The following is a 60,948-nucleotide window of genomic DNA, read 5'->3' as shown; positions in this document are numbered from 1 at the left end:
CTTCTTACCATGTATCATTAGATATTTAAATCTCAAGCATCGAATCACAGCGGGACTCTAGCATCTACTAACTGCAAACAAAACACCTTTTTATCATTATTCCGGGAAAAGCCACAAAGGAATCCCTATGAAGTGATCGAGAGCTTATATATCTTTCGATGGTGAAATGATGATGTGCTTTAACGAGCCATTGAATACAGTCTTATGTAGCGATCTATGTTTTAAAACCTAGGCTTGAGGCGTGGCGTGCATTAAGTTTATTTATGTTATACATGTACAAGTAACACCTCACTTGGATCACATCGCTGGGTATCTGTTAAGGTACACACAATGTACAACACTTCACTCAGATAGTATCGATGAGTATAGGTACAGATGTTCAAGCACGGAGTATGGGGTTTATAAACCTCATAGTGTTTCTGTGTGGTTCATAACATTATCTTTTTAAACCAAAAACGTCTTTGCACTTTATAGTCAGGAAGAGAACCATTGCACTCAAGTGCTAAGAACACTGTATCATTTTTCACATCCGTTAAATACTCATTTACAACGGGCAATTACTTGAATAATCAGGTCCTTAAATCCCAAGGAGACACACTCTTCCTTACCGCTTTGTCCGATCATGGGACGTTCAACACTGGAAAACAGATTGTGTACATATCCATGTTTTTAACATTGAACTGGAAGTTAACCTTCATAAAGGTAAGATGTTTTAATTAATTGATATATGATTTTTTTTATCAACATTATTGAAACATGTATCTATAAAAAAGATTATTTTGATATATGTGACTGCGACTGTCATACTATACGTCATGTATTTTGTTGAGAATTCTTACATATTTACTAAATGGATTAGTTTAATGTCTCTGGACAGGCATGTGATTTTGAAATATTTTTCTCACCGATATTCAAAAGTAATAGCAATCAAACACATACAACGAAAATCTGTTTCTAAGAATATGTCATCATGATTTCATGATTTAAAAAAAATCAATTACACTTGCGTGATAAATTGCATTTATGCTAGTATAGTCAATTTCACCCGCCCTTCACGACCAATATAATTGATCATGTACTCTTATCTTTATGGTACGTGTTTCGTCATGAGTTGACATTGATTACGTGTAATCATATTATATTATTCCTTCGTGGCTTCTCTGGCCGTGCTAACAATCAGAATATAAACATTCCTCTCCCAATACTTCCTATACAGTGTCCAGTGCAAAGAAGGTAGAGAGACACCGAACGTAAATGTAGGTATATACAGGTATGGGACTTACGGACACAACATCTCAGTGATGCGGCATGTATGTATAATTAGTCATTCATTCTTGATAATCAATCCTGAAAATTTGCCATTAAACTCTAAACTGAATTTAGAAAAGAGAGAAAAGATTTTTGGACAGCTCAAAATTGAATGAATTCATTTCATAAGGAATAAAATTTTCGCTGCTTTACATTGTAAATTTGTATTTGAAATGTTTCCTTTACCAACACGTTGCACACAATCTCTTAGTGTTAATATCAAGTACAGAATATGTCAATGTAAATTAATTAAATTGTTAAATATGCATTCAGTAAAATTCACTAAACTGCTTTTGAAAATACAATTTCGTCGTAATGTCTGTCCCTTCGAGAACTTTTCACATTGAGACGCAATCAGCTGTAGGTGAAACACCACAATTCAATTCATTTTCAATTCCAAACACCACAAAAGTTAGACCTATGCTTAGCGCTCAGGGTCGTAGCAGTGAGGGGTCTCTAATGTGTCAACGCCTGCCGTGACACAGGACCTTCGTTTTTAAGGTGATATTCGAAAGAACTGCGATTCTCGCTTCTAAATACCGAGCATTTGTTGAAGGAGTAGTCACTACCTTTTGACGTGGCCATGGCACGAGCTGGGCCTGAACTCACGACCTCTCGTTCACGAAAATAAAGTGTATGACAGCGTGACGAGATTTCCATCCTCATCGACAACAAATTTTATTGACTTGCCTACATGTAGATGGTCGAGCGGACTAGGGCGCTGGTCGCAGGCTACTAAGAGGTTGGCTCTCGTAGGCAGTTCAACCGCGAGCTACGCAAAAGTGGGTATCAATGCCTTTGCTGTGTGGGTGGATGGGTGTGCGCGTGTGTGATATGCATTGATATTGAGATTTGTATTGTTACACTGTATCAATACTGCTTTTTAATAGGAAGCACCATAACAACCCCATAATCTGTCAAATTTTCAGGCTTACAAGATTAATTTCTCTTCAATAGATTTTAAACTAAAGAAAACACTGGATGACTCCCATGACATTTTATTAATTGATATATATTAAAGAAAATTAATGTTAATCAGCTTTGAATTTCTTGTGTACTTTCAATATTAATGCATGCGTTTCGGAGTCTCTAAAGGAGACACAATGTCAATATTTCACTCTTGACCTCAACAACCTACATCATACAAAGAAGCAAGAGCCTGTTAGGTTAGGATACACTTTAAATGACCTACCAGTCAAAACCAGAGAATGCCACAGTGTGATTTAATTGATCTCAAGACGCTTAGTCTCAAGTACTTCAGTTTTGACAGTTATACAGAAAATATTCATAATCGATGAATGTACATGTAATTCTGTCAAATCAGTTTCTGTCATATTCAACAGACCGAGAGATTTAATGTAGGTATTCAAACTCAGTTTTGGTGTGAATTTTGACTCCTCCAATGGAACTTATAGATACATGGAGAGAGAGAGAGAGAGAGAGAGAGAGAGAGAGAGAGAGAGAGAGAGAGAGAGAGAGAACTGAATACACTATATAAGCCAGACTATTAGTTTCTTTCCAGAATAGTCGAGTGGTGAACTCAATCAGCTCGTGATATTCTTATTATACAACTAGATATGTAGATTTTTCTATATTTACTCTCTGAATTTTATATAATTATATATATATATATATATATATATATATATATATATATATATGGTTGGATTTGATTATCTCACAAGGAAAACAAAAGTCACATTGTTAACTTGTAATAATCTCATGTACATGTTCGTTAGCGGGTTGCATCACTGCTAAATTCGTGTTAAATAGTACATTGTTTTAGGATATACTGTTAAATAAACTACTTTGTATCGTATTCATCATAAGATCTCAATCATGTATACAGATCATTTTAATCGAACGAAGTGTGAAAGTGACATGCAATTAAGTTGAAAGAAGTTACCGGTATTATACCGGCACTGTGGTAGTGGAAGGAAGTATAGTGGAAGGAAGTACGTGCATCATAAGCATCAGGTGATGATGTAGGATTAACAGAAGATTTCCCCACTATTTCTAGAATCTGCTGGATCACTTTTAACATTCTAATTAAAGAAATTGGAATGATATTTGTGACGTCTAACCTTGAAGTGGACTATCTCTCGCTGACGACCCTGTACTATTGGCTATTACACATTGTTCACATATTCATAACGGAATGACCATCATTTCAAATGACAAAGACATAGAAGACGAAAATATTGGAAATATAAATCTATCGAAATGTAATTTCGTTGAGTTATATGATACACGGAAATGTAACATCTGATTATTTGATCCGGCATCTTAATTTTCGATTAGTTGATCCGGCATTTTTGTACATTGTATATCCGGCATTTTAATTTTTTTCTCTCAAAACCACAAATCAAGTGTTGGGATTATGTCGATTATTCCTGTAAAACACATTATTAACGTTTTATATGATACTCTTATATGCTCTGAGTAAATGACATTGTGAGATACAGTAATAAAAAAAACCTGACGCCGCCTCTTGTATTTTATTACATGATTGCACATTCAATTCATTCAGGATCGATTTAATAATCGGGTTCGAGTTTACAAATATTGCACAAAGATTGTTTGAATGTACATTCCTTCCAGATACTTTCACTTCTCTAAATCTGAACATTTATTTTGTTGTAAAAATGTGCTATATGTATGATAGTTTTGTATGTAACTTTGACCATTGTCTTTGATCAAATTAAAATTAAGTTTAAGATTTTACCAAAAGAAAAAATTCTGTCGTATTGAATATATATAAATCATTTTTTGTACGGGAAGACAATAATGTAATTTTGCTTCAGTAGTTCATTCAAAGCCTCTGGATTCTAAATACAAATATTAATAACAAAAGTTATAAACTTTTTTTTCTGTCATTGAAATAGTAAATCACAATTTTACAACAAAACTTTCGACACCCAAATGAGAGCTAGTATTGCGTTAGAGACACGTTTCCTACTGGTCTGTCAGTGCAGAAGGGTTCTTTGTAATGCTGCACCCTGGGCCAAGTACGAAATCAATAAGTACGAAATCATTAAGAAAATTACATGAGATGTGAAATGCACTTCATGCATGATCAAATTTACTGCATATGTTCCTCCGAGCGTTAATGTATTTGATTACCTGCCCAACTGCATTTTCAATTAAAATTTTTTTAAACATAAGCATTTCTTGGAAGTTATTTTTATGAATAATGAATTTTACTTCAATTTATGTCGGAATATTTCCTAGAATATGAGGATACAAAATACAATCAATGAAAGATTTATGAATTCTATTTCAGTTCGCTAATAAAATCGAAAATACCGTGCGAGTGCAGTAATAATTCAAAGCATTAGCAGGTACCTTTGAATACCTGCAACTAAACGTGGTTTCACGTTTTGTGCAATATGATTGGTGCATATTGTGCTGGTGGAATAACCAATGATCTTGTGTTTTAAAAAATGTGGACACAATCTTCCAAGGCGAAAAGAGTAAATTTAGTGGATGGTGGGTGTTTTACTGCATCCAGAAAAATGACTTTATTGAGAAAATCTGATTAAGTAACTTGATGCATGTGTATATTCTTGTACAATTTTCGTTACTATACACCCTCTGTGCCTTGAACGGTGCGAAGAAAATCTTGTTGGTACATGTAAACACGTTTGAAGCTCACTTTCAAGAAATCTATGAAAAATGAATATGCAAATTAGATTAAGACAATCTGATTAAAATAACACTATTGTAGCGATCTACGCGAGCGTATCAGAGGATCTTATTTTAATCAGCTTGAGATTACGAATCTTTTATTTATTGTTTTCTCTTCTGTTATATTTCAAATACTTTTTATTACAATTTTTTTTTTTATTATTCAATGACAGAATAATTATTTCAAAATATACATAAATATTTCTGGGGGTTCAACGTCTTGAAAATGATGGATTCTTGTCATCATTCACGCTAATTATATGATACATTGTATGTGCCATATGTGCGTGTATTTTCTTCTGTCTCCCCTCGTTTAAAGAAAATTGAAAGTACGGACTTTGTTTTATGAAAGCAAGAAAATACTTTCGAAATTATTGGACAAAAGTCGCAATTGACAAATATAGCAGGATATAACGGTTGAGAACTTGCTACCTTTCGGGGGGTGGGGGCGGGGGTGGGGGGCATTTTAAATGTTCAACTCTTTATATTTTCCTAAAACTAAATCCAGAAAATCCTTTTCTTATCACATCATGCAGTGTTATTACACACATGTATATAAACTTTCCAAAGTATACCTAAGTAGAAGTCTAATCAAAATTAGATCCATCTCCCTCCCGTAGTTTATAATGTCGAGCTTCACAGCGACATATAAAAAAAAAACTGGAGTTGGTATGATTTAATTTTAATCTGATTGTAGTAGAAGTACATATATGGTAGAAATGACGACCATTAAGCTAAAATTATTAGAGGAAATTTGGTCTACTTGTTTATCAACGACCAAATATTATGTAGGTACATGTACATGTACATTATGATTATGCTGTAAATTAAAACAAAATTTGAAATGAACCAAAAGTATATATAATCTATATCTGCTATAATGGAATTTCAATTTCAATTCTTTAGTATATAAAGAGTGTGTCTTTGAAATATGACCTTGACACAAAAACAAGACCCGCGACACTCATTTTTCTGTTTCTCAGAAGAATGTATATGTTTTATAATTGTTGCATGCAAAATATGATATCTTCAACACGTGCAATTGAACAATTAATTTTCTAAAGCATACTGAAATACAAAACCAACCAGATTACAATAAAATCAACAGACTCCGTTGTAAAACCAACAGTCATCAAATGAATTGACGCTAAATGGCGTGCAAAAAAAGAAGACAGACATTATCTGAATTTACGGTAGATGGCGCGCGATTAGAAATTTAACATCATTATATGTGTAAATATTTTGAAACATAATTCCCGCGAAATTGTCGATCATGTCGGACTTTCAGAATGCCAACATATCAAACGCAAGCTGCAGTGTCTTTACTACATGAAGGTAGGTCTAACCAAGATACCTGTAACAGAAGCATGGTTAGGCCTACAGGAAACAAGATACCATTGACAGAAGCATGGTTAGGCCTACAGGAAACAAGATACCAGAAACAGAAGCATGGTTAGGCCTACAGGAAACAAGATACCAGTAACAGAAGCATGGTTAGGCCTACAGGAAACAAGATACCAGTAACAGAAGCATGGTTAGGCCTACAGAAAACAATATACCTGTAACAGAAGCATGGTTAGGCCTACAGGAAACAAGATACCAGTAACAGAAGCATGGTTAGGCCTAACCTAGATACCAGTAACAGAAGCATGGTTAGGCCTAACCTAGATACCAGTAACAGAAGCATGGTTAGGCCTAACCTAGATACCAGTAACAGAAGCATGGTTAGGCCTACAGGAAACAAGATACCAGTACCAGAAGCATGATTAGGCCTACAGGAAACAAGATACCAGTAACAGAAGCATGGTTAGGCCTACATGAAACAAGATACCAGTATCAGAAGCATGGTTAGGCCTACAGGAAACAAGATACCTGTAACAGAAGCATGGTTAGGCTTAACCTAGACACCAGTAACAGAAGCATGGTTAGGCTTAACCTAGATACCAGTAACAGAAGCATGGTTAGGCCTACAGGAAACAAGATACCAGTAACAGAAGCATGGTTAGGCCTACAGGAAACAAGATACCAGTAACAGAAGCATGGTTGGGCCTACAGAAAACAATATACCCGTAACAGAAGCATGGTTAGGCCTACAGGAAACAAAATACTAGTAACAGAAGCATGGTTAGGCCTACAGGAAACAAGATACCAGTAACAGAAGCATGGTTAGGCCTACAGGAAACAAGATACCAGTAACAGAAGCATGGTTAGGCCTACAGGAAACAAGATATCTGTAACAGAAGCATGGTTAGGCCTACAGAAAACAAGATATCTGTAACAGAAGCATGGTTAGGCCTACAGGAAACAAGATACCAAGTAACAGAAGCATGGTTAGGCCTAACCTATATACTAGTAACAGAAGCATGGTTAGGCCTACAGGAAACAAGATACCAGTAACAGAAGCATGGTTAGGCCTACAGGAAACAAGATACCAGTAACAGAAGCATGGTTAGGACTACAGGAAACAATATACCTGTAACAGAAGCATGGTTAGGCCTACAGAAAACAAGATACCTGTAACAGAAGCATGGTTAGGCCTACAGGAAACAAGATACCGGTACCAGAAGCATGGTTAGGCCTACAGGAAACAAGATACCAGTAACAGAAGCATGGTTAGGCCTACAGGAAACAAGATACCAGTAACAGAAGCATGGTTAAGCCTACAGGAAACAAGATACCAGTAACAGAAGCATGGTTGGGCATACAGAAAACAAGATACCTGTAACAGAAGCATGGTTAGGCCTACAGGAAACAAGATACCAGTACCAGAAGCATGGTTAGGCCTACAGGAAACAAGATACCAGTACCAGAAGCATGGTTACGCCTACAGGAAACAAGCAGACATCGGCAGGTATTCAGCAGGCCATACATTAACACACACGTGTAATTAACATTTAACATGTTCTTTTGAACTCTTTGATATTTAATAGAGTATTTCATCGTTTCATAATTTACTGATATAGTCCTCGGACTCCAGGAACAAAAGCGTCTTTGCCACCACAATCCCCACCCACCCACCCACCCACCCAAAAAAAAAACCCACACACAAACATTTTTTGCCAAATGTTTAGATTTAGGTCATTAAAATTACCAATTAAAAATATTAATATATCTGCTTTTTCGTCAAGGATTTTCTCTCCTTTGACTAGTAAAAAGCAGACCATGCACACGTAGATCTCATTTTAGAATTGAGATTGTATTGGAATGAAACAAGGAGGCTGAAAACAACAACTAAACACATAATTATGTTGTTATTCTGTCCAAAGCAGAAACGTTTTGCAGTTTCTGATATGTTGGCGTACTGAGAGGCCGACATGATTGTCAATGTTGCGGGAATTACGTTTCAAAATATGTACGCTTACATGCACAGTGTATATAATGTAGATAGACTCGCGCGAAATCTAGTGTTAATTCAGATAATGAGCGTTAATTTTGCCTCGGCGATCATTGGTTTTTGCATCGGCAATCGTTGGTTTTGCAAGGGAATGTGTTGATTTTATCTTAAGCTGGTTTGTTTTGTATTTCAGTATGTTTTTTGAAAATCAATTGTTCGTTTTGCATTAACGTCTTATTTACCCTTTCCGCAGCCCATATCCATCCTAAGCACCGGATTGATAAAATACTAAGACATTGACAAATTAATTGTATCTTGTTTAACGTCTCTGTAGAGAATTTTTCACTCATATGGAGACGTCACCAAGATCAGTGAAGGGCTTCAAATTTAGGCCTATGCTCGGCACTTACGGACATTGAACAGTGAGGGTTCTTTAGTGTGCCACACCTACTGTGACACGGGACATCCGTTTTTAAGGTCATCTCTGAGGACCCGTGACATTCACACCTGATGCCGAGCGTTTGGCGATGGAACTGTCACAAACTGTTTTAACGACTCAGGTCTGTCGCGGACGGGATTTAAACCCCGGCCTTCCACATGCGGGACGAACGCTCTAATCTCTAGACCACCGCGGCGGTGACATTGAAAAAGGGGAAATATAGAGGTACAAAAAGAAGGTTGAATTTGATTTTTGAACTTTCTGTAATTAGGATGATCAGCCCATGGATAATAATTCCTGTCATTAAGTTTCCGATATTTACTATTTTGTGATATATGTTTTAAATGCAATACAAAAACAGTAAACAAACTTTCCACCTCTATAGCCACATGTTTTTCTGGGTTATAAAAATTACACACTTTTCAGGCATAAACATGTAGTATTTTAAGAATATTGTATTGGCAAAAAATGCTAGAAGTAAATGGTAGTAACCCCTATGATGAAAATACTATCCTGGCTTCGTTTGCAGAGTTTTAAAGAATACATATAGATTAGATATATATAACAACAAGGACGCTTTATATATTAACAATACCCATTTTCATTCATATGTGGATTCGATAAATTTCAGTAAACTCACCACAGTCTTCCATATCTGCTTCATGATTATTTGGATATTTTATTGAACATAGATGTCAACGGCAAACTATCAACAAAACTTTTACTTCAACTTCTCAATATTGTGAACTTCCCATATTTATGTAGGAATAACTTCCCATATTTATGTAGGAATATTCCTTAATCACCTGCATATGACGTTTATGTCTCTCAACTGATTCGATATGCGAGAGCATGTTCTGCATATGATCAAATTTTAAATCGAGGCAGACCATTGACAATTTGATGTTACGCGTGTTTCATTAGTTTTGTTTAAAATCAGCATTTCGCAAATTCTATGGTTGTTATAATGTTCTAATTTGCAAATACAAGTTATCGCTAGGTGGAATGCTGTTTCATACCAATTGTTAGGCCGTTCTTTACATACTGATTTTAACGACGCATTACTCCGTTTACTTGATCAAGAGATAAGGCTCACGGTGGGTGGGATTGGTCAACAGGGGATGATGCTTACTCCTCCTACGCACCTCATCTCACCTCTGATATATCCAGGGGCCCGTGTTTGCCCAACTCTCTATTTTGTATTCTTTATAGGATTTATGAAATCGATCAATGTTCGTTATCTTCATTTGTTCATTATCGTGATTGTCAGAAAAGTATATCTGATTAATGTATAGCAGATTCCTAATTAAGTACATATACTTCTTCATCACTCACCTTTCAAAAAGGGATAGATCGGTTCTGTAAACCATTTAACTTCACCATTTGCATGATTCCGTCCTTCACGTTTTGTAACTCGAACTTAATCATCTACGTGAAAAATACATGCATCAGACTTATGGGAAATAATTAGCGTGCAAACCTTGACTTAAATGACAGCAACACAGAGATATAACTTTGTCCAGAAGCTACTCTCATGCCGCCAAGATATGTACTGTACATGTACGCCCTGTAGAACAAACCTCATTTATAGTTAATACAGAAAATGGTGATTGTAAATTAACAGTACTTCTTTTTCAATTTTCAGATGTTATACTGAGACTACTAGAGAAACATAAGGTTACAATGTCGCAGAAAAACAAATCCTATTTTGTAGCATTTGATGACGAATATGGCTGGGGAAACACCACATATTTCTCCTTTTTCTCGGAATTCAACAGATCATGGAATGACCTCCCTTACATTGAAGCATTTGTGTTAATTTTTCTCTTCTTGTTCTCAATCTTGGGAAACTGTATTGTGTTCTATCAAATAATGAAACTTAGGAGTACTCGCACGGTCACCAACTACTTGATTGGTAATCTGGCTGTAGCAGACATCTTGTTCTCCACCGGAAGTCCCCTGATTGCGGTTGCGCGCATGACAGGAACATGGGTTCTTGGTTCATTTGTCTGTAAAATGCTGGTGTACGAAATGTTTATTTGTGCGTCTGTGATGATATGGACGATGACAATTATCAGTGTTGATAGATATATCTGCATCCTTAAAACAGACTGGAAGAAAATCACACCCATTGTGGCAATATGTAGCATTGTAATTCTGTGGATTCTAGATTTCATTGCATTCATTCCGCTTGCTATGTATTTCAATGTGAAAAACTTTACATTTGGTAATACTGAAATAACTTTATGTACGCTCTTGTGGCCAACCAATCAGAGTGTACGACTGTCGATGTTATTTACTGCCACTGTTTGCATTATAGGATTTGTGATCCCACTAGGAATCTTGGCCTTTAGCTATTTCAGAATTCTGAGAAAATTCTGGAAAACGAGACATGCCGTGGGATCTGCAGTGAAGTCGATAAAATGTCGAGAAGAACGAGATTTCCGACTAATAAAGAATCTGATTCTGATGGTCCTTTTATTTCTTGTGATGTGGTTACCGATTTTTGTTATGATGGCGCTGATCCAGGCCGACGGCATGGCAGATGACATGGCGATACCGTCATATGCCCTGATTGCGGCGGTCTGTGTTGCTCTTGGAAACGCTTGTGTGAATCCATTTCTGTACGGTATCGTTAATGGAAGAGTGAAACGAGGAATTCTTAGGTCTGTTTTATCACAAAAGAAAAAATTTAGAATATCTACCATCGACAGCAAAACTGATAACAGCAGAGTAGGACATACTTAATTTCAAGAACTACATGTATGTTGTGTTGATTACAAGTGTGATAGTGGAAATGTGTTGCTTTGCTATAACTCGTAATGATTTTGTTTTTAAAAATTAGGTACATTGAATTTATTATATTTGTATTGAACTTCATGTATGACATGCAAGTAGCAACTGTTATTGTTAAACTTATATGTATGAATAAATCTTTATACCAGTTGCAGCTGTTCCCATGCGAAGAAGGAAAACTGTGAAGAACCTCGAAAGAAAGGGACACCATGTCTTATGTGTACATCATAGGAAAATGAATTCACACGTGTAGTATATAATATCTTAGTGTGTTTGTGTAATGTCAATGTCAAGCCATGAGTTATTAGATATATTTAAGAAGTCTACTGGTTGGGCAAACAACGTTAACATTGCATACAACTTTCTTACCTAGACCTGAGAGGGATATGGTATTTAGTTAATGCAATCCTTGTGTTCAATGACTATCCAAACACGGATGGCACTTTTTCTAACATTTTTAAGAATACGTGTCTATCTCGCACGGTCTATCATTATCATGTGGATTTCTTAAATGAAAAGATCAATAATATGTGGGAATAGAAAAATAAATGAATATGAAAATACATGAACTTTTACCAAACATATACATCGATCCCTAATTTATAATACCGTTATTTTATAAATATTGAATTCCTCCTTAAGTAGGTTCATTTATGACTAAGAATTATACTTCATCATGCCAAAAGTTGTGGTTAATAGTTATATCATCCATCGTTCATATTTTATAGGCGATCAAATTCCCAAGCTCATTGCGGCAAAAACACCTGATGTTCCTTCACGCCAGTAAAACAATGTATCGGATTCAGTAGAACTTGCTGGGTTGCGAGCAATACCTGTAAATTGCTATGTTGTAGATCTAGACCGCCCAGTGCAGTCATCTTACTTCATGACACAAAGCAAATGTGTATGAAATGCTGAAGAATATAAAAGATAGAAGGACATGCCTATGCAGACGGCGAGGAAATCGAGATTGTGTATGAAGCATTCCACTTTGCTTAAGGAGGAGAACTTCAAACTCTTTTTTGGTAAGGAGCGTAAAGTAACATGGGTCTAGAATGTAGAATTAGTTTCCTTTTCCAACTTACATTGTCGATAAAAGGTAGCATCTTCAGAATGTTATGTATATCTCAAAATAAGTCCTTTCCCATTACTTTCCAAAGTCTGATTTGCACACGGCACTGGGCAAATAATCAGAATACATTTTCAGCAGTGTCTTTTTCTTCCAACAGAGCATTTGTTGGATTGCAGTGGTAGCTGTGAGTGATATCGTAATTTATGTTCAAAATGCACATCACAAGAATTCTGAATACCAATGACAAAATTTTCAGATCGTCCGACTAATAGCAATTCCGAATTTGAGGATGAAGAAGATATGTAGCAATATTAAGATGTTGAATACAAAACTTTGAAATATACATTTCAATGGTTTACAAGAATATACTGTATAACACTGCAATGATTTACATTTCACACTCTTAATCGATATTTGTACAATGACATTCTCAATTTTAGTAGCTACTCATAAATCTATGAAATTCTAATGGAACTATACGTGTTTTACTTGAAATACTTATAAAAACTGTTCTATATGGAATGAGGAACAATGGGTGAGACCAATTTTACAAGCACGATTTCATAATCCGGATCCGTTCAAATCGAAGAATGACTGTGGTACCCTGGTGGGATTTTTATAAAAAAGGAAAATATAGGTCTTATAAAGATTACACTACCTGTCGCTGTGTCCCATGCTCTTCGTGCCTTGTTCATTTGAAACAACATTGTTTTCAAATCAAATTGATTCAAATAAAACTGTATCAATATCGTTTGAATGTTTAATTAATTCAGAATTCCGAAATCATCTCTTTTCAAAATATTAGACGTAGAGTTGATATAGAAAGTTAGAACACTCTTTCTTTGTTGTTCCCTGTCTTTTGTAACGGTCTTAGATATATACATGTAGTATATATTGATTGATTAAATATTGTTTAACGTCCCTCTCGAGAATATTTCATTCATATGGAGACGTCACCACTGCCGGTGAAGGGCTGCAAAATTTAGGCCTAATGCTCGGCGCTTATGGCCTTTGAGCAGGGAGGGATCTTTATTGTGCCACACCTGCTGTGACACGGGACCTTAGTTTTTGCGGTCTTATCCGAAGGACCGCCCCATTTAGTCGCCTTCTACGACAAGCAAGGGGTACTGAGGACCTATTCTAACCCGGAGTCCCCATAGATATATACTACATTGTCAAGTACGTGATATAAACATCGCATCTAAGCATATATGGCTGGGTCGTATACGGAAATATCACGCAATTACAAAGCAAATTCAACGAAAGAATTTAGAAGAAATTTCCCAACCTATACAATGAATGTCTTATAATGACTTTTACTGTGTTTTATCATTTCTGTAAGAAATCAAGCCAATCCAATACATGCATAGCCATCATACCAGTCGTTTGTATAATACTCCGCCATACCTGGGATATTTGACTATTAGACGTATGAATCAATTTTAAGTGGAATAATCTCATCAAACAAAAGAGATTTATTTAATGTACGAGTTATTTGGGGGAGAAAAACCAAACACACGCACACACCAACCGATTGACTGAATTTTTTTTATTTGTTTAGCGACAAACAAATATAACTACCATGCCTAGCAAACTCTGGGGATATTTACTGTCACGGTGTCGTCGTCACTCGTTAATAAAGCGTAGGCTAGTCTACATCCAGACTAACCGTAGGTCAACCAATCTCCAAGTGTCACACAAGAACCTATTCATTTCTGATATAAAAATAGTAATAAACAGCAACATGCACATTACATGGAACATAAGCAACGACACAGCACCTTTACGAAAATGCAGATTTTAAAGAAAGATATATTGACTGTGAAATTGGAGACAATGTTGTGACACTTCGACATGAGAAATATCTTAAAGATTAGAATAGATAGAAATATTTGAACCTATGAGAACTATTTACAAATCTAAGAACATGAGAAATATCTTAAAGATGATAATAGATAGAAATTATTTGAACATATGAGAACTTTTAAGAGTTTGATAAATCTTTAGTGAGATTCAGACATGACTGACACGTTAGATGATTGAGAAGTGGACATTACATGTGTATTTGAGATAATGTGGAAAAGAAAATATACAGGAACAAACACGACGAACACACTCTGACTGAGTCAAGATATCTTCTGAAAACTTGAGCATTTCATTAATGGTTCTTCAAGGTATATTTTATGATTGAGAACTGTAATATTTCTAGGGGCGGATCCAGGAATGGGGGGGGGGGGGGCGCAGGTTTATGAGGCAGGGGGTTTGGGGGCCACCTTGAGGCGTCAGTGGGTCCAGGGCAAAGCCCTGATGGGAGCCCAAGGAGTGAAGTGCCCTGAAGATCATGGATTTTACAGATTTCATAGGGCCTGAAATATGTCTCTTAAGTAGTCATTTTTACTATTAGGTGAAATTAATAAAATGCTAATTTTGTAAGGATTTTTGGGGGGGAAAATGTAAGTTCTCCCAATAAAAGTAAGTCAATAAAAATCAAAAGATTTTGTCATTTATTTCTCCGAGAATGGAAGAAATTATTGCTTCTTTTACCGTTTACATTTTCCTAAACAAGAGACCACGATCTCGGAATAAAGAATGTTCATTATCTGAACCTGTGATAAGAAAAATAACAGATATGCCTCATTTTAATTTTTTTTTAAATGACAGGGCATGCCAAAATGATACGGCTACACATGTATTTCAAAATAGTTAAATGAAAAGGTGAAGTGAACGAACAGTAAGTGATCAATCTCATAACTCCTAAGAGGAATACAAATTCAGAGTTGGGCAAACACGGACCCCTGGGTATACCAGATGTGGGATCAAATGCCAAGGAGGAGTATAAGCATCCTCTGTTCACCGGTCACAGCAGCCGTAAGCCCTATCTCTTTATCAGATAAACGGAATAATCCGCAATTAAGAACTCAGGGTAAAGACAGGCCTAGCAATTGGTATGAAATACGTCAAGCAGCATGACCCTTTGACAGGTTTTATAATAAACCATTCTCCATTTCACATTCAACATTCTAGAGGTAGAGCGTTCGCCCGCATGCGGAAGGTCGGGGTTCTAATCCCGGTCGCGATAGACCTAAGTCGTTAAATCAGGTAGTGACAGTTCCATCGCCAAATGTTCGGCAGCAGGTGTGAATGTCCTCGGGGATTAACTTAAAAGGATGTCCCTTGTCACGGTATGTGTGTCACGCTAAACAACTCTTATTGCTCAGTAGCCGTAAACACCAAGCATAGGCCGAAAAAGCCCTTCATCGATATTGGTGACGTCTCCAAGTGAGTGAAAAATTCTAAAGAGGGAATAAGATACAACCAATCAACCCGTTTACATTCTCAGAGTTTTGAAATACATTCAAAAAAGCTCAACAGGAAAACAGTGCATGGGTGTGAGTTTCACATTCCTTTAATTCTCTCATGAGAAAACAAATGCTCATATTTACAATGCATTATCTCAATTAAATTTTGGACACTGTATCTTTAAACTATTCATTGAATGATTGATTGTAAAGTGTTTAATGTCCCTCTCGAGAATCTTTCACTCATATGGAGACGCAACCATTGCCGGCGAAGGGCTGTAAAATTTAGGCCTATATTCGGCTATTACGGTCTTTCAGTATGGAGGAATCTTTATCGTGCCACACTTGCTGTAACACGGGGCCTCGGTTTTTGCGGTCCCATTCAAAGGACCGCCCCATTTAGTCGCCTCTTACGACAAGCAAAGGGTACTAGGTACATATTCTAACCTGGATCCTACGGGATTTTTAAACTGTATACATGTACATGAACATGAAAGGTGAAGATAAAGAACAGTGATCAATCTCAATACTCCTATAAGCAATACAAAATAAATAGTTAGGCCAACACAGACCCCTGGATATACCCGAGGGGATCAGGTACCTATAAGAAGTAGGCATCCCTTGTAGACCGGTCACAGCAGCCGTGAGCCCATATCTTGATCAGGTAAACGGAGTTATCGGTAGTGAAAATTGATGTGCCAAGAACGACCTAACAAGAGGTCCATGGGTCGCATCGCTCACCTGAGTGACCTTGGCTCAAATCTAAAGATTTCTCCTATATATTCTCATGTAAAACTTCAATCCCTATTGTGGCCCCAACCTACTCCCGAGGACCATAATTTTTTTCAGAATTGAATCTGGACTATGTCAGGAAGCTTTCATGTGAATGTAAACTTTTCTGGCCCAGTGATTTTTCAAAAGATTTTTAATGATTTTCCCTATATATTTGTATGTAAAACTTTGATCCCCTATTGTCGCCTCATCTTACCCCCGGGGGCCATGATTTTGATAAACTTGAATCTGGACTATGTCAGGAAGCTTTCATGTAAATGTAAACTTTTCTGACCAAGTGGTTCTTGAGAAGAAGATTTTTAAAGATTTTCCCTATATATCTGTATGTAAAACTTCGATCCCCTATTATGGCCCCATCATACCCCTGGGGGCCATGATTTTTACAAACTTGAATCTGCACTATGTCAGGAAGCTTTCATGTAAATATCAGCTTTTCTGGCTCAGTGGTTCTTGAGAAGATTTTTAAATGACCCCACCCTATTTTTGCATTTTTGTGATTATCTCCCCTTTGAAGGGAACATGGCCCTTCATTTGAACAAACTGGAAAGCCCTTCACCTAAGGATACTTTTGGCCAAGTTTGGTTGAAATTGGTCCAGTGGTTCTGGAGAAGAAGTCGAAAATGTATAAAGTTTACAGACGGACAGACAGACGACGAACAACAAGCGATCAAAAAAGCTCAGGTGAGCTAACAATCGGTATGAAACAAGTCAGGCAGTATTTGACCCTATGATAGGTTGTATTGGCAAACTAGATTGTTATAATGACCATAGAATTTGCGAAATGCTGGCTTTTAACGAGATTGCTGAAACCCCTGCACCATCAACTTGTTTGTCAGTAGCCTGCTTTTAGATTTAAAAAACTATACATCTATGAACTCGTTTAAAAATCTTGTTTTACCATCACTAAATTATTATTTAAGAAATGAAACTTATAATTCTTTGTTTGATGCATGTATCAAACGAAACATTGGACGGAAAACTTCATCAATGCGCGTAGCGCATTGATGAAAATTTTTCCGTGCAATGTTTCGTTTGATACATGCATCAAACAAAGAATTATAAGTTTCATTTCTTATCATTTAATATTTTTTTTAAAATAGAAAAACAAATAGTTTCTCCCATCAAAAAACTTGAATTAACGTTTCTGAAATGGCGCGTAGGAATACATATAGGCAAGAATGAAAACAAAAACAAAACGGCATGGCTGTACGTTCAGGTCAGGAACAGTTACTGTGCAGATTTAAATGGATTATACGCCAAATTAAAGGTGCAATAGTTAAAAGCTGAATTAAATATAAAGGAAGATGACAAGTGGTGACTGGATTTATGCTGCATCGTGTTGGAGGAGACGTTGAACACTGGTTGTGTCGTTGGAACGGTGGATGCAGTTCGGCTCCATTTCAATATCGAGGAAAACGTTCAAAACGCACTCGTTGACTGAGCCCCATATAACGCAGTTCAATTTCATTTAAGAAATGAAACTTATTATTCTTTGTTTGATACATGTATCAAACAAAGAATTATAAGTTTCATTTCTTATCATTTAATTATGTTTTTAAGATAGAAAAACAAATAGTTTCTCGCATCAAAAAGCTTGAATTAACGTTTCTGAAATGGCGCGTAGGAATACATATAGGCAAGAATGAAAACAAAAACAAAACGGCATGGCTGTACGTTCAGGTCAGGAACAGTTACTGTGCAGATTTAAATGGATTATACGCCAAATTAAAGGTGCAATGGTTAAAAGCCGAATTAAATATAAAGGAAGATAACAAGTGGTGACTGGATTTATGCTACATCGTGTTGGAGGAGACGTTGAACATTGGTTGTGTCGTTGGAACGGTGGAATGCAATTCGGCTCCAAACGCACTCGTTGACTGAGCCCCATACAACGCAGTTCAATTTCATTGATATTTATCAGATCAGAAGTCGCCACTTGCTCCGTCATGTTATCGATCTCGTAAAGCAGACGATTCATACAGGGAACTCGTGTAATCTGTCTACTTCTACCAGTAAGTGGTCTACGTCATCAAATTGACTATTCTGCCACGTCATCGCCTATGTATGTTGTTTCTTTAAATTAATTTGTATTTTATTCATATCTTTAGTTGTGCTAATTTTTGATAGCAATGAAAAACAAAAATCAAACAAATGCATTTCGTAAGTAATTTTTATTTAAAGTCGGAAACTATATACAGGTAAACAATAAACATGAGCTAAGAGCTCTTTAACCGACTATATAGCATTAAAAAAAACCCACAAAGCACTAATGATATATAATTGCATGCATAGACATAAAAACAGAAATTTGAAATAAAACAGGACGCATACATGTATACAGACATCACAAGTCATGCATATATATACACAGGGACTAGCTATATTAAGATGAGCATGCATCACTGAAAACAGTTTGCAACACAAACATAAAAATATGGATATATACATAGAATAAATAAATATGCATACCTAAGAGACAGAGCGGAGTAAAAATAAAACAGTTAAATTTGTACATATAAGCTTAGAAGCATAGTTAGAAGTTAGATCAAAACTTTAAGATTTAGGCAGGGGAGGCTGGAATTTGCATGAGCTGCATTTACAATTTAATTCCCCACACCAATTTTGAATATAATTTGAGAATAGATTATATGATGTAACTAAATATAAATTTCGTTATATGTATAATGCTTGTGTGGAAAATCCCGTTCTATAAATAGCGCTAAAATTAGAACGGGGAAGACGCATTCCAGAGAAAAGTAGTCCCGCGTGCTTAGTGCAGATGAACTCCGAACGAAATTTGACAGAGAAATCAAACGAATTTTTCAACCAATCAGCATCGTTTTTAAGTCATCATTTTAAAAGTTATTAAGTGATTACAAAATGAATCACCATTAATGATTACTCATTCAGGGAGTTGCAATCTCGCTATTTTAAGGACACCTTACTAAGATTTTCTCAACCCACACCACCATCTGTCAGTACTATCAGTACTTTGATTTATGTATTTAATGTTCTATGTTTTAGTTTGTTTTACAAATAAAGCGCTATATAAATTACAGTAATAATAATAATAATAAACTATAAAGTAAATTGTCCATAAATTACCAACATCCAAAGTTGATCTTTATTACCCCATCCCTCATTATTGTATTAAACTTTTTCAAAAAGGAGTAAAAGTTTACATTACTTTATCAAAACAGAGTTCTCAAATAAATAGCTATATTTACCAACTGTTTACGAGGTCATTCCTGGTTCAAATTTTAACAAGTGGAAAGGCATGACCTACATCGACATGGATGAAGGATATGCCTACTAATAATGTACCCTCTCATATTCAGGAAGATTTTCAACAACAATATCTTTGCAATAGCAGTTGGTCATATTTCAAAATAATGACATTTTTTTTTTTTTTTTAGTTTATCAATAAAAGACTGAAGAAGAAGAAGAAGAAGAAGAAATAACCCTACAAACTGATTTAACGTACAAGTTAGCAATATTATCTTCTAACTCTTTAGTGAATGAAGTTAATAAATACTACATGCCTACTTTCATTTTACCTCGTGAACGGTGAAAAACAAAACAAAACAAAAAAACAGTGAAAACGTGAGTTTTTATTATAAAATCATGATTACTGACATATCAGAGAGGCTTGTGTATCTTATGTCTCTATGTTTGTTCTGACTATCCGCCACTCTATTTATCTGTAACGACATAGTTTTAAAGCAAGGACCTTCGTATTTTATAGAGTGCTTATCAGCTGCCTATACCTGTATACTTATGCCATAAGTTATGGATAGATTGAAGAGGTGCATATGACAAAGATTTTGATTTTAAATTTCTTCAATTTTGAGAAAATTGCAAGTTGTTGAACTTAATTATTCAGTTTTGAAGAAATGTTACAAAGTGGGATCATGGTTTTGTGCTATTTTCTTTAATAGTCTTTAGCATGTTTAGAGAAGTGGACAGTCATTTAAAGTACATGGATTTTTTTTTTTTTTTAATTTTTATTTCTAAAGACGAATATATACACAATCAACAATTAACATTAGCCAATTACTAGCTATTTACCGACTTGCACGGATGTTTGTGCTAGGGGGCCTTTGAGTGGGAGGAAACCCACGTGTTCGAGTGGATGACCACCATAGCCTCTCACATACAATCACTGTCAATCACAAGGATTGAACTCGAGTCGCAGTGGTGAGAAGCGAGTGTGTTAACCACTAGACTACCCGAACACCCGGATGTAGGCTGTGCCTGTCCACTTCTATAAAGAGAATAAGTTTGTCCATTTCCTAGCTCTCACAGTTTTCAAGCTAAGACCTTTGAAAAGAAATTGAACATGTGTGTATTGCAAGAATTTTAATTCCCCAAAAATTTCAAATTTCCTTTGATATTTGAAAATAATTTCAGTATGTTAAACATAGTAAATTTTGGGGAAATAGTTTACACACATATCTCTTGCTGTGTATATCTACCGCCTATCACAGTTTTTAAGCTAGGACCTTTTATCTTATACCGTATAGCGGGTTTATTCGGCGGGTGTAAGATTTGATGATTTGCTGGCTGAAAGGTATGCTAATAATTTTAGCAGAATAAATTTTGACGGACAGGGAAGAGTTTTATCTCTTTCAAATGCTGAAGCCGCAATTGAATGTATATTTAGCGATTGAAATTTTGGCGGAAAGCTATCTAACCACTAAAATAAGCCAAAATTATAATCCCGCAGAAAAATCAGCTATATGGTATTGTGCTTATAAGTTATTATAGATAGTAAACTCAAAATAACCAGGCAGGGACTTGCTCCCATTAAAATAAAATGTAACAATATTATAATTTGAGTATTGTTTACATTTTTTTTTTGGGAGCTAGCAAGCCCTTGTGTCCAAGGTGAATGGGGTAATATATTGCTGACTTTTACACCCTACATAAGATTGTGACAGGTGTATTATGTACATGTACTATTTCCTTCACTCGTTTCATTAAGATTAGTATCTCTGGTACAATGTCATTGCTTGAACAATTGTATCACAATTTTCACTGTACAATAGTTTTGATGGATGTTTAAAAGCTATCATTAAGCAAAAACAACATAAAAATTCAAGTGATCAATTCGAAAGTCATTACTGTATTTATTCTAGTGGGTCGCTTAGAAAACTGGAAAAGGTGGGCGGTTATTTATTACTTTGTGTTGAAATATTTCCTGTAAAATTTTGACTTTGACATATTTGAAAAATGTTTAAATATTAGATTCTGAATGTGTTATTCTTTCCTTACGATGATATAATCCACCCAGGCCTTATTTATTGATTTATTATTTCATATCATCAAACCAACATTAAGTAATTTATACACAAAGATACAGTCACTAGTAACTATTACCACTCTGGGGAGCATATGTAATGTGAACATGTTATTTGAAAAATAATGCACAGAAGATATTTTAAATGCATGTATACTGGGTATTTATTTTTTTTAAATGATGCATTATTGTTATTTTTTTATCTGACGGGGTTGTTGAATTAGTCTGAAATTTTTGGGGTTTTTTGTTTCCCACTGATATATATTGCATTTTGGGATATTCCACAATGTAAAAGAAGATACAGACTCCAATAAATAGACATATAGCAATGTACTTATTACTTTGAGATGTTATTTACATCTTTAGGTGAAATTTTTGACAAGCACTTTTCCGAAGACTTTGAGTAATTTCCTGGATTAAACAAGATTTTAAATTAAACAAACTTTTGTTTTCAACATGGTGCACCAGCAAAAATCTGTGGTGCATGTGGTGTGAAATAAGGGACACACTAACATAAACAAGTTCACTAAAAATAGCCTGTTTCAATTATCAATGAACTTAAAGGGAAAGGCAACCATAACCACATTGTTGCCTTTATGAATATCGTAAATCAGTCTTAACAACAAAAATCCTTGCTTAACAATTAAATCAATATTAATCTGTCTTATATTTCAAATTACCCGCCACTAAGAGAGTGGCCATTGAAGTTTAATGTATTACATCACACCGTCGGTTCCGGTTTATTTCATCAGCAGCACTGTAAACATGACAAGTCACAAACAGTTAAATTTGGAGCTGTATAGATTTGAGCCCGTTCTTTTGCAAGAAGAATTTAAGAAAAGAAGACGTTCAGTCGAGTCACAGACCAGGCAGACAGTACATGTTTCTTCATACATGTAAATGTCTCAAACCTCAACTTGTCATTACGCAAATGATGGATCCACAGTTTACATAGTATTTTCTTTTCAAATAACTTTGTTGGGTCAAGAATTTCAGGGGAAAAAACTTTTTTTCACATCTCCCCTTCGCATTAGTGTAATTAACTGCTTGACAGGAAGGCATCCATATATTTACAATACAAAATCTACCATATGCACATCTTTGATGATCTTAGAATCTCATCAAAACCGGAATAGACAGTTTGACGTCAAAATTGTTGATTTTTGTGGTCTTGAATACAAAAGAGTTCCGCATCATGGCAGTCTCTATAGATGGTGGGAATTTCAATTTTTACTGTTTTAAAATTAGTACTGAAGCTTATAAAACTTTCCTTTCAATTGTAGACAATTTCTAAAATTGGAGAAATTCAATTCATGAAAGTGTATATGAATATTATCTATTAAAAATCTTTTTATGTTTTCTAAGTCATTTCCTATTATTATCAAATTCTAACAATGTGAATAATATGATTAACAATCAGTAATCTGATCAGTCAATTATACATTTGTTATGAGATATTACCAATTGTTAGGCTGCTTTTGGCACACTGATTTTGACAACGAATATCTCCGTTTACCTGATCAAGATATAGGGCTCACAGCAGGTGTGACCAGTCAACAGGGGATTCTTACTCCTCTTAAGCACCTGATCCCACCTCTGGTATATCCAGGGGTCCATGTTTGCCAAACTCTTTATTTTGTATTTCTTATAGGAGTCATGAGATTGATCACTGTTCAATAATTATTATCTTCACCTTTCATATTGTAATCTTAGAAGGGCCAATACCAATTTTCTAGTTTCTAGATTTACAAAACTTATCTGATTATTTATATATGCACTTTGCTTACAGATAATGGACAGTGATTGCTATAGTTTGTGTGAGAAACTAGTACCTAAAAGTTACATTCAGCAAGGACGAAATGCAAGAACAGTTCATCAAAGCAAAATCAGGCATCTTTTGGAACAGGTAAAGTGCATGTACATTAGGTGCTGTCTGTGGAATTCTTAGATTTCATGGGGCCTTAAATGTGGGTACTCCTATTCCATGGATTTCTAACTACAATAATGTTTCATGTACAGAAACCAAAGCCATGAAATTACATCTCAACTGAACTGTAAACTCTTGACAATCCATGAGAAATGGTCCCCTACAAATCTAAATGATTTCACAGTATTTATTGTATGTGCACATATTTACATTACTTGATCATTTGTAAAAGAAACCTGCTCTTTCTAGATTTGTGTCTGAATGAAGTTGGCAGACAAACTGACAGAAAATTGATATTTTGATTAAGAGGAAGGCTAAGGAAATGATGGGGGAAAGTAGACAGGTGTGGGTGGGCGTTAAAAGGAAGGAGATATTAGAGAAGGAGGGAAAGGAAATGAAGGGGAAAATAATAGTCAGAGAAGGGAGGGGGAAGGAAAGGAAGGGGACATCAGAAAAAGTGGAGAGAGGGTTAGGAACGGCAGGGAACATGGAAAATTGAGGGAGAAGGGGAAATAGGAAAGTGTGCATGGAGAGATTGTAAAGGAAAGGGTACACAGAAAAGTGTAAAGGAGGCTTAACCTGGAAAATGGGAAGAGAAGGACAAGAAAAGGATCGAGAAACAGGGGAAGGGGAGAAGGGCAAGGAGAGGATGGAGAAACAGAAGAAGGTGAGGAGGGGAGAAGGGCATGGAGAAACAGAGGAAGGTGAGGAGGGGAGAAGGAAAAAGAGAGGATGGAGAAACAGAGAAAGGTGGGTAGGGCAAGCAGAGGATGGAGAAACAGAGGAAGGTGAGGAGGGCAAGCAGAGGATGGAGAAACAGAGGAAGGTGAGGAGGGCAAACAGAGGATGGAGAAACAGAGGAAGGTGAGGAGGGGAGAAGGGCAAGGAGAGGAAGGGGAACAGGAAAAGGGGGCAGAAGGTTGAGAGAAAGAAGGCAGATTGGAGAGGACATGTTAGCAAAGAAAGGAGGGGGAAGTGAAGAGCAAGGAGAGGAAGGAAGAACACTGCAGAGCAGCGTGGAAAGGAGAGTTATGAAAAGAAGGGAAAATAGGGATGCATTTAAGGGAAACAAAAGCAGCAGAGTTAATATCAAAACAGGACTAGATACAGTGTATGATATAATGTATGGATTTAGTCGAATGAGATGAGAATTCATGCCTACAGCACATGAGCATATTTATTAAGATCCATACCTCTGCTAGCTCTAGCTTGTGTTTTAATCCTTGAGCTCAAGTAGTGCAGTGTTAACTCTAAGGGTTGACAGTTTAAGCCTGTTGTTGTTTATGTCCTTAATGTAATGGCCTTTGAAGCCATTTTTGTCTTCAGGGAAAAAATGAAAATGTATAATATAAAATGATTTTATTTTTTTTGCTTTGTAGAGGAGAATTCCAGATGAGGGCTGGTGTGATCAGACTATCGAGTTGTTTCTGAATGAACTTGCGATTATGGACAGTAACAACTTCCCTGACAACTGTGGGGTGGGTGAGAGAGAAGCCCGGATTTTCTCCTCTTTGGTCAGCAGACGTCATTTTAGGTAAGAAGACGACACATGGATATAACATGGAGTTAGGGCTGATAACTCTGAAAGTAATTGATTAAATTGCTATTACTTTGGTCTTGGAAGGTAATTGATTAAATCTGTGTTTACTCGATTTTGAAAAATCATTGATTAGGTTAACGATTGTCAAAGTAATCCAAATTACTTCTGATCACAAATGAGTTTTAAGAACTGTATATTCTAAAGGATATTTAAAAATTAAGATATACACACATTGTATATACTACACAGTCATGTAAATGTACTTTTAAAGATCATTACGTATTTTATAAAAGTTTGATATTGAGAATTAGATATCAGAAATGTTAAATTGAAGATCAGGATGGATTGTCTTAACCAAAACATATCAAATATGTATAATTGTTCATTAATTTCAAAACAATGAATACTTGGGATAACCATGTATATTTACATGTATGTATCAATAGACCCTGCATAAATAATATAATGAAGTGACATTTATACACATTTGGCAATTAATTTCAATTTTAGGGTTTTAATGAACTTGGGGTAAATGAGTTTTATACCAGTCAAATAGTAGAAAACAATAGCAAAATTTCTATGGGAGAATTATATTTAGTGTCAGTGTTATTCAGTGTTATATTTAGTGTCAGTGTTACATTTAGTGTCAATGTTATATTTAGTGTCAGTGTTATATTTAGTGTCAGTGTTATATTTAGTGTCAGTGTTATATTTAGTATCAGTGTTATATTTAGTGTCAGTGTTACATTAAGTGTCCGTATTATATTTAGTGTCAGTGTTATATTTAGTGTCAGTGTAATATTTAGTGTCAGTGTTATATTTAGTGTCAGTGTTACATTTAGTGTCAGTGTTATATTTAGTGTCAGTGTTACATTAAGTGTCCGTATTATATTTAGTGTCAGTGTTATATTTAGTGTCAGTGTAATATTTAGTGTCAGTGTTATATTTAGTGTCAGTGTTACATTTAGTGTCAGTGTTATATTTAGTGTCAGTGTTACATTAAGTGTCCGTATTATATTTAGTGTCAGTGTTATATTTAGTGTCAGTGTTATATTTAGTGTCAGTGTTATATTTAGTATCAGTGTTATATTTAGTGTCAGTGTTACATTTAGTGTCAGTGTTATATTTAGTGTCAGTGTTATATTTAGTATCAGTGTTATATTTAGTGTCAGTGTTATATTTAGTGTCAGTGTTATATTTAGTGTCAGTGTTATATTTAGTGTCTGTATTATATATAGTGTCCGTAATATATTTAATGTCCGTATTATATATAGTGCTTATTATAGTGTTACATTATTCATGTTAAAGCAAAACTAGCTGTCATTTTGGTGTCGAAAATTTGTTTCAAACTTGTGATTTACCATTTCAGTGACAGAAAAAAATTAGGTTTATAAGCTTTTGTTATTAATACTTTATATTTGTATTTGAAAACCTATCCAGATGCTCTGAGTGAAGCAAAATTACATTAGTGACTTCCCATACAAGAATTGATTTCTATACAATGCTATATATTCAATAGAACCAAAATCTTTATTTTGATAAAATCTTAAACTTAGTTTTAATTTCATCAATGGAAATGGTTAAAGTCACATACAAAACCATCATAATAGCACATTTGTACAACAAAATAAAATTTTCAGACTTACAGCTAATATTACTTCAAGATTCTGTACATGTATGAGATTTTGGTAGTCTCAAAAAAATTCGGCTGCCATATTTTGGAGTTTTTAAAAACGATTTCTGATAGTGTATTTGTGAAACTTGCATTTTGTGGATCTTACAAATAAAGTACTTGGTGTCAAATCAAATTATGTGTAATGAATTTTTTTTCTTGATTCTTGATTATTTTTTATTGCAGCTGATTACTGATTATAATTATGTACTGGAATTAAATGCACCATGACTAGTGAAATTTTGCAGTTAAAGTTATTGCTCTTTGTGTACTTCTTACACAGTATATCTATTAACATACATGTACGTTTACATGGTGAAAACTGTTATACATGTATACATTGAAATACATTTACATACAATTTCATATCAACAAATAGTGAAAATTATTATCTAATCAACTATATAAATTGATATTACATATTTTTTTCTGTTTTCCAACTTTAATCAGCAGAGAAAGGTATACAAAATGAGCAGGGGTGAAACAGTTCATCATGTGACCTACTATTACCTGATCACATGACAAACTGTTTCCCGGTCACATGACAAACTGTTTCCGGGTCATGTGACGAACTGTTTCCCGGTCACGTGAGAAACTGTTGCCCGATTAGCAGATTAGGTAATAAAACAATTATTTCATGCCTACTAGGGAAACAGTCAAAACTATTGCCCCTCGGTAGTGGTGAAGACTCAGAAAACTGTTGTCCTCGGCTTACAATCTCTGACAACAGTTTCCCAGTCTTCGCCACTACCTCGGGACAATAGTTTTGACTGTTTCCTGAATATAGGCATGAAATAATTGGTCACTGTTATGATTTACTGGCATTGACTGTCTACATTAAACACTTTGAGTTCTTTATTAATGTTGAAAACAGTGGTATGAAGAGGTATTTGTCAACTTGCAGGCTTGGCCACGGAATAGGCAGATCAGGGGAGATAACTGCTGTTCAACCTAAAGCTGCTGGCTCCAGTCTGTTGATGACACTGACAAACAGCTTGGCCCTTCATGCCTTAAAACTGTCTGGTAAATCATATATTGATTTGAAATTTACATGAAATGACAGTAAAGTTACATCTCTGAAGACACAGAAAAAATTAATAATCAGGAACTGGGTATTAATTATCAAATTAAGGGTTATTGCTATTTCCTAATAATTCTAGCTCTGTAAGATTTCAAATAGATTACATGTAAGTCTTTATCATCATATCCCAAACTATAAAGAAATGGGGAAATTTAGGGAGGGGGATGAGATCTACAATGTTGAAAAAAAAAACTTGAATTGTATAAGTAGTTATAATATTAGAAAATTTATGTATTAAAATAAATAAACTTGAGGTTTTCTTTGAAAACTCATATATAAAGAAAGTGGAATAAATTGCTAAGTAAAAATATATGCGTTTTTGTTTTGTTTTTTCACATTGTAAATTCTTTCTGTGGTGCTTATAAAAACAGGAGCAGTTGCATGGATAGGGAATATATTTATTTCATCTGGTGATGTGATTAATGTTAATTAAATAGGTAGATCACAGGGGCATTATAATAATTGTTATTTCATATTTTTATAGGTATTCAAGCTAGCAGCTGTTTTGTTGTTCCCATGGCGACAGGAATGAGTATAGCATTATGTCTTCTTTCACTAAAACAAAAGAGACCAAAAGCCAAATATGTCCTGTGGCCTCGAATTGATCAAAAATCCTGCATCAAGTCCATTGTAACTTCAGGTTATTATCACCATATTTATAGAGATATCATTTAGCTCCTTAATACCAAGATAAACTGTGTGTGTGTGTGTGTGTGTGTGTGTGTACATGCCATAAATTCTAACCATACTTATACATATTGTATTTAAGTGAGATATAGCTAACCTACAGTATTTTCCTTTTTCACAACTGAATTCAATTTCTACGTAAATTATATTCTGTTAGCGTGATTGTCCATAGATTCTCCTTTTCAATAAAACTGTTGTGTAGGTTTTGAGCTGGTGATAATTGAGAATGTGAAAGAGGGGCATGAACTGAGTACAAACTTAGAGGAAATCCGAACTAAAATCCAGGATCTTGGGGCAAGCAACATCCTGTGTGTCCTGACTACCACCAGTTGTTTCGCACCCCGAGTTCCAGACAAGTAAGTAACTAATACAATGTATTATCTTTCATGCTACTAACAAGAAATTACCGTAGCACCATATAACATTGAAAGAGATTTAAGCAAGCGATATTTCATTTTCTAATTCTAATAGCTCTCATTTTTGTCACGGTCTATAACATGGATACTCAAGAAAAACAACCTTTTTCAATAAATGTTATTGAACTTTTTATTGTTGTGCTGATGATATTTCTGACTGTATCCCCTTAAAACAGGTTAGAGGAAGTAGGAGAGATTTGTAAATCACAAGACATTCCCCACGTAATAAACAATGCATACGGTGTGCAGTGTTCCAAATGTACCCATCTAATACAACAGGCAAGTACCCATCTAATACAACAGGCAAGTACCCATCTAATACAACAGGCAAGTCTCTGTTTTTTATCATGAGCTTCAATCATACAACAGGCAAGTCTCTGTTTGATCATGAGCTTCAATCATGTATATATCCATAAAATATAATCAAGAAAGTCTTACCGGTATTTTCATGATAAGGTGATCACATTATGTTTTCATAATTTACAGTGTGTATATCAGAAAAAATCGTAGGAAATAATTCAGAACACCTTGTCACATTTGCTTGTCTTATTTAGGCATCCAGATCTAGAGTAGATGTTTTCATTCAGAGCACAGACAAAAATTTTATGGTCCCTGTAGGAGGGTCCATCATTGCAGGATTTGATGATCAACTCATTCAGCACATCAGCAAATGTTACCCAGGTATGTTTGATTCAACTTGTATTTACAATACCTGTCAACCAAAATTATACCTTGTAATGGAATATTAAATCATAGATTATATCTCATCATTATTATTTTTTTGGACAATAAATGATTTCATTTGCAACCTGAAACCTTAATTTCTTGTTACATTTCAATTTGGACACCATGTACTACATGTACAGAATGACAGTGTGTTACATAAATCATGATTATATCCAACAACAAAGTTGGGGTGTAATGGAATCATGTCTGTCTGTCTGTCTGTTGATAAATTAGTTTGTGGACCTTAAGTGATACCAGGTATTATATTTTCACCTAGAATCACCATATTTCACATTCATACTCACCATGAGATGAGGATGGTCTCCATTAATTTTGAGGCTTTAAGTAATTTCTATTTCATGTGGAATTGTCAAAATTTACACATTATATAAGTACCAATGGAATGAAGATGATTCCTTTCAATTGTCAAAGGTCAAGAGAACTGGGTTCAGATATAGAAAAATGGTTTCAGAGTCATAAATTAATTCTCTTTTCATCTAGAGTAACCATACTTCATACACAGACTTTCTATGGACTTATGAAGCCCTCTATTGACATTTGGGCCAAGAGGCCAAAGGGCTAGCAAACTGGAGACTTGAAATAGGAATATGATCTCTTGGTCAATCTTTCACCTGGATTCACTTTGAACCATAGCACATCTTCCACTATCCACCACTTTGATCTTAGCCCCATTTCAATTGTGCTTGGCAATGGGTATTATATGTCCTTTGTCTGAATTCCTAATCACAATGTTGTAACCTTTATCACCTTGAGTTTATAGGTCGGGCCTCATCCTCTCCCTCCACAGACCTACTGATTACCCTCCTTAGTATGGGGGCCCAAGGATACAAGGACCTCCTGAAAGAGAGGAAATCAAACTACAAGACCTTACAAACTAGACTGAGTGAGTGTGCTCAAAAACATGGGGAACAATTACTGGCAACACCTCACAATGGCATTTCAATGGGTAAGAATAAAATAAAATTAGCAGTATTTACAAGTAGCATGTTGAAATATAAGAAATATTGCTTTGGCCATACACAATTTCTTTTTTAATCATCTCAGACTTTCAAAGTAAATTGATTGTATGCAATATATAAGCAATTTGAATTTTGCATGTGTATCACCTTTGTTAAAAAAGATAGGGGTATTGGGTTTTAATTTAATGACATTTATCTTAACATCATCAAGACACTATAGCATTATACATTGAATTTTTGACCACCTGTGTTTGATCAAAATGAGGCCTTCCCTTACAGCCATGAGTTTATCAACATTCCAGTGCAATGAGGAGAGTGTCACAGACTTAGGCTCCAAACTGTTTACTAGACTTGTGTCTGGAACAAGGTAAACCATTTTTTTATGTTATCAGATACATGTAGTTCAGTTTTGAGGGTTGTTGTTTTTTTTGGGTTTTTTTTTACGGAATTTGAGTAGTTGTATGACAGTGCTAGCTGTTTAAGAATTTGGAAGACTTGACGCACACTCTTAAGATGTAATAGATTTGTGGTGGGTTTGACCCACACACACTCTTAAGATGTAATAGATTTGTGGTGGGTCTGACCCTAGAAAGATCAACAGCAGTCAAAATACGTTTGTTTGTCCTTTGTGATGAAATATCTAAAATGTACAAACTTTTGGAAGTGTTGATGCTCAGCGTTTGAAATATTAGTGGATTCATTGTTGGTTGGAATATGAATAGGCATTGTGTAAGTTACATCATTCGTTAGGGTGGTAAGAGTTCTGTGTGATAAGCTTGTAATGTAATATACACAACTAATTAATCAGAGGTGATTGTTTGCCAAAAGCATGGATATTTAAGAACACTTGTGCTTTTATCCACCCATACTGTGAAGTTTGTGTTGACATAACGTTCCTTGAACTCCAAAATACAAATTGTTAATGCACAGAATATGTGAAATATGTAGAATTACAGCAGTGGATTCGTAATTGGTAAAAGGAAACGAAAAAGAGATTTTTTTTCCTATTCTGATAGATGGCTTTGAGATGTAAGTAAAGCACATGTACCTGCCAGTGGAAATTGACCATACAAGGGTCTCTTTTAATGAGAAATGCAACTGTTAACAATACACAGTTTGTCAATGATACTACAAAGCTTTTCTACAGGTTTAAATATATCATACAATCCCAGCAACTTGGCAGAACAATACTAGCTGACCATTATGATGGAAGGCTTACAAATGCATTTGAAAGGAGACTTATGCATGTAATTAATCAATATTCCTCCTTAGTGGTTGTATAAAGTAAGCTTTACATATGAATGAAATTTCTACCCAGTGTACAATTCATGTATGTCTGGCATTCCCTGCAGTAAGCTCTTTGATACTATTTTATTGATTAGATATCTTGTACATGTATTATATCTCACACTCCCTGTCATTTAGAGTGATTCCCTCTGATGGAAAGAAGAGTGACATTTGTGGTCAAACCTTCACAAGTTTTGGTGCACACTGTGATGCCTACGGAAGCCCGTACCTCACAGCAGCGGCAGCCATTGGGATGACATCACGTGATATAGACTTGTTTATAACTCGGCTAGATAAAGTACTTACCAAGTGTGTCAAATCGAAAGAGGCTAGTCAAGTGAAATCATGACCTCTGCAGATTTGAGATATTTAAACTAAAGACATCTTTTAACGAATTAGGTGCATGTCAGAATAGAAATAATTCGTTTTGTTGTGTCAAAGGGAAAATAAATATTGTAGAAATTAAACCTTGATCTGTCCAAGCAGTGATAAAGAGTTATTGAACTTTCATTGTAGGGTTATTGAATTTGATAAATAGTGGTCGAGTTGGGTTTAAAAATTTGCGAACTTGTGACCCAACAAGTGCCAATAGTCACAAATAGGAATTTAACTAGAGCAAAGCTCGTGGCAAAGCAACGAGAGGTCTTCCTTCGGAGCTGTGTGACATAACTTTTCAGTCCCAATAATGAAGAAAAAAATTACTATTTAAATTTATGAAATTTATGGCTCAGGACATACAATAAAGGTTTATAGCTGTTACCAATATTTTGTCATACAACAAAATTATGATAGCATAATATTCAGACTGAAGAGAATAATTCATCGAGTTTGAATTATTTATACATACAAATCAAATAAATTGCTCTCAAATCTTGAATATTTTATTAAATTTTAATATCTATCTGCGTAAATATATGTATGTATATTATGTACACAGTGCGCACAGAAGACACCTATGAATTTCACTCCAGGGGCACGTGCCGAAGTTACATGATTTGGACCAGGAGTTATGAGTCAATGTTTAATCAAAGTCATTGTTTTTAAACAATAAAACAACAAATCATTTGAAATGAGACTGGTCGGTTATGGGTTTCTGAATATTCTATATGCATGTTTAGATTTGGTTTAATCATGATTATAAACTATTGATCTCAAAACATGTTCAGAAATAATTCGTTATGTTTGTAAAATGTATCCATTTTCTTTTTCAAAACGAAGAATTTGAGTAAAGCTTGTGTGTTCAGTTAAAGTAGTGTGAAATCACAGATCGCTAGTCCAGCAGCGATGAATCTCCGATATTAAACACACATTCAATTAGACATGATTGAGAAACGAACTGTATATTAAATTGCAGATTTTAAAATTGATGCCTGACTCAATGCTCTAGAGTTTTGAATTTAAAACAAATCAAACGTAAGACCAGGGACGTATAAACAAGTATATACATCCCCGGAAAAACTAAATTATTCGAAAAATCCAATATGATCAAAAACATAACATTCTGTGTTATATTTAGGACGACAATGTTTACTTTGTGTATATGCCCTGGTTCACACGCGATGGTTCCTCGAGGCGGTTACGTAATTGTAAACAAAAACAAACCCCGTGGTGTATGTAAGATGCATGTAGTTAATGACTGAGTTATTCTATGCTTGAAGGTTTGTTTCTTCAATTAAATATATCGTTGTTTTAATAACAAACGTAAAAGAGATAACCTTTTCCTCCTTTTTTCTTTGGAACGATTGTTTATATTAAAGCTACTAATGATAAAAAATAGAAAGTTGTCGATAGATGATTTTTAAAGGAACCATAGATCATGATAAAACCTTATTTTAAAAGAATATTAGCATTTCATTAAGTCAGATTTATCAATTAAAGCAAGTTTATTTAAGTTATAAGCATATCCCCCCTTCACCTACCTAATGATACGGTTACCTGTTTGCGGGTCAAGCTTTTTACTCATATAACACAATAATCGAGCAAAATATTATTTTTATGAGATCAATAAGATGTTAAAGAACAACTTTTCCAGCGAAAGCCATATCGAAATATTTACCGTTTTTTGAGTTATAAAGCGAAAACTTTGAAGATCCCCAGATCCCTAATTTAAGGGGCCAGCCCCTTTTTAGGGATAACAAAAGAAAGCTCTTAACATTTTGCACAACTTTTGTTCTACATGTCTTAACAAAATATTTTTCGTTTAAAAGATACAAAGGAAAATATGTGTAATTTTTTGCTCCTTTGGAAGTCCCAATTTTTGAACCCTGTCAACCACCATTTCGAACGCTGTAATCAAAAAACAAAAAGCGATGTGCACAACTACAATGCTCCTACTTTTCATTTTCAATGCATTTATTGTTCAAGCGTATACAGTCTCGGAGCCTTTGTCTGGAAACCAAAGCCCCTAAAATTTCATTCAAAGGGGAATAACTCGTGAACAGAAGGGAATTTCTGAAATGTAAAACATGATTTTAAAATTGTTCTGTAAAGTTTATAAACCCTGAAAATTTGAGCAAAATCCATGCAGAAATGAGCGAGATATGAAGCTTCAAAGTTAGCATGTAGGAAAAAGAGAAGAAAAAAAGAATAATAATAATAATCTTAACCAGCACAATCAGTAGAAGGTCTTCCGTTATTACGGAAGACCTTAATAAACCCTTTCTTATATACCTGAACTGTATTTCAGTTGTTTTATATTGATAATGTATTTATTTTCTCGTCATGTTTAGAAACTACAGCATTATTGACACTGATTTGAATGTACCGAACATCCCAGTTACACACGTTTGCAACTGTTCATCCAATTGCATCGAACAATGCTTGTGAAATTAATCAAATTGTGAATATTTGCTGGACCTATATAGCAAAACTGAATTAATACTTAATAGATAAGATATCGAAGAGGGCTTCCAGAACTTAACAAACGATAGCTGGTCCGCCATCTTTGTTTGCAGCTAAGCGTACAATAACAATAACATTAACATTTAATGTTTCGGTGCGGATTCAATTATTTCATGAATAAGTTAGCGTTCGGCAATGGTATTGCACGCTGAAATTCTCCAGAATTATTACTATAAATATATTAACTGTATAATAAAATCCCCCTTATTTATATATGATTGATTGTATATTGTTTAACTCTCGAAAATATTTCACTCATATGGAGACGTCACCATTGCCGGTGAAGGGCTGCAAAATTTTGGCCTATGCTCGGCGCTTACGGCTATTGGGCAGGGAGGGATCTTTATTGTGCCACACTTGCTGTGACATGGGACCTCGGTTTTTGAGGTCCCATCCGAAGGACCGCCCCATTCAGTCGCCTCTTACGACAAGCAAGGGGTACAGAGGACCTATTTTAACCTGCATCCTCACGGGACCCCTTATTGGAAAAAAAAACATAGGAGAAAATATGTGTGTGTGTATATATATATATATATATATATATATATATATATATATATACATACATACATGTATATATATATTTCGGCTTGAGCATCACTGAAGAGACATTATTTGTCGAAATGCGATTCTGGTGCATCAAAATTGGTACCGTGCAAGTTTTCCACACACTCACATACGCACACATAATATATATATATATTTTCGACAGTCTCGTTTGGGGTCGACGCTTCGCGGATTCTGTGGTCGTTGTAACAATCTGGTTTACAAGTGCAGCCTGTCTGGCGTGTTACGGCACGTTTGGTCATCTCGGTATCCATAGGCATCGTCAGGCGACCGAACTTGCCATAAGGGTGGACACGAATGGTCGTTAATTTTAGGTCATATACAAGCACGAATGGTGGCCACCCAAGCCCCCTATCCCAAACCCCAACTTTGCTTTTCTCCTCCTCCAGCACCTATTCCCCTTCCTTCTCTTACTCCCTTCTACATGTAATCCTCTCCTCCTTCTCCAAATTCTTCAATTTTTTCCGGTTTGATAAAACCAAACAGCGAGTCTTTCGAATTGGTGGGTTATAGTTATGGGGGATGTGCCGCTAGGCCTAATCTTGCATTTCATAAAGGTAGCTTTAAAAAGGTAGGCCTACAAGCGCAGAGAGTGCACGAAACACGGCATGAACTGTAGTGCGCCTACTCTCCAACATATCTGAGCTATCCCGCGCTGCCCTCCAATCATCCCATGTACTCTCTCTCTCTCTCTCTCTCTCTCTCTCTCTCACTAAATTCAATAACAGAGAAAAAGAGAACTTTGTGCTGAATACTTTAAGAAATAATGGCTCATTTTGAAAGAGCCAATTTCATGTATGAAAAGTTCTTCAGACCTATGAAGTTGCACATTGCATACTCCAACTATTCAATTTGATGTGTACTTTGTAAAACTTCCGATTTTGTAGGTTTTTGTACATCTTACTTTCATGCTTATTGCTAGTACAGTAGTTGCCCTAAATTTCTATTTTTATGCCCCAGAGATCGAAGATCAGGGGAGGGGGGGGGGGGCATATTGTTTTAGCTCACCTGAGTTGAAAGCTCAAGTATCTTTTAAACTATATAAGATATCTAATGAACTTTATAAGATATCTTGTATATTGAACAAAATATCTTTTAAAAGATAGAAGATATCGTATACATTTATTTTTATAGGATATCTTATAAAACGTATAAGGTATCCAATAAATTATTTTTTTAAGATAACTGATGCAGTTGATGAGATATCTTAAATAATACATACAAGATATCTAATAAGCTTTATAAAATATCTTATAAAAGTAAATTCATACGATACTTTATCTAAAGTTTATAAGATATCTTGCAAAAATTCATTTATGAGATTAATAAGATATCATTGATAAGATATCCTCTAAAGTTTGTAAGATATGTTATATACAATATATCATATATATTTAATGAGATATCTTTTAAAGAAAAAATATAAGATATCTCATCTTTTTTAAAATGTCTTATAAAGGATACAAGATATCTCATAAACATTAGAGGATATCTTATAATTTTTAAAATATATCTTTCAACTTTTAAAATTAATGAGATATCTTTAAAGGGGAATAAATGTAAAAATGACGTGTCATAAGGATGGTGGTATGTAAGAGCATTGCGTTTTTAGAATGTTGTCACTCGTGTGTTTGCAAAATGAATTCACATCAAATTCCATCCAGAAATATCCATGTTTTGGGGTGTTTGCTTTGTATGGTGCTTGACTTGTGTCACTAATGCGTGCACGTGTGTTATAGAAAATAAACACATGAATGAACACACACACGCACACACCTTCACTCAAATACACACAGACACATACGAACGAACGCGTGCACCCGCACGAACTCGCGCACACACACATGAACATTCACACCTTTTTTGCAAAACAAAAGCCGAGATGGGGGTTGGGATAAGGGACTTGGGTGGCGACCATTCGTGCTGGTGTATGACCTAAAATTGACGACCATTCGTGTCCACCCTCTCGACACATTCAATCGCTCGGCGACGAAACATGTAGCATGTTTGGTTGAAGGCGACGAAACGTGCGGCACGAAAGATCGTCGGCGACCGAACGTGCCGCATGCATCGTCGCTGGGCGACTGAACGTGTCTAGGCGACCAAACGTGTCGTAACCGGACCGTTCTTTGCATACTGTTTTGACTATGGATTGCTTCGTTTGCCTGATCGAGATATGGGAGCTTACGGCGGGTGTGACCGGTCGGCAAAGAATGCTTGCTCCTCCTGGACACCTGATCCCACCTCTGGTGTACCCGGGGGTTCGTGTTTGTCCTATCTTAATTTTGCATTCTTTATAGAAATTATGAGATTGGTTACTTTTCGTTATTTTTACCTTGACATATTCAACAAATATTGCACATTCATCTTTATACATGCAAACTGGGGACATCAGGCTTAGGCCTGGCCTTTTACTGATCTACTGTTCATAGTATAAGTAAAATAAATAAATATATTGTTTGTAGTAAACCACTCAAGAAACTGAAATATATGGCTATCTGTATTTGCTGTAATTTTGACTTCTCTGTTCTGATGTTTTCCTTCCCATGTTTTTGATGATGATGCATTGTACCTCGACTGAGCTCGTAATATTTTTGACCGTTCACCAGTTGGGCTAAAGTCACACCCCTACTACTAGTATTTCACGATGTCAATGAATAGTAAGAGATGGTTTTATTTAAACTGGACCGATCATGTAACAATTCTCGATCGAGCACATGATGTTTCTTGAAAAATAGATTTTGCCGTTTATACTCAGTATTACGCACTAAATATTATTCTCGGTTTCACCCCCACCCCCCCTCCACCCCCCCCCCCACCCCCCAACTACATGTACAAAGAACTGCTTAATTAAGTTTACTATGGGCCTACCAGAATATGCGAAATATAATGAAAGTGAGTTACTGGTCTGAATCGGGCTTTCTGTTAAAAGCGTCTGTCTAAATGTGTCCGATTCCTTTTCCACAAAATATTCTTCTGTCTGAGAATTTTAATTCAGAGATATAAAAAATAAATGAATACATAGTAGTTATGGTTTTCGCTTGAGCAAGTGCTTGAAGTTTGAATGTAATCGTTTCGGTTAACCCTAACCAACGTAACGCTGCTTTAATAAATGGGTGGAACAAATGAAATATAATCTGATTATATTGTTTGTAGATGAAAATGCAAGAGAATGAAAATTCCTATGGATACAGAAACTAAATATCGAGGGTTTAACCGTTTAACTCATTTTAAAAAGTATGATATCATCCCTAATTCATTAATCAAACGGCGCCATATTGTCGAATTACATGCCAATGGTAGTCGACATAATTAACAGAACACGATATGCACATCAATATAGAGATGTTTGCCTAGCTTTCTTATGTATGAAAGTTATGTGTAATGATAAAACCGTATGGACATTTTATGCAGTGTTTTTACACCTACTCTAAAACCTACCCTACACCCTATTAATTTTGGGAAATCAAATTGAGTTGTCATCGACATATTCGGCTGTTTTGAATGTTCATGCATGAATAAAAATCATGATCACTTTTGGTTTTTGTAATTATATAACTATAGCTTTTTTGCAACATTTTAAAATAATATATACTTCGCGACATAGTATGCACGTCATGAAATTGACATTATACAAGGTTCTATAAACACTTGATTTAATGACGAACACATCGTATTGTCCCGTATTCTGTTTTCAACTTTACTAAGACGCTGTTGACGCAATAGTAAGTCGCACTTTTGTTACAAAAAAATTTATGAATAAAAATTTAATCCCTTAATCTCCTTGGAATTTGTTTTTACACCATTTTGGGAATTTTAGACAATTTTAGTGACAGTGTCTGAATAAGGGAGCGATTATTGTGTATGAAAAACACTAGCATGTGTAAAAATTGTAAAAGGGTTGAGAGTTTCAAAAATGGAAGTGATGATACAGGACAAAAGAAGTCGCATTTGTTGACAGAATTGTGTATGGATTAGCTGAATTTCCTTATTTGAACATTAAAATTGTGTTTAAAATTATGATTATGTCGACACTGACTGCTGTTGAATTACATTAAAGTATTTATTACCCATGAACACATCGATAACTGTGTCTGTAGAACGTGCCCTCTGTTATTAAATTCAAATATACATGTACATTTTTCGCCATAGGACTGTTATCCTTTAAGTCACTATACTGTGTATCTATGAAAGGAGAAGATAAAGAACAGTGATCAATCTCATAACTCCCACAAGGAATACAAAATAGCAAACACGGCCCCTTGGATATACCAGAGGTAGGACCAGGTGCCCAGGAGGAGTAAGCATCCCCTGTTGACTGGCCACACCCGGCGTGAGCCCTATATCTTGATCAGGTAAACGGAGTAATCTGCAGTCAAAATCAAGTTTTAAAGAACGGCCTGAAAATTGGTATGAGACATGTCAGACAGCATTTGACTCTATGACAGGTTGTATTGGTAAATTAGATCGTTATGACAACTATAGAATTTGCGAAATACTGACTTAAAATGAGGCTGTTGAAACCCCTGTAACGTCAGTTTAATTGTGAGCACCATGCCGCGATTTAAAACCTGATCATACGCAGAACAAGCTCTTGTGTATTGAATCAGTTCAGAGACATAAACACCATATGTAGATGATAATAAAATATTTCTACATAAATATTGGAATTTGACTATGGTTATCCCGTTGGTCATGAAGTTGAGTTGTTATCTATGTTCAATAGAATATCTATGTATAAAGTAGATATGGACGACTCTGTGGTGTCTTTTATTTCGAGTTCACTGAGATATATCGAATCGATTTACGAATGAAAATGACATTGTTAATAGATATTTCTAAATGTTGAGTTGAAGGCCACAGCAAGATATCTTTTCTTCTCCTGAATAAATTATGCTTCGTAAGAATATACAAACAGGTCAGCTAATAAAGGGAGCACAATTAAATCCAGTGCAATAGAAAATCTTCTTTACAGATGGACATTAAAAATCTACTGTTTTTACGATGATATTAGCAATGTGAAATTTATGACCCCTGGGTTCGGGTCCCATGGTGGCACTTTGTTGACCATATGCTGAAAATGCAATATATATTAGAAAATATTTGCTCCTGGAATTCAAGCAGGCTATCTCTTTGTATACTTTGCCTTTGTATAGATGTAAGTATAATGAGCAATGTGAAATTGATGACCCTAAGGTTCAGGCCACAGAGTGAGGCATAGTAGGCCATGCGTGGAAAATAAAGTACGTTTTAGAAAATTTTAATAATTACTCCTACCTGCATGTAGTACAAAGTATAAAAAGCACTCAGGTAACACAATGACTTCTGAAGACCAATAATGTGCACCATCAGGTGACCGTCAAGTCCCACGGGCCTCTTGTTTCAAACTGTGATGATTGTCTCCATGTAGACATTGATACAGTGTATATAAGGTGGAAATGTTTACTGCTCATATAAAAATTGTTTCATGTACAGTGAAGCGTTTATCGCTCTGGTCAAGTAATTAAAAATGAAAATTGATAAGTCTGAAGAACATGGGTATTTTAGGGAGAGTGTTTAATGAAGTATGAACCTGAAGGTAAATGTACAGGTGTTTTAAAACTGTGTGATGTTCTTCATCAATAACATGAATGGACAATTGTCACGATGTTTCCACACAGGACCATAATCTTTAGACATGAACTGCTCTGCATAAATGGGAGATTTAAACATCAATTAAAGATGTAGGAGTGAGACAAAAGAGAAATGAGCTGCTTGTTAAACTAAATGTAGTAGAAAGAAAAACAACGGCATCTAACCGAATTGAAACGAGAAATCTTAAATACCAGGTGGAAAAGAAAACTGACTCTCGGCGTCCCCCAGCCAGTAACATCGATGAATAATTGCACAGATTTCAAAACAAATATAGGATCATGCATATACATAATCAAGAGCCCTCTAGGAAAATCTTGAAAATGCATATAGCCAAAAAAACAACAGCAACAAAAAAACGAAGTGATAATTAAGATGACACATAGTTTAAACACGCTGTTATTAGGATTACAACACATTGAAACATAGTTTAAACACGCTATTATTAGGATTAAAATATCTACAACTTCAATCATTAATTTATGAGCAGATATCCGTAATTTACAAATCAAATTTCTCACCTTTATCAAGATAATTTTTAAAACCAAAGTGCTCCTTAAGTTTGAAAAATGTGGATAGTTTCCTGTCCATTAATTTATATCAATTATTGTATTAGATTTTAGTACATTCATCACAAAGTAGTTTTCTTACAATTTTGACTATAATCTCTGAATTTGTATCTAATTTTAACATACCGGCATTTTAAAACGTTCAAAATATCACAATTTAGAGGGAATCTCCTAAATTCTGATTGTACAGCAAACTTTGTACAATTCTTATGGACATCAGGAATACATTTAGAATATTTCTTATGAAGCTTCTCACATTGAAGTGAATTAAAAAGTTGTTATGGATGAAATGGTGATGATTTTAATTTGTTCCACAAAGGCATATACCAACCCCATATTTCAGAAATATATAATATAATTTGTTTTATTGTGTGGTGAAAGATATGAATACTTGTTTTAATTCCTGGTTCTAAACATAAAACATTATACATATATTTATATAATTGCATCAGGGCTGTGTTATAGAGTTCGGATTTAGCAGTAAACTGCCAGATGCAAAAAAGGTACCCAAGTATTTATACAAAGGTGTGTATTCAATATGATTATTCTGAAATTTAAACTTGCACTGCTTTGATCTCTCAGCCTTGTTAAAGACATAACCCACTGACTTTTAAACATAAATCATTACAATTTGTTTTTATTATATATATTTTCTCTGTTGTAAAGCCTTTGCTGATGTTGACATCGTTACTATATCGTCTGCATACCGACATATTAAACAATTAAATTTTCATTTTCAAGTGATTCAGTATGAAGGATAAAATTAACGAACAGTGATCAATCTCATAACTCATACAAGGAATACAAAATAGAGAGTTGGGCAAACAACGACCCCCCTGGATATACCAGAGGTGGGATCAGGTGACTAGGGGGAGTAAGCATACCCTGTCGACCGGTCACACCTGCCTTGAGCCCTACACCTTGATTAGGTAAATGGAGTAATTCGTAGTCAAAATCAGTGTGCCAAGAACGACCTAAAAATCGGTACGAAACACCTCAGAGAGCATTTAACCCAATGATAGGTTATGTAGGTAAACTAGATCGTGTAACGAAAGGTGATCAATCTAATAACTCCTACAAGCAATACAAAATAGAGTTGGGCAAACACGGACCCCTTTGGATATACCAGAGGTGGGATCAGGTGCCAAGGAGGAGTAAGCATCTCCTGTCGACCGGTCACATCCGCCGTGAGTCCTATGTTGTATATCTTGATCAGGTAAACGGAGTTTATGTTGAATTGAAGATATCTCAAATTAGATAGTAACTCCCTCTAAAAGAATCATTGCACGCATAAATTGAGTTCGTGATAACATTAATTATGAAATGAAACTTGTAATTCTTTGTTTGATGCATGTATCAAACGAAACATTGGACGGAAAACTTCATCAATGCGCTACGCGCATTGATGAAAAAGTTTTCCGTCCAATGTTTCGTTTGATACATGAAACAAAGAATTATAAGTTTTATTTCTTATCATTTAATTATGTTTTTAAGATAGAAAAACAAATAGTTTCTCCCATCAAAAAGCTTGAATTAACGTTTCTGAAATGACGCGTAGGAACACATATAGGCAAGACAAAACGGCATGGCTGTGCGTTCAGGTCAGGAACAGTTACTGTGCAGATTTAAATGGATTATATGCCAAATTAAAGGTGCAATGGTTAAAAGCTGAATTAAATATAAAGGAAGACAACAAGTGGTAACTGGATTTATGCTGCATCGTGTTGGAGGAGACGTTGAACACTGGTTGTGTCGTTGGAACTGTGGAATGCAATTCGGCTCCATTTCAATATCGAGGAAAACGTTCAAAACGCACTCGTTGACTGAGCCCCATATAACGCAGTTCAATTTCATTGATCTTTACCAGATCAGAAGTCGCCACTTGCTCCGTCATCTTTAGTTGTGCTAATTTTTGATAGCAATGAAAAACAAAAATCAAACAAATGCATTTCGTTATATATAATGCTTGTGTGGAAAATCCCGTTCTATAAATAGCGCTAAAATTAGAACGGGGAAGACGCATTCCAGAGAAAAGTAGTCCCGCGTGCTTAGTGCAGATGAACTCCGAACGAAATTTTGACAGAGAAATCAAACGAATTTTTCAACCAATCAGCATCGTTCATAAGTCATCACTTTAAAAGTTATTAAATGATTTCACTTGAAGAGAGCAAAAATTGAATTATTGTGCGCATTAATTGAATGGATGCATGCAATAATTGAATTATTGAATAATTCTCTGATATAGTGTTCACAATATATGGTGTCCATATACATGTACATGGATTTACAGTTAGCCAAACTAGATCTTCTTTGTACGCTAAGATTTATCATTTTTGTGAAAGACAGTTTGTCCTTTCCTTACCTTTATTTGGATATATCTGTTATTTATGCTAATTTATAAAGTAAAATTTCACTGTAAAAGTTTCGTAACAGAATTCTCTTTATAATATACATATATGTAGAACCCCCTGTATAAATTTTGGGGGCGAGGGTGGGGTTTAAAAATCCTTCATATTTTATAAATGCATGGTCCAAACTTTACAAAACTTCAGGATTATAACAGTCAAATATTATCAATGATAAATTAAGCAGTGATATTGCACTCCCTTAAATGTCTTATTAGACATGTAATACCTTAATGCTATTGATACTAAATTGAAACTGATAGAGATTTAGAAATAGCAGATAGCCATTTCCCAAACTTGTACGTTTCATTATCTCAGGGGAAGGGGTTTTGGTATCAGGATGATACTAAACTGGTCATAGTGTCTAGCCGTCTCAATTTTGCAATTATGTAACGCAAATTTTGTGATATAACATGTTCTTGCATAATCTTATCCCAGCCTTTACTTTGTTTTCAAGTCATTTGTTCAAGACTAAATGACCAAACCTCACTCCAATTTCATGTTGTCTATTGTATAGACGTTCATCTGATAGGAAGATGCAAAAACAAGCTGCGTCAGTCAGATAGCTCAAGTTTTCAAATACATGTAGTTGTGGGTATAGATGTCATTATCATTTGAAAGACTTCCTCTTTAATTTTGCTGATACTATCAATATTCCACTACTGTAAAGAAGAAATAAAGTTTATAACCTGCATATTTGGTGCTTGTGTCTCTTAGCTGCTTCGATGCGTACGAGTATGTTCTAGCTACGTGAGGTGTGATCCGTTTTTATACGCCCGTTGAAGACATATGGAGCGCCAAATTAACATAAACTCAAATAATTGAAGATATCTTCAATTATTTGAAGATATCATCAATTCAATTATTGCTCTCTTTAATTGAATTAATGCGCGCATTAAATCATTATTGCTCTCATCAAATGAATTAATGCTTACTTCAATTCAGTTATTGCTCTCATCAATTGAATTAATGCGTGCATCAATTGAATGAATGAGAACAATAATAGATTTGATGTGTGCATTAATTCAATTATTGCTCTCTTCAATTCAATTGATGAGAGCATCAATTTCGTAGAAATATTGCTCGCAATAATTAATTTAGAGCTCGGTATAAATAATTTGATGATCTCTTTAATTCAATTGAAGATATCTTTAATTATTTACAGTGGTTTTGTATAAGGAATTAATGCGCGCATCAATTCTTTTAAAGAGAGCACCAGTTCAATTAAAGAGATCATTAATTCAATTGTGGATATGTTGAATTGAAGATATCTTTAATTATATAGTTGCTCTCTCTAAAGGAATTATTGCTCTCTTCAAATGAATTAAAGATATCGATAATTCAATTGAAGAGAACAATAATTGAATTAATGCGCGCATCAATTCAATTATTGCTCTCATCAATTGATTCAATGCGCGCATGATATCAATTATTGCTCTCTTCAATTGAATTGTAGTGTTCATCAATTCAATTGTTGATATCATTAATTCATTTGAAGAGATCATTAATTGAATTAAAGCGCGCATCAATTCAGCTGAAGAATTAATGCTATCATCAATTCAATTAATGCACGCAATAATTCAGAATTGAAGATATCATTAATTATTTGAAGAGATCTTTAATTGAATTGTTGCGCGCATCAAATGAATTGATGATATCTTCAAATAATTGATTAATTTGGCGCTCCATAAAGACGGGACGTATTATGGTATGGCGTCGTCTGTCTGTCCGCAGTCTGTCCGTACCTTGTGGGCAGGATAAGACCGAACCATAAGCTTCAGGATTTTACAAATTGGTACATTTCATCACCATGATGAGAGGAAGTTGCCTATTGTTTTTCAAGGTCGTAGTATCACTTAGTAGGAAAACCTAATAGGAAACCCTTGTGGGCAGGATACAAACCGAACCGTAAGCTCCAAGATATTACAACTTGGTATATATGATTATCATGATGAAAGGAAGATGCCTATTGTTTTTCAAGGTCAGATGTCAAAGGTCAAGGTCATAGTATTACTTAGTAGGAAAACATTGTAGGCAAGTTACAAGCCAAACCGTAAGCTCCAGAATATTGCAACTTGGTACCTTTGATCACCATGATAAGAGAAAGATGCCTTTTGTTTTTGAAGATCAGAAGTCAAAGATCAAAATCGTAGTATTACTTAGAAGGAATACCTTGTAGGCAAAATTAAAAACCGAACCGTAAGCTCCAGGATATTGCAACTTGGTACATTCGATCACCATGATAAAAGAAATATGCTTATTCTTTTTCAATGTTATAGGTCAAAGGTCAAGGTCGCAGTATCACTTAGTTGGAAAACCTTGTAGGCAGGATACAAACCAATTCGTAAGCTTTAGGATATTGAAACTTGGTACATTTGATCACCATGATGAGAGGAAGATGTCTATTACTTTTGCAAGGTCAAAGTCACAGTATCACTTGGTACGAAAACCTTGTAGACAGTATACAAACTGAAATGTTGGAGCTAGGACTGTCAATCTTTGTACACATACACTTTATACCAAATGGAGGATGCCTATTGTTTCTTAAGGTCAAAGTCATAGTAGCAGGATGCAAACCTATTCGTTTGAGGCAAGGACCATTAAATTTGGTACACATACAATGTACATCTTATGCCAGGTGAAAATATTACATAAAGATTACATGATTGATCTTGTTTTTTCGATGCAAAAAAATATTTCACGCCCCGATTATTGCTGATACTACTTGAAGGCAATTTCTACAAATCATGGAGTAAGAAAAACACCCTATATTAGCTTTTCAAGGGCGTATTATGTACCGTTGGCGGTACTCTTGTTAAATCGAGGAAGACTGCTGAAAAATAACTTATTATTACAGGGATTTCAACAGTCTTAAACGACTTTAAACAGTCAGCATATCGCAAATTCTATAGTCGTTGTAACGATCTAATGAAAGGCTAATTAAATTTTTACAAATATTACTTGTTATTATATTGAATGTTTTCTGACGTGTTGCATACCCATTGTTAAGCCATTCTTTACATACTAATTTTGATTACGGATAATTCCGTTTACCTGATCAAGATATATGACTCATGGTGCGGACAGTATATTCCTATGTTCAGTTTGACTCTTGACCATGTGACGTCAAAATCAAAAGGGGTCATCTTCTCCAGGAGATGTACCAATGTACCAAGTTTGATTTCTGTCAAGCAAAAGGTTCTCTAGACATTGAGTGGTCAGTATATTTCCATGTCCAGTTTGATCTTTGACCATGTGACCTCAAAATCAATAGGGGTCATCTACTCCTTAGGATATACCAGTGTACCAAGTTTGATGTCTGTCAAGCAAAGGGTTCTCAAGATATTGAGCGGACAAAGTCTTCCTATGTCCAGAGTAGATTGACCTTTGACCTGGAAAAACAACTCATAACTCATACCCACATATAAAACATCATTAAGATCAAGTTTGTTTGTTTTGCTGTTTCCCGCCACACTCAAACAGTTTTCAGTTATCTGGTGGCGCCCAGTTTTTATGGTGGAAGAAAGAACCCGGATACAATGTACCTGGGAAAAGACCACCGACCTTCAGTGATTGGTTCTTAAGATATTGAGCGGACAGCATGTGGTCTACCAACCGTCCGACCGACAGGTGTAAACTAATATGCCCCTCTTTTTGGGAGTTGAACTATGTTCAATCTCCCTTGGTCATCACGCACTTTTCTGCGTAGTAATTTGTATTGATTTGTATAGTGGTCGTCAACGGGGGTTCTGTGTCAGCTGATTTACTCCTAGGTAAATCAACATAAACTTTTATAAACATCCGCCATTAAATAATCCATGTAACTTTTCTGAATTAATCTAATTTTGATAATTGACATGTAAGTGAATGCAATGATGTTGTATTCAAATCAATTTGAATACAAGATTTCGATCAAATTGATACTGATATACATAGAAAAATAAAAGATAAGGTTGAAAATTGTCGTTTGTAGCGCAGCGTCACCTATAAACATTGATAGGGAAACGAACGACAACTGCACACAAGCGAAACCTCAGAAAATTTACAAGAAATAACTCTACAACATTGTGTATGTGTATATATTTGGGGTTTTTTTTTAATGTGATATAAAAAATGCTTGATGTTACATGTATATTGAATTAAAACAACTTTCGATCGGGATCGGGATCGGAATACGAAATAAAATTTCTTATATCCGGTTGCAAAGTGAAACTGCTTCATGCTTCAAGTTATTGAATTACGTAGTAATTGCACGTTACACATTAGAGAACTGTTCCTTTTAATAAAGAAAGTCACAAAATAGATACAAAATGAGTGTACCTTATTCATTACTGTTACCGAGCTTTCGTCGGCGAAAATCTCGAAATGGCGTGTTTCACTGCGCTTGATGACGGTAAGGTCCACATTTTCTACGTGAGTATTTTGATATTTGTTTATGAATTTTTTGCGCATACATGGTATGTCTCGGCTAGGAATAATGGAAACTTTCTCACCTATGTATGTAAAGACATATTAATCTCTATTTTTAAAAATGTAGAACACTTTTATCAAATGACAATGTTTGAAAACGCTTAGAGCCCCGATGTCAGAATTTCCTTTTCCAAGACATCAATATGTCAAATTCATTATCCTTTTCGAATAGTATGTACCATATTTTGTACCAGTTATCCATTTTGAATCCCCTATTACAATGGGATTTTGCTGCACTCTGTAATGTTTGAGTGAATGTCATGAGTGTGTGTCAAACAGAAATTTTAAGAGCATGGGATAAGGTGCTGCCATGTATTACTTCACTATCAAAGTTTAACCCAGTTGCCACAATGTTGAATTTATGCTGCAAAAAGGATTGGAAATTGCTCTGGTCAAAACACATTGTTTATTTGTCTACAGTGTATTTGTCTACAGATGAAAGAGACATGAGGATTCTCCCTCATAAACTGGAAAAAAAATAGTTATGGATCTTGTACATGTATAGATCACTATAGATTTCCAGCATCACAAGTCTGATTCCACTATATGCTTCCCATACTGTCAGGTTCATTCACCCCCTGTTTGAGCCACAGTATAATATCCCAAATACCTTGGCAATGAATAACATTATTTGACTAGTGTTTCATTTTTAGCGGAGTTGCGATGAAGTCGAACTCGGCTTATGATCTGATGAAGTGCCTTTGGGCGGGCACGCATCAACATTTCATTTCCGCACCATAGCTCTTGAGCAAATTATAGGATCTCATTCAAACTTAGATGGATTGTCACCCTCAGTAAGATGAGGAAACCTATCGATTTTGGGGTCAATAGGTCAAAGGCCAAGGTCACAGTGGCTATAAATAGACTGAAATTTGGAGAAAATTTTGTTTTCCGCACCATAGCTCTTGAACGAATCATACGATCTCAATCAAACTTAGATGGATTGTCACCCTCAGTAAGACCAGGAAGTCTATCGATTCTGGGGTCACTACGTCAAAGGTCAAGGTCATTGGCTATAAATACACTGAAATTTGGAGAAAATTTTGTTTTCCACACCATAGCTCTTGAACGAATTATAGGATCTCAATTAAACTTAGATCGATTGTCACCCTCAGTAAGACAAGAAGCCATTCGATTCCGGGGTCACAAGGTCAAAGTCACAGTGGCTATAAATAGACTGAAATTGAAGAAAATTTTGTTTTCTGCACTATAATTTTTTAACAAATTATAGGATCTCAATTAAACTTAGATGGATTATCGCCCTTGATGAGACAAAGAAGCCCAGGGTTCGAAATTACCTCATGTCCGTAAGTCCGAGACTAGTAAAAAAAAAAAACGTGTCGGACTAATAAACTCTCTATAGCACTAGTCTGTACGGACTAGTGAAAATCCGGAAATCAATCTTGAATTGGTTAAGATTTTAGCAAGGTTTGTCTGAGTCTCTTAGATGTTTGAACTTATGGTCGATTACCTGCATGATTAAGTGTTTGCGTGACTATGACATCCTGATCTTTCAAACACATGGAGTGCGTTCGAGACCGCCATTCTTCGAACGAGCACAAATTCCTGTCGATTCCGAACTCCGAGTACGCATCACGAGAACAGATTCGAGGTGCAAGAACTGCAAGTAGTGTGATCTAAGAACAAGCACGTTTGTGCGCACATGTTCTCGTCATTCACGACTCAAACACAGGAGTTTGTAACACTATAGCTCATGCTTGGTAAATCGAGTGAATTTTATTGACTTTATTGATAAAATTTCCTGTGACTATAATAACTGAGCACAAAAACAATGGTAACGTCGATCTCGAACGCACTTATGGACATTTATAAAAGGATTAACTCGGAGGTTACTGTATGCTTCTGAAGATCTTGAATGCAAAATAAAGTATGGTGGTCTTTTTCTTCTGAAGGTGTCAGAAAATGAATTGCTTGCAACTGTGATGTGTTTGGTTTCATTAAATACTATTGAATAAAATGATTATTTAATGATATACTGGATGGACTAGTGAAATGCTTTGCGGACTAGTGAACATCAATAGTGACTAGTCCGTACGGACTAGTGCTTGAAAAAGTGAATTTCGAACCCTGAAGCCTATTGATTTTGGTCAAGGGTTAAAGGTCAAGGTCAAAGGATTTAAGTCGGCTGAAATTTATGTACGCAAAATTTTGCTCCCTGCTTGATAATTCTTGAAAACTTTTCTGCCGGTTTCCTTTATGTCCATTCCTTGCGCAACTCGGTTTGTGCATCTCCGATGCCGGACGATTTTTAATTTTTTTTTACATTTCATTTATTTTGAGTTATTATACAATTATTTACCATTCCATTGATCCTCTACAGGACTGTAGTATACTCAGGTGACAGTTTAGCATATTGGACTACCTTTTCAAGTAATGAATCCTTAGAATTAGCTACAACTAGGATTAAACTTGAATGTATATATACAGGGGAAAAAACTTCTTCATAACTGCAAGGCATTGATAACCATATTGATTTGAATGTTTGGGCCATAATATGTGGTCACATTTATCATGAGAATATAAAGGGGTGAAATTCTAGAAAACAACAACACAACTTCAGTTACTCGAGGAGCGTTGTGGCCCATGGGCCTTCCATTATCCATGTTTGCTGTTGTAACGCTTTGAAAAACAACAACAGTTGATTTGTATCTAAAATCATGATAATATTCAGTCATTTATCCCCCTACCCTTCCAGTGCTATCTGTTCTAACTGAATTTCCACAATGTTCAACTCCCATGAGTACTTTCAGTACTTTGATTTGAAGGGGGGCATAAAAATTTGGAGCGAAAATATATATTTGGCAACTCGTACTACTGAAGATTCGGACACGGCAAACAATACCAACAACGAAAAACAATAACACGAACACTGCAAGAACTCGACCATACCACAACACAAAATCATCACAACCAATCGACAAACAAATGAATCTCGCTCCATAGTCACCAACTTAATCCCTCCAAATCATTGTCTTCCAGTCGTTTTGTTTCACAATCACGTTGTTTTGGAGGTTTTCTCTCGAGCTGCATCTGGTTTCTTTGGTTTTGAGAGAGGATTTCTGTTCTAATTCCGACCCAATGGTGGTACAAACTATACACCATCGTCTGTAGACACAGGTGGCAGGAGACAGTTTCTTTGGTTCTGAAACATGTGGATAGGGGGTATACATCAGAGTCAGATTATGACAGACTAATGAAAACTCATATTTCCCTTTTATGTCAATACTTGTATTTCATATTGGTGTAGTTAATAAATTATGACCCTAAATTACATGTAATCTATGAATACTGGTGCTGGTGCACAAAACATGCTCTGAGCAGGTTCCCCTTTTTTGCTTTTTTTTTCTCTCATTTGGGGTAATCCGCACCACCCCCACACCATCACCGTGAGTACCAAATATGGGTATTTAGACACTGTGCACAATCAAGAACCCTATCTGCCCTTCTCAAAAATCTACCTTTCATATGGGGTCATCCACCTTCCCTCTCAGCTACATACCTTTTGCTGGACCATGCATGTTTTCACCGGAATTTCTTCAGCATTTGCACCCATCTATATGCTAGGAATCGTGGTGACACCTACATGTTGTATATCAACATTTTTATTAAGCACTCAGCTACATTTGACATACATCCTAAAATTATTTTATACATTTTTACACATGTAATATCACTTCAAATATTGGGTATTTCCATTTTTTTTTAAAAGTTGACCGGGCCTATAGTGCGAAACTGTCCCATAGGTGAAACTGTCCCCTGCTACCACACTTGCAACGATTGATTGATTGTTTAATGTCCCGTCGAGAATTTTTCACTCATATGGAAACGTCACCAGCTGTAGGTGAAGTACTAGGCCTATACTTTAGTGCTCAGGACCGTAGCAGTGAGGGTTCTTTATCGTGTAAACACCTGCTGCGACACACTACCTCCGTTTTAAAAGGTCATATCCGAAATACCCGTGATTCTTACTTCTAAATGCCGAGCGTTTGGGGATGGAACAATCGTACTACCTATTATAATGTCTTATAGGTTTGACGCGGCCATTGCACGAACAGAGCTCGAACTCACGATATCCCGGTTACAAAGCGAACGCTCGCTTGCAACGATTAAGACAACCATTTTTCTCAAATCAGTGTATCATTCTTGTTAACAATGTAGATTAGACGGCGAAAGCGCTAAGTGTAATTAATTAAATGATATGTGTCATGTATACTTAGTGTATTTAGTCATCACAGTCGTGGGATATTTTATATATATATATATATATATATATATATATATATATATATGCTCTACCTAGTTGTATATATATATATATATATATATATATATATATTCTGTACCTAGTTGTGATTATTTAGTGCTTTATATATATATATGATTACCCCTTTCATTAACCCAGTTTTGGTGTTATGGTTAGAATAATGATCTTGTGTTACGGTCAAGTTCTTTATGATTAACTCCAACACTTAGCTCTTTATTAAGATGGACCCATAATCGGTTACACTAGTACATGTAAGGGGGGAGATGTTTTTATTGTTTTGAGTCAGTACCTCTAAGGTGAAGGTCACTATAGATAAAATATCCCTAGAACGCTCTATTCTATATCACAGTACATCCAGCTATGCCTGTCCACTTCTCTAAAGAGAATACACCTTGACTAGCACTTGAAGTACGATTGATTTATTGTCTGATCTAAACCAAAGCCGGTATAGACATCCACAAGGTGCTCTGTAAACTTTGAGATGGTTCTTTTTTTTTTAAACTAGAATTACGAGCATTATCTCACATCATGTAAGATTTTTGTGCATGTTTTAATGCATCATGATATTTCGATGACAAATTACAAACATGTTGTTGATAGGCTGTCAGCCTCGGCATCACGCAGCCACCGTGTGAGAAGATGTGAGTATGCGGCTATGTTCACGACATCGGTATTTTTAATATGTAATCTATGTGTTGTGTGCATTTTTCATGATCTTATGTCAGCTGTTTTTGTTTACACTGAAAAACTTCTTCAAATCAATGTAGGCGTAGAGAGATGATTATTTTAGAACAGAGAACATTTTTAGATTTCGATACGAAAATATATTGCATATAGCTACAAAGATGTAACTAAGATTTCAGGAAGCATTTGTTTACATGTATGTATATTTTCAGTATTGCGTCGTTATTTTCTCTTTATAAATGCAGCAGGTTTCTGTCGTTATAATTGTTGAAAACGCAATGTAGACTTTCAGATAAGTCGATACCTATCAGAAAATATTACACAATTAATGGCATACATGAAAGAGATGTAAAAGCAGAGGAAACATAATATTACACATTACATGCAATATAAACAGGTATATCTGTATACCAAAAGAGATTAGGCAAATCTTAAATGACAAATTCCCCAGGTTAATATGAAGCCAGATTTCTTTTTATTAAAAACGATTGTACAATTTGTGGCACTTGATCACAATCTGCAGAGGGAGAATGCATCGTGTCACATTAAATGTTTCTCTTTGAATGTGAACTACATGATTAAGCAGATCTGCTGCTCTGACATATGAAATTAAGATTCCTGATTAGGATCTGCAACAACGAAAAAAGTTGTATGTTTGCCATTTTGTTGCTAAATTTCTAATTAGAAGCGCCCTTAATCTTGGGACCCGTATTAAATTTCTCTTGATGTTTTTTGTGCTTTCGTCATCATTTTGATCCCCCTTGAAAATAAGCCCCAAATTTTTACATTTTTCCTTGTTATCTTCTGATTTTGATAACAAGATTTCAATCCCGATATCATTCTTTTTTGAACTGTTAATCTCTTTGTATAAAATACCAATGATATTACAAGAATATCTATATCAAACTATCTTGCAACTATATTTTCATATTTCCTTGACAACATTTTTATTTATACAATGAATAAAATTGCTTTCAGTCCTCATTAAAGAATTCACATGGTGTAGCTGCTTTTAGCATGAGGTGTACATGGCCTAATCAGTTGAAATCCAATCTTATCGTTCATCATTTGTCAGCGTAGCGTATTGAAAGGCCCTGTGACTAGCACATTGTAGATTAGAATAAACCTGCCCTGATGATAATAAATTATTACGAGCCATTGAATCATAATAGGAAGAGTCTCTGATGGGTAGATTTGTTACGGGTCTTAAATGGGTTTTAATGTGAAAACAAGACGCACGAGGTATCATGCTTATTTATAAAGGTTGTCTAGTAAAGCCGGAGTTTTGTGTGGAATGCGCTCGATGTATAAATTTTTGATAACTATACCTCAATTAAAGATATCATAAGTGTATGCAATTGCACGATAAACGCGTTCAATTAAATAATGTGTACTCGTTCTTAGTCTTTTGAATATTCTCGATTTTGTTTTAAAACAGATTTTATATAAGTAATATAGCTGTAATTGAATGTAATTTTGTTGTAATTTCAAAATGATCATAAAGTCATAACGATGCATGTCAGGGTCCCAATTTTTTTCATTTTATTTTTTTAGAAACCTGAACCCATCATGAAAACCATGAATTTTTAATTTTTCTTTACGGTACCAGGAACACATAAACCCACACACATTTCCCTCGCGGGGTCATCGACATTTAGGACAGCATCGTACGGGATTGAAATTTGCACGCGCAGTATCCCGCTCCGTGAAACTTGTTACTCGACCCAAGTTTTGTGCAATGTTTAATCACAAGCTGTCAGTGGGAATATGTCGACAGAAACCATTCATTGCACAGATAAGGATTTTTGAAAACAAAAACTTCAAATAAGATATGTACATATGTAATTATGTTTGTCTAAGTAGCGCTTCCTTTGACCCAGGGAGCATTCCAGGTCTGCACCGTTCTCGGTCCTCCTGTGCTTTAATGTAAGTTGGAGGAAGTTTTTCTCTGGGCGTACGAAAACCAAGACTTTGTTTGTTGCAGAATCTTTGTGTTTTATCATGTCAAGATAAACATTGAAAACATTGGTCAAGAAGCTTTTGATTCCTAATGATGGTTTGTTCTATTTCAGCAAGCACCTGTCGCCGCATTCAGAGATTAATTCTTACGTTGGTATTCAATTTTAAGTGTTTTATAGTTGGATTACTCAAGGTCAGTGATTATTTCCTAAACAGCGAAATGGAGCAATAAATTATGTTTTATTTACCGTGAAGTGGGATGTTTTGACATATTTATAGTGTTACCCGAGCGCACAAACTTTGAATAACTATATTTTTTGTGGTACTTATTCGCACATGCAAAACCATGTGGCGGATGCAGTTCGCTTGTCTGTGTGCCTAAATGCTGAACTTGCTTTTTTTATTTCTGTATACCGCCAATTGAATCTCGAGATTTTGCTCCAATATTGAGACGCCCTCGTAAATGTCTCTCTTCCTAGATCATCAGCGTTACGTAACTGCGATGGGGCATCATCACTAGGGACCACAATGCATCTTTTATCGTATTCAAATCTCCTATTTGAATTCCTCGTTCCTAACGTAAACACCTCGATGCAAAAAATCAGCTGGTGATACATAACTTTAATAACTGGATGAGTGGTAATCCTTTACATCTGTGATATTTTTCGTATTAGTTCTCTACAATATATCGATATCGCTCGAATTTCTTTTAATGCGATATACTACGACAGATTGTTTGACAAGTTTCTTTGATTTTTGTAACCCTGTGGTTTTGGAACTATTGCAGCCATTTAAATTAAAAAATTGGGTAAAACAGTTCAAATTTCAACCTCGTGATTTAGCATGGGTCAGCGAGCCAACGGATTTTTAAATTCTGCAAAATGTGCACGCGCTACTAATTAGGAATCACTAATTGCCGAGACTTCGAGGGAAGTAGCCCACCCCGATTATACGGTTTTAGACATTTTGTGCAACAGCCATCTAGCACAAAATGCAGCTTCCAATGATCCTCCTAAAATTGATCAAGATGTGCGAAATATTTTATATCTTATTTGGATTCTTCTCCTTAATTAATGCCATTCCTGATTTCCAAGAGGGTGACATCAGATTGGTCGGCGGTCGCACGGAAAATGAGGGAACTGTCCTTATTTACCACGACGGTCAGTGGGGGAGCATATGTGACCGGGGCTGGGACATCCGAGATGGAAATGTGGCCTGCTATCAACTGGGCTTCCAACGGGCGCTACAGAGTCTTCGCTATAGTAGGTTCGGACCCGGACGAAGTAAGTGAGATTTTACCATTTTTCTCTCTTTAGTCAAAAGCATTCAAAGTATCTAACCATACATCTACATATATTACCTTGGATTTCGAATTTCAAATGAATTACACGATATCCTTAATATCCGACACCGCAGTTCATATACAATGTCAACACCCACTGAGAAGGAAAATGCTGCTTAAATATGTTAATTATTTTTTACATAAGCAAGAAATGTGTATATCTTTAAAGACTACTATTTTTTGTAAACTAACCCAGTGTATGAAAATATTTGCTCACTTACAATGAATTGTCATTCGTTCGTTTATTGGTCTACAAACACGGAACAATAACAATTTATCTCCAATAACACTCATTGTGTTAGAGCTGATACGATGACCCGTCATTCAGGAGATATGTAACGTGTCGTTGCATAATTAACAGGTGCTAATACAGAGTCGTTAAAGTTTGGCTTGAATTTCTTTTAAAGACGGTATTTATGGTCACGGGGTCGCAAGTTATTAATTTTTTTTTAATATACATCAAACGCTACTATATCAGTTCATTCTTTGATTCTAAGTCAGCGTTAATATCTATACGTCACCTTTACGCGTTTTTGTAGTTTAGAGGTCTGTTCTTATATTACTTATTATGTGTTAGTTTATTCACAACATTTACAGTAATGAACTCGTGGATCATATTACAGTTGCAAATCTCGACGATAGAATTATTTGCAATTAGACCATACTCGTGAAACGATACACAGTTTTTACTTGGTCAGTGACAGTGATATTGTGTTTGGAGGCTTGGAGTACATATACTAGCAAAACAAATTATTATAATGCTTTTCTTATGCAACAGCGATTCCCTTCGTAAGTTCAAAGTTTATGGTAATTAGAGAAGTTTCAAAAGAATTAATGACGACGCAGAACTTTTTCTTTTAGACTGATAATCATTAACGATCAAGTTAAAGAATTTGTCGGTAAATGAAAACTATTAAAAGTTTCGATAGAACGGACGCCCCCGCGTTCTACTCAATGGGATTCACATGGATGCATATCATAGTGCATATATTTGTGGATGTCGGAGCCATGAGCACGAGATTAGGTGCATTTGTGTAAATGGTGATCATAGATCGGTGTCGAAAACCTCGCTCCTCTCGGTTTTTTTAAGGATTGTTTAATAATAAAATTGATTTATTAAAATAATTGCTAACTTCGGAGATAGGTTGTGTGTGTTTAAGATTAGAAATGCTGTCTTGATAGTACCATAGTAAAAATACAGGTACATCTGTTCATTGCAATCTCTTTAGCACCAATGGATATGTACACTATGTGTATAGAGGTCGTAAAAATTAAAGAACAATTTTTGCTAATACGGCCCATTATAATTACCAATTCTACAAAAATTTGTACGAGTCACTTTCATAAATTCATGATCAAGCTGTAATTGTCGCCAATCTCGTCAATCACTGGGTTTTTACAGAGGTTTAAGAAGCGGGATGAGTGATTTCGATCATTGTAAATAAACATGCAATATCTCAAATGCCGGTTGACAGGTGCATATGCAATCACATCTCAATGTTTCGGTACTAGTGGCGACCATAGAACCGTTCACTGTGTTTGTCATTCGATACACAGATAATACATGTAATTACCTCAAGTTGTTCAATCTAGATTCTGGTATCCTCTATCTCGTTTTTATGAAGACACCATAAATCTAAAGAAGTTACAACCAAGACAAAATATTAACTGCTAATGACATAACAAGCGTGGGAATCGACCACATTTACCCCCATAATCCGCCGTAATTATGTCTACCGGGGATCACACGTGTTAATCATCATTAATGATAAAAATAAAATAAAATTTCATTCTATGTAAAGATGGGTTTATACCGAAAAACAAATTAGATTATGAAGTTAATGACATTGTAAAACAGCAATGCTAGGAGTGCAGGCTTTATGAGTAACCAAATATCTTAAGCATGAAACAATACACATTATTGTGCATCAGACTCATATCTATGTGAAGGGCGTGACGGAAACAAATTCTTCATCATATCAAAAAGCGTTTAACAAGTTCGAAATAAGCATAGGAGACCGTCCACACGTATGTAGCTGTTGTCGTTCTACTGGACAACGGACTGGATTAAAAATAAAAGGGGATTTGTGATCCACTTCCGAATGGCGATTAAGACGGGTACCTTGCTGTACTCGGAATCCGGTATCTATCGACGAATTAAAACTCATCTACAGAGAGTAGAAATTGCATGAGATCGCGTGGTCATTGCATGGGCTATTACTAGGTATTACTTGTAATGTAATTAACATCAAATGTCTACTTGGCATTTACATCCAAACAAAGTTTCATTAAGACTCAAACGAAGATGGTAAAATTTTGATATCTAAGATTTTGAAAGGGTAACGGGAAAATCAGAAAAGGGAATGATTAAAGATTTTCGAAAAAATATATAGTTTTACAATATTTACAATATTAGTATTTTTAATTTTACAATATTTACCAATATTGATAGCTGATATCATCTTTATAAATGAAAGTTCTATATTATCTATCATTTCAATTGTATGAGCAATATTCAATTTTGAAAATATTGAAAAAACAGTAAATTTTGCTTTACATGTTCCTGATCTTGGACGACGTGTGTAACCAGTCCTGCAGTCGTTCGACACGTCCAAGTTTTAACGATTCTTTAATTTTATACCATAGGATAAAGAGAAATTTCAACAATAACCAATAAGATTTCATTAATAGTCTCCTGACATTTGCAGGTACCTGTAAATTGTTCAGAACATGAGACCACGGGCTATACTGAGGACAATACTGCGGCTATATCTCGACTGTCTATTGTTTCTGGTTTTCATTTTTAATTTCCCTATTGTATTTAGCATATCTGGTGTTATTCAGGGTTTTTGCCGTATGTTAATTTTCAAAGTCTGACGAAGGATATAAAACTTAATTTACGTTTCCCATTTGATTGTCTTGCAAGACAACTTTGAAAAGCAGTTTATCATATACATGTACATTTCAATTAACGATAAGAATACTGCCTGATATTGTGAATACATGCTGCTTACGCTGTGAAATTTATTGCTGAAATTCAAGTCTTGCCAAAACATCTACTTTAGAGCGACTCCTTGTTTGTATAATTTTCTTAAAAGTACGGGTCACTAAAAACGTGATATAAATATAGAAATTAAACATCTGTTGCTTTTAAGTGTTGGAAGAAGCAGACATCGGAATGGCAAAAAAACAAGCAGGCCTTGTTTTAACCGTTCTGAGGTCGCGGTTATTTTTGCTGAGCAATCCAAATGTCACGAGGGTTATTTTTGATCCTCCTCCTACGTAATTGAGAAGTCTCGATAATTTATAACAATTTTCCTTTTTCCTTTTAGATATTTAATATTTTGGTCTTGATACTACTCTTAATCTGATTTTGTATGAGATCACAATATATTTTATTCATATTTCAAAGGCATAGTTTAAAAATTTTTGTCTTTAGTAAAACAATTTACAAAACATGTAAAGCAGATCGTGGAAACAAAATTTATACAAAAGTTCCCACACATTTATCATTTTTAACTCGCAATTAAATTGGGGTATCTGAACGTAGTTAAGCAACTGTGTGGTCCTATTCTGGTGAAATATATTGCATAAAAATCTCGACCCATGATTGCTGTATTGAATAAATCTACAATCTTTCCAATCAATATGACAAAAAGTTTCTACATCATTCCTTGGGGCAATTCAAGGAACAATTGCATGTCATCTTTGTGTTCACGCCTCATAAGGTTCCACACCTACCTAAACAGAAGAGAGAATCAACATTAACCCCAGAGCTTAACCCCTCGTATTC

At 35.3% G+C, this 60,948-nt stretch overlaps 3 protein-coding genes and 1 long non-coding RNA gene across 8 annotated transcripts in view; 3 read left to right on the top strand and 1 right to left on the bottom strand.

Annotated features, from left to right (window-relative positions):
• Positions 1–473: 473 nt before the first annotated feature.
• Positions 474–11,715, top strand: LOC125672821 (free fatty acid receptor 4-like). 3 transcript variants are annotated; one of them, XM_048909035.2, is made up of 3 exons: positions 474–702; positions 1,217–1,310; positions 10,414–11,715. In XM_048909035.2, the coding sequence occupies exon 3, from the start codon at positions 10,452–10,454 to the stop codon at positions 11,514–11,516; it is 1,065 nt and encodes a 354-aa protein (XP_048764992.1). In that variant the 5' UTR covers positions 474–702; positions 1,217–1,310; positions 10,414–10,451; the 3' UTR covers positions 11,517–11,715. The 3 variants fall into 3 exon arrangements, with proteins under 3 accessions (XP_048764992.1, XP_048747539.1, XP_056004519.1); XM_048891582.2 differs by lacking the exon at positions 1,217–1,310 and having other exon boundaries at positions 476–702; XM_056148544.1 differs by lacking the exons at positions 474–702; positions 1,217–1,310 and adding an exon at positions 2,065–2,090.
• Positions 11,716–20,230: 8,515 nt separating this feature from the next.
• On the top strand, positions 20,231–32,809 carry LOC125659696 (O-phosphoseryl-tRNA(Sec) selenium transferase-like). Of its 3 annotated transcripts, none has more exons than XM_048891444.2 (11): positions 20,231–20,330; positions 23,816–23,932; positions 25,333–25,487; positions 28,070–28,188; positions 28,731–28,886; positions 29,136–29,289; positions 29,526–29,628; positions 29,904–30,030; positions 30,857–31,042; positions 31,335–31,422; positions 32,481–32,809. In XM_048891444.2, exons 2-11 carry the CDS (start codon positions 23,819–23,821, stop codon positions 32,689–32,691), a joined length of 1,413 nt encoding a protein of 470 aa, XP_048747401.1. In that variant the 5' UTR covers positions 20,231–20,330; positions 23,816–23,818; the 3' UTR covers positions 32,692–32,809. The 3 variants fall into 3 exon arrangements, with proteins under 3 accessions (XP_048747401.1, XP_056004517.1, XP_056004518.1); XM_056148542.1 differs by having other exon boundaries at positions 20,238–20,322; XM_056148543.1 differs by lacking the exon at positions 20,231–20,330 and adding an exon at positions 20,988–21,006.
• An 18,739-nt stretch (positions 32,810–51,548) lies between these two features.
• LOC125672819 (uncharacterized) lies at positions 51,549–57,451 on the bottom strand. The gene is made up of 3 exons (XR_007369125.2): positions 57,174–57,451; positions 52,406–52,485; positions 51,549–52,048 (listed from the first exon to the last, which is right to left on the bottom strand). It is a non-coding gene; the product is annotated as an uncharacterized LOC125672819 (long non-coding RNA).
• The window catches only part of LOC125672818 (uncharacterized), a 17,500-nt gene continuing 12,153 nt past the window's right edge, over positions 55,602–60,948 (top strand). Inside the window, exon 1 of the mRNA XM_048909029.2 lies at positions 55,602–57,096. Coding sequence (XP_048764986.2) covers positions 56,805–57,096 — 292 coding nt within the window. The 5' untranslated portion in view covers positions 55,602–56,804. The remainder of the gene's footprint in view (positions 57,097–60,948) is intronic.

This window comes from Ostrea edulis, chromosome 9 (genome assembly GCF_947568905.1).
Source record: "Ostrea edulis chromosome 9, xbOstEdul1.1, whole genome shotgun sequence".
NCBI lineage: Eukaryota > Metazoa > Mollusca > Bivalvia > Ostreida > Ostreidae > Ostrea > Ostrea edulis.
The sequence above is the reverse complement of the archived record's forward strand: the minus strand, read 5'-3'. Positions and strand labels throughout refer to the sequence as shown.

Excerpts from the sequence above, each read along its gene's own strand:
- LOC125672821 (XM_048909035.2), top strand. The coding sequence starts at position 10,452 with ATGTCGCAGAAAAACAAATCCTATTTTGTAGCATTTGATGACGAATAT.
- LOC125659696 (XM_048891444.2), top strand. The coding sequence starts at position 23,819 with ATGGACAGTGATTGCTATAGTTTGTGTGAGAAACTAGTACCTAAAAGT. Across the intron at positions 23,933-25,332 it reads TCAGGCATCTTTTGGAACAG|AGGAGAATTCCAGATGAGGG; the intron begins GTAAAGTGCATG and ends TTTGCTTTGTAG. Across the intron at positions 28,189-28,730 it reads TCATGCCTTAAAACTGTCTG|GTATTCAAGCTAGCAGCTGT; the intron begins GTAAATCATATA and ends ATATTTTTATAG.